Source organism: Carassius auratus, unplaced genomic scaffold (assembly GCF_003368295.1).
Source record: "Carassius auratus strain Wakin unplaced genomic scaffold, ASM336829v1 scaf_tig00031053, whole genome shotgun sequence".
In the NCBI taxonomy this organism is placed as follows: domain Eukaryota; kingdom Metazoa; phylum Chordata; class Actinopteri; order Cypriniformes; family Cyprinidae; genus Carassius; species Carassius auratus.
Window position 1 is genome coordinate 2,791 of NW_020525894.1, and position 72,089 is coordinate 74,879.

Genomic DNA, 72,089 nt, shown 5'->3' on the forward strand with positions numbered 1-72,089 from the left:
ACTATCTCAAATGAGTTAGTGTTCCTCTTATCTGTTAAAATGTAGTTTGATCTATATTATTTATTTTCATCTTTAATTAAGTAGCTTTAACTTTTAATTTAGTTTTTTAAATGTGTTAATGCTTTAAAGAGCCACTTTAGATTTTAATGTTCTACTACTACTATGACCATAAAGAGTTATTTGTTTACATTTATAAAACACTATAATGTTTAATTTATTGTTATTTATTTTTAATGTATATTATCATCTTACATGGATCTGCATTTTCTATAAAATGCATATCTGATATGACTTAATATATAATTAGCATAAATCAAACAATATATTTCATATTCTAGAGGAGCAAAGATTAAACGGATGATTGCAAAATGATTTCACAACCGCCAGGTGGCGATATGCATTAAGCATGTAAACGACCATTGAACATAAAAAAGAAAGAAACAGCATGGGCATTTTCTCAGCTTCAGTTTTCATAGTGATTAATTCGCTCTGTTGAAAATGTCTTGAGTCTTAACCAGGAACACTCTGAGTTGAATGGACTTACACATGGGGGATGTTTCATAAAACAAGTTTACCAAAAAAAGGGCTTATTTCAGTTAGTCTAAACTATTTTCACAATTACCATATCTCAAGCTCAAGCTCAGTCAAAGAGCTCAGTCACTGTGGTAGCTTATGCTGGGAAACTAACCTGGTCTGGAGAAGGCTAACTGTCAGACTAAGCTGAGTTCCTCTAACACTGACCAATAGGAATGCACTGATGAATGCACTGATATCACCATTGATTCTCTCACAAAGGCTACTATTAGTTGACTATTATTAGTCCAAAAATAAAAGTATACAGAAAATGCAACTTAAATAATAAAATAATTAAAAATAGGCTACACCCAGCTATATATTTCATGTATTGGACAAATGTAGTGGCCTTTTTATATATGATATATGAAAACATATATGAAATATATGAGAAAAAAAAATTATCATAGTTGCTATACTTGCCCATTCAGTTGATCAGCTGTTTCTAGCCATGCGGCCTTTCTCTCTGGTTTTATGATCAATGTACCTTTTGTGTTTATTAGAAGAACATTAAAACATTACCATCTAAAATTGCTCTTTAAAGCATTTAAAACACTAAATTACAAGTTTAAACCACTGAATTAAAAATGAAAATAAGTGATAGAAATCAGAATACATTTTAACAGATAAGAGGAATACCTCATTTGAGATAGTAGGGCTGTATTAGGAGCTTACATTTGATTTACAGTTACTTACAGTAAATTAACTTATATTCAAATTCTACGTCTTATTTAATGTCCAACAACAAATATTTCAGCAGAATGCATATTTTATTCAGAATTATTGCGCCATTATTCTATTGCACTCAGTCTGTGTTGCACGCATGTGTGCAGCAGAGCTTTTTAACACACATACTGTAAGCCTCGCCCACTCCTTGGACTCCCTGAAAGTTTGCGGCATAGCATCTTTAAAATATGTCCGAATTTTACACACCAGTCTGTTATTGTGGCAAAATTTTCACGCCTCGAAACGCGATAATGAACTGTGAATTGGCTTTTTGACATGTTGGTCAAACGGCCTCATGGGTGGGTCTTGGCCAGTGAAAAGCTGCAATGAATTAAGTTTTGCAACTAAGCATCTAAATACAGTAACAAGCTGTGATGTTCATACCAAGATTTAAGGCTTGAAGATTTAAATTAGTTGTCATCATCGCAGAAACCATAATCCACTTGCGGTTCTTGACTCAGCAAGAATCCAACCGGTTCTTGACTCAAGAACAGCAGTGGCCATGTACAATCATTATCTGGCTCGCTGCACACATGCTGCTCGGCTCGGTGTTCATCTTCAGTTCTCTCTTCACAGCAGTTCAGTCAGTGTACTCTTTGAGTAAATGAATTACTCCGGGATATTGGTTTGTTTTAACTCAGAGGGAGTGTCAGTCACGTTAAAAAAGTGATTAAAGGGGGGGTGAAATGCTATTTCATGCATACTGAGTTTTTTACACTGTTAAAGAGTTGGATTCCCATGCTAAACATGGACAAAGTTTCAAAAATTAAGTTGTACGTTTTTTACACTGTTAAAGAGTTGGATTCCCATGCTAAACATGGACAAAGTTTCAAAAATTAAGTTGTACGTTTGAAGGAGTATTTTTGTTCCAAAAATACCTCTTCCGGTTTGTAACAAGTTTCGGAAAGTTTTTTTCGAGTACGGCTCTGTGTGACGTTAGATGGAGCGGAATTTCCTTATATGGGTCCTGAGGCACTTCTGCTGGAAGAGCGCGCGCTCCCGTATAGCAGAGCAGAGACATTCACTGATCAGAGTGAGAGCGAAATGTCACAAAAGGAGTGTGTTTTTGGTTGAAAGGGCAAGACAACCCTGCACAGATTACCAAAAAAAAAACAGCATTAAGGGACCAGTGGATGGAGTTTATTTTTACAGAGCATCAACGGAGTTGTGCAAGTGTTTTTGTTTGTTCCCTGCATTTCGAAGATGCTTGTTTTACAAACAAGGCCCAGTTTGACGCCGGATTTGCATATCGTTTATTTCTTAAGGATAATGCAGTCCCAATGAAAAAGGGTCACGATCGTGTGTTGGAACCGCAGGCGGCAGTAGCGTAGCCAGAAAAGAGATTTTGGGTGTGCATATGAAAATCTGGGTGTGCCACATTTATTGTCATATTACTGTGCAAAATTATGGGATAGTATTTTTGTCACACTGCTTCCGTCCAACCATACTCCTAGTGGTAATTTGCAGGTCGTGTCAGGTCATGTCAACATGTAGTTAATTGTTAAATGTAATAATTTTCTTCCAAATACGATAATTCTGAATTTCTGGTACGATCATTTTGAACTTCTGGTACGATACTTGGACATTTCCAATCTGGCAACACTTTCTGTTGTTGGGCCCGGGGAGGGAGAAACATCCTCATCACGTGTAAGTTAAGGCCTTGTGTCCAGTTGTCCATCAAGCCAAGGTTTTTTGCTAAAAAAAAAAAATTAAGAAAGAAGCTCTGCATATTACTAGCTAGCAACATTTTTAACATTTTGAGCATTATGGCACCATATATTGGATTCTTGTTTCTGTGCCCCTGAGAGTATGATTTAGAATGTTCAGTGGCGTCACAGACAGAACTGCCAGATTACTGCTTCCGCGTGTTGGCTGGCACTGAGCCAGAGACAGATGCGCTCAGCGCTTGTCATATATCAGTGTTTTCAACCACATAATGTTTATTTTAGGTTTCATACATTTAAATATACATAATCACTAGTAAAAAAAATAAATTGGTAGTTTGCAAAATACACACTGATGTCCATGGAAGCAGCAAAAACTATCAAATCAAAAGTAATTTGCAGACGTGTTTTATTCATATATCAGACACACATAGCAGAAAAATAAAGTTTACTCTATTCTTCGTCCAGTTCAACAGCCACTTACTTTCATGTACTTCGGGAGAAATTGGGGAATTCAAGTGCTGTACGTTAAATCCGGCTGACTGGACTCTGAACTGCAGCGCTCATCTCGTTATTGTCACGGTTTTACGCTGCCTGAAGGAATACGGAGTCGAGGATAAACGGAATAAGGCTTTTAATAAATCCAACACAGGGGATATCCAACATGGAGCACAGAGGTAGACACACGTAAGTAGCAAGTGATCACAAGTGAGAAGACCCGACAAAACAGAACTGAAGGGACAAGGCTTATGTACAACAGATAATTGGGGAAACACAGGTGGATGGAATCATTAAATTAACAGGGACATGGAACACATGAGGAAGATAATAGACACCTGGGAACTAATCAAACTAAACACAGAAGACAGAAACTGGGTCACGGGCAAAAACAAGCTAAATGAGTCCAGGTGTGTGACAGTACTCCCCCCTCCCGGTAGGTGCGTCCTCGCACCGTAGAAACAACAGAGGGAGGCATGGGTGGGAACCTGGGAGGAGGTTCCGGTGGAGGACGGACTCCCAGGAGGGGGCCAGCAGACAGGGACCACAGAAGGAGGAGCCAGGGAGGAGACGACGGAGGAAGGAGCCAGGGAGGAGACAGGAGCAGGAGGAGCCAGATGGTCCACCAGAGACCAGCCAGGACGGAGATCCAAGGTGGAGTCGACGGCGGGAGGAGCCATGGTGAAGGAAGGGTCGACGACACCAGGGGGCCGACAGGCGGAGACTGCACCGGTGGGTGAGGAGCCCAAGATGGAGCAGCACAGCCGCAGAGCCAGGGTGACGTCGAGGATCCGGAGGGCCTAGGTGGAGCTGAAGGCTCAGGCGACCAAGGCGGAGGCGGGGTCCTGGCAGACCGCTGTGGAGCCGGAGTGACCGAGGATGGAGGTGGAACCGGAGGGAAGGAGGAGCCTGACAGAGCCGGAGGGATGGAGTGACGAGGTGGAACCAGAGGAGTGGAGTCCCGAGGCGGCGGATGGTCGACGACTGACCAAGGTGGAGCCGGAGGGACGAGGGAGCCCGGTTGAGCAGGTGGGATGACAGGCCACGGTGGAGACGAGGGAGCTAAGAGCCAAGGCGGAGCCGCTGGGTCGAAGGACCGAGGAGGAGTCTAGGGCTCGGAGGCTGGAGGCGGAGACAGGGCCTTAACACGCCAAGGCGGAGCTGGAGACTGGCAGTCCAGCGGCGAACCACCGCGCCCCGATGGCGCGGACTGAGGGTGAGCTGCGGGACTGACTGGCACCAGCAGGGATGGCGAGGAACTGGCTGGTCTAGGAGGAGGAGAGAGGAGAAGGATGGGAGGAAGGACAGGAGGATCAGGACTGGATGGAACCAGCGAAGGAGTAGAGGGACCAGCAGGTTTGGGAGGAGGCGGGAGAGGGAGGCTGGGAGGGAATACAGGAGACACAGAAGGTTCAGGGCTGGGCGGAACCAGCGGAGACACAGAAGATTCAGAGCTGGGCGGAACCAGCGGAGACACAGAAGATTCAGAGCTGAGCGGAACCAGCTGAGAAACAGAAAATTCAGGGCTGGGCAGAACCAGCGGAGAAACAGAAAATTCAGGGCTGGGCGGAACCAGCGGAGAAACAGAAAACTCAGGGCTGGGCGGAAACCAGCGGAGACACAGGAAACTCAGGGCTGGGCGGAACCAGCGGAGACACAGGAAACTCAGGGCTGGGCGGAACCAGCGGAGAAACAGAAAACTCAGGGCTGGGCGGAACCAGCGGAGAAACAGAAAACTCAGGGCTGGGCAGAACCAGCGGAGAAACAGAAAACTCAGGGCTGGGCGGAACCAGCGGAAATGGAGCAGAGGAAATGACTGGAGGAGGTAGGAGTGGGAGACTGAGAGGGTATACAGGGGAATCAGGGCTGGACGGAACCAGCAGGGAAACAGGAAAATTAGGGATTACCTCCATAGACCAGTCCATCAGATCCAGAACTTGCTCCATATGATCTTCAGAGACTGCATACAGCTCACCCTCAGTCGCAGGAGTGTGGGCAGGGCTTTCCTCCACACCCTTGATCTCCACGAGGACTCCCACGATGCACGGTGTTGCCGGCTCACACACCTGGTCAGTCGCGCTCTCGAGATCCGGCTCCCTGTCAGTGGATGGCTCGGGCTCTGCGGCTGCGGTGGGCTCTGGCTCCGTGCGGCGTGATGGTGGCTGGCTGGTCTCTGGGTCGGGAGTGGGGCTGGCGAGGTCCTCTATGGGGCAGACGGTGAGAGGCGACCCATTTCTCGCCAGAGTCCACTCCACGTATGCGGCAAAAACCTCTCGAGGACCATCTTCGGACGACAACGCTCTGCATTTGGAGTTCAGGCTGGTGTTGTAGAAGGTGCAGAGCGCGCCGTCCGGGTAGCTGGTGGCATTAGCTAATAGGAAAAACTGTCTGGTATGGTCCTCGAGAGAACGTCCTTCCTGCTTCAGCAGGAGGAGGAGGAATTCGGGACGATAGAGGGGATCCATAGACACTAAGAAAAGAAAAGACTGTGAAAAAACAAAAGCAAAACGGAGGGAAGAACACGCAGTTTTCTATTTTCTCTTTTGAGGTCGGGTCTTCTGTCACGGTTTTACGCTGCCTGAAGGAATACGGAGTCGAGGATAAACGGAATAAGGCTTTTAGTTTTCTATTTTCTCTTTTGTGGTTGGCTCTTCTGTCACGGTTTTAAGCTGCCTGAAGGAATACGGAGTCGAGGATAAACGGAATAAGGCTTTTAATAAATCCAACACAGGGGATATCCAACATGGAGCACAGAGGTAGACACACGTAAGTAGCAAGTGATCACAAGTGAGAAGACCCGACAAAACAGAACTGAAGGGACAAGGCTTATGTACAACAGATAATTGGGGAAACACAGGTGGATGGAATCATTAAATTAACAGGGACATGGAACACATGAGGAAGATAATAGACACCTGGGAACTAATCAAACTAAACACGGAAGACAGAAACTGGGTCACGGGCAAAAACAAGCTAAATGAGTCCAGGTGTGTGACAGTTATAGTTTAATTTCTTATATAATTTCTAAAGGTTTTTAAACGAAGAATCGGAATAACAGATAGTTGACATGGTAAGCAAGTTTGTGTATATATTTTAATAAAAAATGAAAAACTAAAAACGAATACCGATACATCTGTTAGTGGCCGTGGCGTGTCACGTGACAATCATGACGCGTTGCCATGGAAACAAGGGGTCAGTTAAAATATTTGTAATTTACTCGTTAAATAAAAAAACAACAATAGTCCAAGTTTAGTAAACATTTTTTATTGAGACTATAAAAAATTATTCTGCATCTATTTTTAGGTGTGCCAGCTGCCACTCTGGGTGGCACAGGCACACCCTGGCACACCCATGGCTACGACACTGGCAGGCGGTGAGTAAAACTGCTTCAAATATCTCTGTGTTGTTAACTTAGCTATTGGCATGTAAGCACATCAAGTAAACAACATGCGATGTTGTCATCAAACTACACTTTCCACATGTACAGCTTAAAAAAAAAAAAAAAAAAAAAAAAAGACGACATAAAGTGGAACTTAAGTCATTTTCCAAAACCGCTAAGCAAATATATACAGTTTCAATACATACCACATAGAGACGTCGTTGCTGATGCTGCTCTTGTTCAATTTCAGCCTCTGGATCTGATTCTGGATCATAAATATACGACTGAATCTGATCTGACGGCCATGGTTTGTTTTGAATGATGTTTTTGACACAGCTTCCAGACCATAGACAGTAAAAGAAATGGACACAGCGACCCCATTGGAACTCAATTGAGACAAATGAAGCCCAGTTTTAGCGTTTTTTAGCACTTCCGTTTCTGACGCGCAGACTCAAATGAAGCTTGACGACGTCAGCAACCTGTCTGCCAGATGTAAATCTTCTAAGTGGCTGTGCGTGCAAACTGCCATCGTTAATCTTGCAGAGACGGCGAGCTTGAGCGGGGAGTTCTTTTTCGTGAGTGAGCAGGAATAAGTATTCTGATTAATTATTTTGTATAGTATTTTAAAATGTAACGCCAGTACGCCATATTAAATTAATTGCCTGCGAGCTTCTCCACCTGTCTGTACGGTAATGCGACAGAGAGCCGAGTGGTTATGACGCAATCGTTAGCCTATTTTTTACAAAAACTGTTTATACGGGGCCATAATGTAACATAGAAGGTAATGGAGCCCTTTATACATTGTCGTGTATCTTTAGAAATAAATAATGGACAGAGTCTTTAAACGCCTCAGATGTAAAGTTATTCGCTGTCAAAGTGACGCCAAAATGAATGGGAGTCAATGGGAATGCCAACGCAAGTGAAGTTCTGCTAAAAGATGGCAGCCCCCACCCGACTTCAACTTCCGGTCGAGTTCCTTGCCCCTTGTTCCAGACGCTGTCTACGCAAAAGCCTACTCGCGCTTGTGATACTTTAGCTCCGCCCACACCTCACGCCTCCAGGCGCTCGTGTTTTTCCGGGAAAAAACGTTACAGACTATCTTTCTCTTAAAAATATAATAAAACAAAAGATTTTTTGGAGTTATGAAGGATGCAGTACTACTCTATAGGTACTCAAGATTAACAGGATATTGAGTGAAAACAAGCATTTCACCCCCCCCCCCTTAAACTTATACTCCACTCCAAAATTATGGATACTCCACTCCAAAATTTTATTTTTGTCATTAATCACTTACCCCCATATTGTTCTTAACCCATAAAAGCTTTGTTCGTCAATTTAAGATATTTTGGATGAAAACCCGGAGGCTTTTTACTGTCCCATAGACTGCCAAGTTAGTTCCACTGTCAAAGTCCAGAAAAGAATGAAATACCTCGTCGGAATAATCCATCTGCCATAAGTGATTGAACCACTAACATTATGAAGCGACAAGAATACTTTTAGTTCATGAAGAAAACAAAAATTAAGACTTCATTCAACAATTCCTCTCCTCTGTTTCTTTCCACATCACTGTAGCGCCATTTTGGAGATTATGAGCTGAACGCAGGCAGCGTACTCATTCAAATTATAATATTAATTAATGAATCTCTGATAATTCCGGGTGGCTATGGTCACGCAGGTTTGTTTGTGGTTTAAACTCTTGGCCATGAGAAAAATATGTTGTTCCCTCAACATAAGGATGTAGTACCTGGACAAAATGATCCTGTGGTCAAGATATATGACATTCCCATAAGTTAGTATCTTGTGGCCATGACATATTATCACGTTGCCATAAGTTATTATGTTGTGGCCATGACAAAACTAAGTGAACCGACCATTTAACCTTAAGGGCACCATAGGTTCTCTTACAAAAAAAGACATGCCATTTTTGTCAAATTTACTGTGTCTGCATGATGAAAATGAAAGTGGTATGGTGAGAAAAATAGTGAGCTGGCAATTAATTGTATTTGTTTACCCAAGCAAACAAGACTAAACATAGTTTTTTTTCTTCTATAGAAAATGTATCATGATTTTAGTTTATTTAGATATTTGTATTAGAAATACAGCCAAAATCTCAGCAATAAAAGCAATTTTTGAATGAGGAACGATGATCTTTGAGTTGTCGTGTGGGAGAGCCTACGTCCGCTACTGCTACGTAAAGGAAATGGTCTAAGAAGAAGAAGAAGTACATTATTGTAGGTCCTCTATGCCCCAACTCTCTCAAACGTGTCCCTCCTTCTGACAAGCGCAGTCTGCTCTGATTGGCCAACTGACACAGTGCATTGTGACTGGCTGAAATGTAATGCCCCTTTCCATAATTGCCAGCTACTAAGACAGTTACTAATGTCCTTAGTTTTACCATCAGTTCAAGCCCGAATGGGGAACAGAGTGGTGTGACAGACACAGCAGTACCGCCGCTTCCTATAGGCAGAGTACGCAGTTTGGGCCTCTAAAAAAAAAAACCTTCATTTTATATTTATATTAACATATTGGACATACATGTTTGTTTGTCATAAACATTTTTTCAAAAATGTGCATGCCTATAACTTAAGCTATCTTAATATGATTTTAGATTTTGGTTTCTAAGAAACTTTTCTTTTGGAATTTTAATTTTTAAGGCCCTGTATGGTTTAATCCCAGAGATATTGAGATCAGTGCAGATCCATGTCCAAATTTAGTATCATTCCCATTTTGAGTTGTCAAAAACCAATTGTGTTTATGACTGTTGACAATGCAAATATGCAAATAATAACAGTAACTCAGGGTTCAGGAATGTATAGTGTGACAGTAGGTAAAGTATGAGCAGTGTGAAATGCAAGATTACCCAAGATCCCATTTGCTTAGGGTTTAAATTACCCGGTGTAAATTATTTCAAGTGTGAGAGGCCTTTAATGTTTGAGGTACTATGAGGGAGTGTGCTAAATATGCCCTTTAGCAGTAGATACTTCTTAGATCTATAACTATGCTAAGAAAAATACATTCTAATAATGAATCCAGCTGAGGTAAATCTTGGTTTTCTGATGTCATGCAATGTGTGGCAAAAGCAACCACACTTCCCTATGAGGCATGGGATTTGTTTAAAATGTTTCAATGCTGCAGGTTTATAGTCTTGGTAGCTTCAGAAGCTGTTAAAGTGAACAAAATCCTTTCTTTCTAGTATCCCTGAAACTGACCCTTAAGAAAAACAAGTGTGCTATTAGTAGTGTGTATACTACTTTTAAACTAAAAAATAGGAAAGTATACTTTCAGTCTACTTTTTATGTACTTCTAAGACATGGGCTCTATGTGCTTCTCAGAAATATACTTAAAATAACATTTAAGTATACTTGACTTATACTTAATATATTTAAATAATTATAGTCTAAATATATTTAAAGGGTTAGATCACCCAAAAATGAAAATTAGCCTGTGTTTTACTCACCCTCAAAGCATCCTATAGGTGTATGTGACGTTCTTCTTTCAGACGAATCCAGTCGGAGTTGGTCCCTCCAATCCTTTCAATGAAAAGTTCAGTAGACATGAAATAAAGTGTGCGCATCCATAATAAAATGTCCCTCACACAGCACAGGGGGGTGAATAAAGGCCTCCATACATTTTTGTAAGATAAATATCCATATTTGAGGATTGAGGACATGAGGATTGCAGATGTGACCAGAGCAATAAACTGCACTCTCTGTAATTTGATCAACTTTATTTTTTTTATAAAGCAGCAGCAACAACAAGATACTATAAATAACTTACACATAAAATGAAAATTGCGCCAAATAAACAAACACCACATCTTAGACACAAAGCACAACAAATCATGGGCACATCTGAGTTTGTTTTATCTTTTATTTCTCCTTTTAATATTTACATGTTATGTAGACATACCCGAATTAATGGGCTGGAGTCATGTGGTGGATTGCTTCTAAATGATTGTGATGATTCTATCAGCTGTTTGGACTTTTTCTCATTCTGACAGCACCCTTTCACTGCAGAGAATCCATGGGTGAGCATGGAGAAACAAACTCAACCTTGAGGGTGAGTACACTTAAGGAAATTTTTTGGGTAAACTATTACTTTAATAGAAAAGGATTATATAATGCATCCCCATCTGACATAGACCACATGATCTGCTGCCTCTCTAAAAACTGCATACATTGACAGTTCAATCAAATTGATCTTTCTAAGGTGTTACAAAACCTGTTTAGTCTCTTTAAAGTTTCTAACGAATTTCTACATAAAACATCGGTGAATTTATAATGTGCATCCCTGTTCAGTAAGTGTACACCTCACCGCGGGTTAATGCTGATTATTGCATGTGACATTCACACTGTTATTTTAGTTCATTAAAAGATGAAACTCTTGATAAAGTTTAATCCATTTTGATTGAGGCAATATGTAATAATACTTTAACCTAGAAACATCATTATCAGACTACATTCAAGTCAAGTCAAGTCACCTTTATTTATACAGCACTTTAAACAAAATGTAGTTTCATAAAAAGGTTCGAGAGGAGCACGTCAGATACTTAGCCTAATCAGCACAGGTGGAGCCACTTAAGATAATCAACCTTAGGGTATATATACAGCTGAATTAGCCTACCTGTCTCCATTGATGGTTTATCAGCATTCCGGTTCGCTCTGTCTGCCATCTTATCACAGACCCAATTTTTCTTCCACCGAGGAGATCCATACCGGGGATTTTTCAGATATGCTACTTTTGCTGATACCCATGATCATTAAACACGGCCGTTGAACACCATCAAACGTCATCGTGACAGCTGCTCTTCTCGCCAAGCCACACGTCTTGGCCAACACGTCTATCCCGTTTGATGTCATGAGTATTTGCCTCCCATCAAACGTCGGTGAGAGTCTCCCGTCTAGACCACATTACTTTTTCCTTTCTACTGTCGGCGAGGCTTACCCATTCGACGCTGTGAGTATGGAGCTCCCGTCGGATGTCGGCGAGAGTCTCACGGCCACCTAACTTTTCGTTCCTGTTTGGCGGGTGACAGTACTCGCTATACGACGACAAGAGTCTCCACCTCCCGCCAAACTCTGTCCAAATCTTTTCCCCCCGCCTGGTGAGGCTTACCCGTTCGATGTTCTGAGTCCTGATCTCCCATCGGATGCTGCGAGAGCCCGCGCAGTCGGGTTTTCCTCCTCCCGCTCCCCGGCCGGCGAGGCTTACCCGTCTGATGCCGTTGAGTATTGTGCTCGTGTCAGATGTCGGCGAGAGTGCTCCCGGTTGGGTTTTCTTTTCTTGCTGCCCACAAACAGGTCTTATCCATCTGATGCCGTGAGTATTGATCTCCCGTCGGGTGTTGCAAGAGTCCTCTTTGTCGGCGGCCCAAAGCCTGTTTATCTGCTCAACTGAGAGGACCTACACGTCCGTCGTCCTCAGTCTTGATCTCCAGCCGGAGGCTTCATAGGTCCTCTCGGTCAGTTATCTGCCCTGGTTGCCCACTGACTAGCAGGGGCTCATCAGCCAGTAGGGCCCGTACGCCAACACCGTGACCTATTCCAGTCGAGGCAACTCGGGCCCTCCTGGTCAGGCTATCCAATCACATTGCTCCTCCGCTATCAGCTGGTAGGGTCATCCGATCCAATGCAGTGAGGTGCTCCGGTTGTGCAACGGCAAGAGCCCTCCCGACCGGGCGCCCCAAATCACGTAGTCCGATACAAGCAGCCGGTAGGGCCTATCTCTCCAAATAGGTAAAGTTGATCCCACTGGCGTACATAGGCTCTTCCGACCTGCCAACCAGCTGACTTTCTAAATATCAGCCCCCGCCAGATCTCAACGCTATTGTGGGGGGGTCATTAGTCTGGCGGCTGTCCTTTCCGCTATTGCTTTTTGGGGGGTACTCTCGGTTCGGGCCATTCCCGAGCTCGGAGCCCCTTCCCCGGACAGAACGCCAAATATCCATTATAATACTACAGCTAATTATATGTAAGTGTGAACTCGTGAAATGTAGTTTCATAACAAGGTTCGGGAGGAGCACATCAGATACTTAGCCTAATTAGCACAGGTGGAGCCACTTAAGATAATCAACCTTAGGGTCGCCTTCCCATTACACAGACTGTCACCCCGGATTACATTTCCCATGTTCCATTTCATTGATTACACCCAACTTGATTAAAAAATTTTGGGACTGCCTACCCCTCTCTCTGGTAGGGAGAGTGGAGACCAATAAAATAAATGTTCTTCCACTTTTACTCCTCTTTCAATCTATCCCTATTTTTCTACCTAAATCTTTTTTTAACTGTCCTGATAAAACAATTTCCTTTTTATTTGCGCAGGTAAGCAAACAAAGTTGATCTTCAGGGCCATAGAGATGATGATGGTTTAGCCCTGCCAATTTTTACATTTTATTACCGGTCCACTAAGATTTCATTATGGTATAATGCTCCAGAGGCTAACTGGTGTACGCTAAAAGCTGCTACTTGTACCTCCGATTCCCTTCCAGCATTAGTCTCCTTTGTCTCTCCAGCCTTTTAGCTATACAAGAAATCCGGATCCGGTTACATCGAATGATTAGTTTGCGAACTGGATATCACTAACGTTACACTTGAACATGCTCACAACAGACCCGGAAGAGAAGACAATGCAGAACTGACCCTCTGATGTCACATGGACTACTTTGAAGATGTCCATGTGACATTCTGGACATTATACCATTCACACAGTTTCAATTGAGGGACTGAGAGCTCTCAGATTAAATCAAAATTATCTTAAACTGTGTTCCCGAAGATGAACGGAGGTCTCACAGATTTGGAACGACATGAGGGTGAGTCATTAATGAGATAATTTTTGGGTGAACTATCCCTTTAAATTTCCCCAGTCTGTGATGATTTGGGGTGCAATGTCATCTGCTGGTGTTGGTCCATTTTTTTTTTATCCAAAGTCACTGCACCCGTTTACTAAGAAATTTTGGAGCACTTCATGCTTCCTTCTGCTGACCAGCTTTTTGAAGATGCTGATTCAATTTTCCAGCATAATTTGGCACCTGCCCACATTGCCAAAAGGGAAAGTTGTGGCTTGGTGGTTAGAGAGTTTGACTCCTAACCCTAAGGTTGTGGAGTCGAGTCTCGAGCCGGCAATACCACGACTGAGGTGCCCTTGAAAGGTCAGCAAAAGGTATGAATGTATGAATGAATATGATATACAAGTTTCACTTTTTGAATAATTAGTGAAATCAACTTTTTGATGATATTCTATTACATCTGTATACAGTACATAGTAAATATAAATATACACAGTACACATATATATGATGTAAACAAAAACTTTTACTTTGGGAGCACTTTTATAGATATAAATTTCTAAGTATTCTAAAGTTGTAAATAACTTACTTTGCTTCGACATTTGTTACCATTTATGCTTATGCTGTATGTGTTTTATTTGGTATATCTTTTTTATTTCGATTTTATTTTTTTACAGAAAAACCACACACATATACACCCACAAATTAGCTTAACACAATTTACAGACAACTGCCAGTAGTTTTAGTGACATATAAACGGGTTACTCCCAAATATCAAACAAGTCTCTTACCGGACACCCTGCAGATGTCAAACCTAACGTTTTAACAAGAATGTGCTATCAACAGCCAACACATCCTTTCACACACACAAGCTACATCACACGCACATATAGACAAACATATTCAGGTATACTAATATTGACTTACATTTGACTTTGATTGACCCTAGTTTGAATATACTGACCAACTGAGGAAAAAAAAAACATTCCAACATAAAAAACATTAAATAAAAAATAAATTGCACTACAAATGGTGATTTCATCTTAAGATTGATTAACTCATATCAAATTAAACCGTGCAAATTATTATTATTCTCATACTTTATTCTCCAATTATTAATGTTAACAACATAAGCATTGTGTGACTATGAGTATAGTATTAGTGTGTAGATTTCAATTTCTGTGCAGTCTAATCTGTAACTGTCATACCATTCAAATTTCATATTAAGAATTTTTTTTTTACCCAAAAATCTTACTATGCTCTCTTTGAACTGGTTGTTTTTAAAATACAAATCTTGTGTAATCCCAAGATATCTGTAATCAGAAGCACATAAAACTGGAATAGAATTTCATTCACATTTGTTTCATAAACCCATAATCATTTCTGGATTACAATCCACCTTTAAAGTAATTCACTTAATTATTCTAGCTGCTGTGAGAAAAGGCTATAAACTATCTCGCCACCTGTAGGATCCTCACATGCGATACCCTAGTAGCCAGGACAACAACTTTGGGTTTACAGACATGACATAATGACACAGCAGAATGCTCAAATTTTTGGGACAATATTATAAACTAACCGTTTTAAATCAGGCTAAAGTAAGGCAATAATTTTGAACACTGCTGAAAAAAAAAAGGATATTTTTTAACCAAAAACAGTTACAGACTGCAGATTTAAGCAAGAGATTCATTTCACAGTGACAATATTCTTTGATATAAATATATTTTTCTCGCATTTTCTTTGCTAGCTTTATATATTAAATTTATTTAAAGTTTGAATAACTGAAAATAAAACCCTGGAGCTGATTCACCTTCACCCTATGGAATGGCCCTTACTATAACTGATTATGAGAATCCAGAAATGATCATCTTTGGGAAGGATGGTATACTGTCATGTGCCATATAATGAAACCAGGCAGCAGGTGGATTAACAGGAGTTACCAGAGGGAGGGAGTCACATATAAACCCCTCCTTACTGCCAAACACAGGTTACATAAATTAAACTGGTTACAATACTCAGCACATCAGCAACATCAGCAGAGTCTTAACATACACTTTAGGTCTAAAAAACTAAGCTTTGACACTATGCCAGTCTGTTGATGAGTCTGTGGAATACACCTTCAGAGATTCTTCTACAGTAGGTAAGTCAGTTTTTATAGGCAACTAAGAAATTTTTTTTATGAATAAATCAAGTTTTAAATGATGACACAGGACAAAACTTAAATGTAGTTCTACAATAACTACATTAAAATATTTTTTTAGGTGCTGTAGCCACTTTTTAAAGGAATTAAATGTATTATATATATTCTACTATAAAAATCTATATAATCCATTAAATATATAACATAGTTTTTGTATCATCCACATATAAACAGCATCCAGTTACTCTTATTTTGTTGTTTGATTTATTGATGCAAATTAACTAAAATGTGGAAACAGTTTAGTATCACTTAAAGAAGTTGTCCAGCCTAATATCACCATAGTTTCTGCTAAACCTTTTTGAACAACAAAGGAGAAAAAAATGTTTTTAAAAGAAAATAAAAATCTAACATTGGTCTCAGTTTCTTTAAAATACTTTCTATATCAGTTTATCATTGAGCCAGATACCAAGATATTTGTAAGATGCAACCACTTCAATCTGTATATATATATATATATATATATATATATATATATATATATATATATATATATATATATATATATATATATATATATAAAATAATCAGATAACCACTGCAACACTATATCACTAAACCTACCCATTTAAGCCTATGCAACAAAGGTCATGATTCACAGAATCAAATGCTTTCGATAAATCAATAAATAAAAAGTGCCCCACATGATTTTTTTATCATCCAATGCAGTTATTATATTATTAGTGACTTACATTGCAGCAGTTATAGTAATATGTCTTTGTCTAAAACCTGATTGAGTTTGACAAAATATTAATTGTACTTTTACTTTTCATTTATCATATAGGCAGATAATTAACAAAGTACAGTGGAATCTCCACCAAAAACAGAAGCAATAGGTATTGCTATTAAGTCTGTAGATATATATATAAAAAGAAGTTAAGGATCTATTTGATCAGGGCCAGCAGACTTTTTACAATCAAGACTTATCAAGGCTTTATGAACCTGAGACGGGGAAATAGGTATAAAAAAAAAAAAAAACTTTGGCTATATTATCTTATTATTACCATCTGCACCTACAGAGAAACCAGATGGAGTGATTGAACTTATATTAGTAAAATGTAAATTAAAAGCTTCTGCTACATTATATTTATACTTAATTTCTTCTTTATTTCTTCATTATTTCTTCATTTTTAGTAAATCGGGAGCAGCTGGGGCCAACATAGACCCAGTTGGTGATTTTACCAGCTTCCAAAATTTATTAGGATCATTAAAATGTTTATCATACACACTTTTTGCATTTTTTATAATTTTAGTATGTATTGGGGTCAATGACATGACGTGTATTTTTTGTGTCCGAATTCATTATTTTCCTAAAAATAATTTGAATAAATACATGTAATATATCAAATGGATCTACAATATGTCCTTTATAAGAAACCCTTTTCATTTTATTGAAATTCAATCGATTTTTTGAGTTTTGGTGTTTGAAAGACCAAAAAGGTCAGGTGGTGCGACTGTCCGAACATACAAGCAGAGAACAAAACTGAGATATTAATCTTAATTTTCGCAATTAAATTCTTAATCAAATATTTTGGCATCATTTTATGTTAAATTCCTTATAAACGAGGGGAAATAGTGCTATTTCAAAACTATTCTATTACTTAAAAAACTTTTACTTCTACTAATGTCAGGGAGAGCAACCGACATAAAAATGCAATTTTATGGAATGTTCCTTTAAGAAAACCATCTGACAGCATATGACATCAAATTTCTATTGAACAGTAGACTGGATTCTGCCCTTAAAGGTCCCCTTCTTCGTGATTCCATGTTTTAAACTTTAGTTAGTGTGTAATGTTGTTGTTAGAGTATAAATAATATCTGTAAAATTCTAAAGCTCAAAGTTCAGTGCCAAGCAAGATATATTTGATTTAACAGAATTCGCCTACAAAAAATGACCCGTTTGGACTACAGCCATCTAGTTCCTGCAGTAATGACGTCACTAAAACAGTTTTTTGAATAACCTCCGCCCACAGGAATTCACAAAAAAAGGGGGCGTGGCCTTGCTGCGCTCCGACAGAAAGAAGGAAGAGCTGTGTTTGTGTTTTTCGCCATGTCGTTGAAACGCTGTTATTTTCATCTCTGAGTCCAATCATCTTTGTTTGGGCTTCCCAGGGATGCTGAACTTGGAGATTAATGGTTACAATTTTAAGTTTAACTCGGTTCCGGAAAATTATAATCCACATGTAAAACTTAGTGCAGCATATTTTGCTGAGGACAGTTTGCTGAGGACAACTTTCTCAATCAGTTTAATGCCCTATTCGTTCAAAGATTATTCTTGAAAGATGGAGCAGTTCCCTCTTTGTCTGAAGAAGGTGTTGTTTATGGACCACAACTGGTAAGTGTATTTTATTATTTACGTTGGTGCATTTAACAGTTTCTGTAACTTATTACACAAAGGGCAACGCTGTTTAGCTTTGTTAGATGTTAGGGCTGTGCAAAAAAACGAATGCGATTTTCATGCGCATCTGTCAGTAAAATCGCTCATGTGACTATAAATACATTTCCAGCACACGCTCCTGCACACTTGCTTCTCAAAACTACTCCAACTAGCGTTACCAGGAGGGCAGCGTGCTGTAAGCTGCTGTCGAATCACAACGCAGGAATCGCTGGCACAATCAGAACCCGTTACGTATTTCTGAAGGAGGGACTTTATAGAACAAGGAAGTCATCAGCCCGTTTTTATGACAGTGAAACAGCGGTACACAAATAGGTAAATTGTGTGAAAAATACTGTGTTTTTTTACTTGCGAAACATGAACAAGTTATATTGCGCACTGTTAACACAATAAAAGCTTCAAAAAAGCACGTAAAACGGGACCTTTAATGTTTCTTGGACCAAAATTTGCACTAATTTACTGTTTCATATAAAAAATGTTCTCATTTATTAATTGTGTTCCTTGAGGTTTCAAAGTTATATTTTTAAAGAAACGATGATAAAAATGTTATCATAACATGCAGTTTTGTTTTGCACTTTCTTGTTAATGAAATGTAATTATATGATTGAGATAGAGTATAAATTGGTCAGAGGATTAAAATAAAAAGCCAATTGAAACCTGAATAAAATTCAATGACATATCTTTCTTTTTACTTTGTGAATATCAATCATTATTGATCACAATGTCAGGTGGTGCGACCGATCATGGTCAGGTGGTGCAACCAACAAATTCACATTTAAATGTATCAATTACCACTGCAATTGCAAAATGAAGTAAGAAATATAAATGTAAACTTGTATATAATGTATACAAATCATTTTTACAGTTAAAAACAAAACATAAAAAGTCCTTATGGAAAAATGGGTGTTTGAATACGCAGAAAAGCAGCCGTTTATATGATTTGGAATAAAAGGGCACTACATAAAAAAATAGAAAGGAAAATTACCATGTGATATACATTTTAGACACTACAATGATTCATATTTACAAGTCTCAGTAGTGCTAAGTACATTAAATGTATATTAATTTTAATTAATATATGTTCGCCCCACCTGACATTTTCTGGGTGGTAAAATCAGAAATCTTGTTTAATAATGAATTAATGCTGCCTAAAATGCTGTAACCAATATAAAACAACACAATACATTTTTTGGGACATAAAAATGCATTTTAAAACTGTTTTGCTTAAAATATTTTTTTTCTTCTTGAAAATCTTATTTGTCATTGACCCATTGTTTAGTGGCCTATATTGTTCCCAATCACTATAGTTATTAGGTATTTAAAAAACAGATGTATTAAACCATGAATAGTCTTGACCACACACTCTGAATCGTTTTAGGGGTGCATGTTTAATAATCAGAGCTAAAAAAAAATAAAATTATTATTATCTTAAAATAATTACATGCCAAATCTGATCAAAATCTGCCATATTACATACATGAGAAAACTAGCTATTATACAAGTCATGTCAAAATGCTTGCATACTATTTTATAGTTTCTTCTAAAAATAAACTTATATTTAGGTAATAATAAAAAAAAGTCACTCATGTTTGGATTGATATGGGGGTGTAAATTATCAAAAGGTATATTTTTGGGTGGAGTAACCTTTTAAGCACTGAGATGAATATTTACAACAAATACACAACTGTTACTATATTATGTGTCTTGAGGATCTTAATATATACCACTCCTTTTCCCTCTATAGGTCTGTAATACTTCAGTTTAAAGTGGCAAAACCTCCAACATCACTGACGTAAAGATGAGTGTTTTACGAGTGAAACATCAGCGCTACATTACCGCATTCCTGAGCTCCACTATCATCTTGTTACTTCTGTGCTTTCAAAACTCTCTGTTGGTTTTCAACTATGGTTCTTATGGTTTTCTATCTGAGAGCTCTCCATGTGCTTGCCATATCTGTGTGGCAGACAGAGGAAATAGTAACTGGTTCAGTGAGCGATATGACCCCAACGTACCAATTCTTCTCAACAGCAACAACAGTGTATTGAGTGCAAATGTCTCCAGGTGGTGGAAGGTAAGAAAAGTTACTGCAAAATCAATATACAGGTCCTTTTCAAAAAATTAGCATATTGTGATAAAGTTCATTATTTTCCATAATGTAATGATAAAAATATATACTTTCATATATTTTAGATTCATTGCACACCAACTGAAATATTTCAGGTCTTTTATTGTTTTAATACTGATGATTTTGGCATACAGCTCATGAAAACCCAAAATTCCTATCTCAAAAAATTAGCATATCATGAAAAGGTTCTCTAAACGAGCTATTAACCTAATCGTCTGAATCAACTAATTAACTCTAAACACCTGCAAAAGATTCCTGAGGCTTTAAAAAACTCCCAGCCTGGTTCATTACTCAAAACCGCAATCATGGGTAAGACTGCCAACCTGACTGCTGTCCAGAAGGCCATCATTGACACCCTCAAGCGAGAGGGTAAGACACAGAAATAAATTTCTGAACGAATAGGCTGTTCCCAGAGTGCTGTATCAAGGCACCTCAGTGGGAAGTCTGTGGGAAGGAAAAAGTGTGGCAAAAAAACGCTGCACAACGAGAAGAGGTGACCAGACCCTGAGGAAGATTGTGGAGAAGGACTGATTCCAGACCTTGGGGGACCTGCGGAAGCAGTGGACTGAGTCTGGAGCAGAGCCACCGTGCACAGGCGTGTGCAGGAAATGGGCAACAGAGAAGCAGCACTGGACTGTTGATCAGTGGTCCAAAGTACTTTTTTTGGATGAAAGCAAATTTTGCATGTCATTCGGAAATCAAGATACCAGAGTCTGGAGGAAGACTGGGGAGAAGGAAATGCCAAAATGCCTGAAGTCCAGTGTCAAGTACCCACAGTCAGTGATGGTCTGTGGTGCCATGTCAGCTGCTGGTGTTGGTCCACTGTGTTTTATCAAGGGCAAGGTCAATGCAGCTAGCTATCAGGACATTTTGGAGCACTTCATGCTTCCATCTGCTGAAAATCTTTATGGAGATGAAGATTTCGTTTTTCAGCACGACCTGGCACCTGCTCACAGTGCCAAAACCACTGGTAAATGGTTTACTGACCATGGTATTACTGTGCTCAATTGGCCTGCCAACTCTCCTGACCTGAACCCCATGGAGAATCTGTGGGATATTGTGAAGAGAAAGTTGAGAGACACAAGACCCAACACTCTGGATGAGCTTAAGGCCGCTGAATATTTACACTGAATACGCTGAATAGACCTGAAATATTTCAGTTGGTGTGCAATGAATCTTAAATATATGAAAGTTTAATTTTTATCATTACATTATTGAAAATAATGAACTTTATCACAATATGCAATTTTTTTAGAAGGATCTGTACATCCCTTACTTACCAAAAGGACCCCACAAGTTAGTTATTTGTCTTTTAATCCATGTAACTTTAAAGGGGTCATATGATGTGATTTTACATTTTTCCTTTCTCTTTAGAGTGTTTCAAGCTCTTGGTGCATGAAGTAGATCTGTAAAGTTTCAAAGACTAAAGTCTCAAATCCAAAGAGATATTCTTTATAAAAGTTAACAGTCAACCTCACCCTCCTAAAAACTACTTTGTTTGTTCTTCCAAAAGAGGACACAACTATAAATCAGTGGTTAAGTTGTATTTCAACATTGTTCCAGAACAGTTCCACCCAAATATTTTTGTGTGTGCAACGTATTATGGAAGATGAGGAACGTTTCATGAACCAGTAACTAGGGCTGTAGTACTCGAGTCCGGTCCGGACTCGAGGCATTTTTCTGTCGTCTCGGACTTGTCTCGGACTCGTTGAATTTGCACTCGGACTTGTCTCGGACTTGGCCATTGGACTCGCCAAGTCTTCTAGTTGGTCTCGACCGAGTCCAGCAAAAAAATAAAATAAAAAATTTCTCCTTCAAAACAAAACCACATTTGCATGATGTCGCGACTGAAAACTTGTGGAAAACGCTAGGCGCGCCGCTCTCCTTATTTCCAAAGCACTCTGTAATCTGCGTTTGCGCTCCAGTGGCTTCTGCTGTTGCTGGGCAACCATGACCCGCTCTTCATGATGACGCAGAAGTTTCAGCAAAGAATAAATGGAATTCCAGCACTTAAAATCACTTGCAGTAGCTCTGCTAATAGATTCATTTAAAAAATGGCTATCCTTGTACAACTATGATCATCTGTTTCTCCATCTTGCCTTAGCTTTCAGTATTGTTCCGGGAAAGGATGTGCATGACAAGTGGTGCACTTACTGCGACCTGAAAAGTTTAGATGTTTCTAATTAAATTTTCTACATGTTCGATTGTGTTTTATTTACGTCTACACCTAGATAGCCTTTTTTTATCAATAAACGCGTATTAATGTATAGCCTTATGCAACAATTACATATGTAAATTTTATATATGACATTACATATTTACATTTTCATGTAACAGACAGTATTTGTATCTGTAACAATCACAAAATTTTTCCTATCTGCATTCGGATACAACATCGTTCAGTTACTTGATAAGACTGTTATGACTTTTTATATATTTTTCGTAGTTATCACTGAAGTATGTCGTGTTAAACTGAAATAATTATTAATTTCTAAAATAACATTTATCATGCAAGCAGAGATGTCATGACAAACGTTTAGTGATCATTTGAACACGACTGAATCCATTCAATGCACACATTCTCATTACGCAGAACACTTTGAGCGAGTCTTAATGTTAATGAACTTCACTAAACAGATGTGTGTGTTCCGCGCAAACCAGCAAAAGGTAAATATGCAAACATGTAGGACAAGTAGACAATGTATCCGTATCGAAGCTGATTATTAGCCGACTCTTGAGAGAGAACTGATTTGGTTTTTGAGAGACTGAGACGCGCAGCGCGGCTGTTTGATTGGTGAGCGCGCTGTGCTTATTCCATTCATTCGTATCATATGGTAGCCTAAGCTTTCAATATTTGCCTTTTAAATATATACAAATAATAAAACTTGTAGCTATGATGTATTATTATAGGTAAAATTACTCTTGCAATGCTCTGATTTCTGAGAGATAAACAGAGAGGCGACAACAATGCGGTGTTTGATTTGCGCTCTTTTCACTCATAAAGTTTACATTCATTCACTTCTGGCGCTGATGCCCTGTCTCACCTGTTATCTAGCAAACACCAGACTCTGTCAGCTTTAGCCGAGTATTCAGGCAGAATTATTCCTTGTCCGTTATTCGTTTTTAAGCCATTATCCGTGCCATTCCGAATAAGGTATTCGGCTTCAGGCACAACCCTAATTATTACATTACATATTTTATTTTCACATGCAACATAGATAAGGTCATATAGTAACAGCTCCACGCAATATTGTAATTCTAAAATTCACGTCGTACTTGCAAACACTTTGTATGCATTATGGTTAATACATGCTGGAGTAGTCGATTTGCGTGTGTCTGTGCACAGTTTTTGACCACAGATATAATGTCAACAAAAAATAAAGTACATAAAAATTATTTGACCTTACAGTTCCAAACTTTGTTTGTTTATCCAAGTTTAGCTCCCAGGGTCGGACTGGGGGTAAAACCAGTACTCATTAGCAAGGCCCCAAAGGAAGAGAGGGCCCTTGAAAACTATGAATCTGAAATATATATTTTTTACCTGTTTATTTTCATGGGTGGGGGCCATGGGGGCCCATCAGGACTGCCTATGCATAGGGCCCAGGATCTTGTTTAACGCCCCTGTTAGCTTTAACCCTAATTATACACACTTGAACCTATTCAAGCTCTTACTAGACACACTAATCTTCCAGGTGTGTTAAGGCCAGTTGGAGCTAAACTTTTCAGGACATTGGCCATCCAGGATGTAGTTTGGAGACCCCTGTCCTACGGAGTTGTTACTTTGCACATGCTTTTTGATCATTACAAATAATAATGTAAAATGATTTTCTTAGAATAGGAGATATGCTTTCTCTCGCATCACAAACATTATCAGTAGTTAAGTATGTGGTCTTGAAGAGGACCCTTTTTTCTTTCATTTGGACTCGGTCTTGGACTTGGACTCGAAACTTTTGGACTTGGACTTGACTTGGACTCGAACCTCTTTGGACTCGGTCTTGACTCGGTCTCGACTAGTCCTGGACTTGGACTTGACTTGGACTCGACAAAGCCGGACTTGACTACAGCTCTACCAGTAACCTACAATGCGTCTTTGGCACAAAGCCTGTTCTATAAAGTGGGGCAGTTCTAACTTTGAAAGGACAGTCTGATGCTTCTAACTTGCAGCTGTCAGGTATGACTCGGGACACAGAGGTAAAGATGAATTCAGAATGGTGTTATTTATTAAGAGTTCAAGTGCGCAGTGTATCGTTGTTGCTAGTTGCACAGTTAAGTTCCATTTCTCCAGTGCATGTAGTATAATTCGTAGAACAGGGGAATCGCACAGGTGCAAGAGTTTGGATCTCAGATGTCACAGCCAGAGTTATAGATCGCTCACTAATCTTCGCTTCCTTCTCACAAGCCAAAGACAGCATCCACTCGGAATGATCATGGGAGAATATAGCGACCATAGAATAACATGGCATCGCACAGTGATCCACATTCTTGGGAACAGCAGAACAAGAACACAGGTTAGTGTAACACTGAGGTGAGTACACGTTACGTGACTTAAAGGCACTGGGAGACAACTGCGAGGATCTTTCCTGTTGGGGACTTGACAGGGAACCGAGGTGCAGGTGAGTGTATTCATAGTGCTCTTAATTCACGGTACGTGACAGGGTTAACTTGGTGTTCGATGGGGAATGGTCCAATATACTTAGGGCTGAGCTTTTTACAGGGTTGTCTTAGACGAATGTCTCGGGTAGAGAGCCATACTAGCTGATCAGGTTGGTACATGGGATTTGCTCTTCTATGGAGATCAGCAAAGTATTGCTGCCGGTTCCCTGTCTGTTGGAGATGCTGGTGAGCCTGGTCCCAAACCCTCTCACTGTTCTGGAACCAGGTATTGACTGCTAGGACTTCTGAAAGTTCACATGATCAGGGGAAAAGTGGGGGTTGATAGCCTAAAATACATTGAAAGGGAGTGAGGTTAGTGGATGATTGATGGAGCGAGTTTTGTGCATACTCAGCCCAGATGAGGTAACTGTTCCACAGGTTCTGGTTCTGGTGGCAGAATATCCTTAGGAAGTGTCTGATGTCTTGGATTTTGCGTTCCGTTTGTCCGTTGGCCTGGAGATGATAACCAGAAGTGAGACTGACAGTGACATTTAATAGAGAAAAGAAGGCCCTCCATTCCCTCAAAATAAATTGTGGCCCCCGATCAGAGACAATGTCTTCTGGGATCCCGAAGTTCCGGAATACGTGTTCGAACAACAACTCGGCAGTCTCAAATGCTGTGGGAAGAGCTTGTAAAGGGATTAGTTTGCATGCCTTGGAAAATCTGTCAATGGCCACTAGTATGCATGTCTTGTCATCAGAAACTGGGAGATCCATGACAAAATCTACCCCAATGTGAGACCATGGGCGATGGGGAATAGGTAAGGGTACCAGTAGATGTCATGGGACCTTGGTTATAGCACACAGCACACATCCTCTGATGAACTCTTGCACTTCCTCCTGCATGCCTGGCCACCAATATTTGCACTGCAAAGAAGCAAGAGCTTTTGTTACCTCTGGGTGGCCTGTCCCCACTGAGCAATGTACCTGGGAAATCAGAGCCTTGCAATGATCCTTGGGTACAAACGTCCTTCCCGGTGGGCATGCAGGTGGCATGGGTTGCTGTTGAGCTTGTTCTCTGAGCAATTCATCTAAGTCCCATTGAATAGGATATACAAATAACTTTGTGGGTAAGATACAGTACGGACAGGGTATCCGCTTGGCTATTGTTGGATCCAGGGCGATAAGTGATCTGAAAATGAAACCGAGTGAAGAAAAGAGCCCACCTGGCCTGGCGAGGGTTAGGTCTCTTGGCTTCCTTTAGATATTGCAGGTTTTTAGTGATCGGTCAGCACAAGAAACGGTTGCCAGGCCCCTTCCAGCCAGTGTCTCCATTCTTCCAGCACCAACTTTACTGCAAGGAGTTCTCGGTTGCCGATGTCACAGTTCCTCTCTGCAGGGGACAACTCTGTATTATAATTGTTGTTATGATCATTCATGAGTTGATATAACATATTATTAGGTTTTTTAATGCACTGTGCCATTAACATAATGCCTTAAGAATACCCTATTATACCCATTTATAATACATTATAAATAGGCTTCAAAGAAAATGTTACAGATTCTTCTACAACCTTGTTAATCAGCTATCATTTTGCACTGATTTTAGGAATAAATTATGGGTAGGTTTAAGAGGTAGGGACTGGCTTAAGTCTATATTTTTTGACCGTAATGTTGATCCAGGATCAACAAAAGATGTTGAACATGTCTTACTTGGCAAAATCACGGCTACCCACTGCATAACAGATGATGACCTTTTCTGCCATCTCGGGCTGTGTGAACTAGAGTGCGAAACACTGAAACTCTGCATATATCTTCCTTACAGACATGAAAAATGTCTGCTTTCAAATGAACCAATTTAAATGGAAAACAAATATTCTCCAATTGTGTAATCCATATGAAATATGCATAAAGGTGCATCACTAGTGTTGAAATAATGGGTTGGTGTCACTGACTTGATCTCTTATGCTGAAAACACAGAAAGCACTATAGTGTATCAAAACATTATTAAATGTTAATCCATCTTCCTTACTGTTTTTCCCTGGCAGTGACACATTCATAATCATTGTTTCTGCTGTGCGCTTTGGCAAGCTCTGTGTGTGCTTGAGCACTTATAGCCTATGTAGCCAATATAAGGCTCATTATAATGATTTAAATGGTTTATTAATAGATGTGCGATAAGTTGACTAATGCTTAAAATGAATGACTACTAGTCGACCAGAAAAATCTTTAGTCAAGGGCAGCCCTACATACATGTAGTGTAATTGGACTAAAAACCTCATTAAGTAAATACCGACATTATGACAACTTATAATCAAAAGGCACTGAAAACCTCTTGAAATAGTATATTTATGCAGTATAAACACACTTACTGGAGTGGATATTATACTTAATTCTGCTAAATTACTTTAAAATATCATACAGGAGCTACAATCAAATGCCGGCAACTACACAGAGGTGATGGATCAGTTGTTTTCTCTCTTCCCTGATGAAGAGCACTACTCAGATACCGGTCCAGATCGCTGCAGAACCTGTGCTGTGGTGGGCAACTCTGGGAACCTGCTGGGATCCAATTACGGGCCTCTCATAGATTTCCATGACTTTGTCATAAGGTAGTCAATAAGATTGCTTCAGTAATATAGATACGATGTTTTTTTAATTAAGATTATCACTCTTCAAATTGAACAGGGTTTTGAGAGTAAAGAAGCATCAATATAGATGGGATGGATATGTTATGCATTTAATGTCAGAGACTCTGTATGTCTTTGTTAAAGGGGTAGTTAAAGTAAAGGAAAAAAGTCTGTTTCTTCATCAAAACATATCTGGAGAAATGTAGCTTTAAAATGTATAAAATTAGATTTGGAGAAATCACTTGTTCACCAGTGTATCCTCTGCAGTGATACCATAAAATGTGATACCATAAAAAACCAAACACTTTCATAATAGTGTCTTAGTACTATAAAATACCACTGCCATGATGTGCCATGAGTTCAGATTAGATGCCTCAAAGGCTTTTCATTAGAATATCAAGCACACTTCAAACTCCTGTGTATTTTTCTCTTAGGATGAATAAAGGCCAGACAGAAGGTTATGAGAAGGATGTAGGGTCAAAGACAACTCACCGGATTGTGTATCCCGAGAGTGCCATGGACTTAGACAACTCCACCCATCTAGTACTTCTTCCATTTAAGATTCTGGACATTCAGTGGCTCATCAGTGCCTTCACCACTAGACACATCACACAGTGAGAATTAACCATGCATTAATAAATACATGACAGTAAACTAGGTGATACAATTTAAAGGGGACATCAGATGCAAAATGCAAAATACTGTATTCATTATAATCAGTGAAAGTTCAGAAACGGTCACTTTGTCGCGTCGACTACACTACATTTTGTAGAGGGTTTATAAAGGTGTTTTTTTTTTCTTTCTATTTTTTCACTAAGTCATCTACTCATTTTATATTTTAAATAGTTTTTGAGTAGTTAGAACTGCATAATTAAGACTGGTGACTTTAATAGAAGATGGGGTGGAGTGAGCAGTAGCTCATGAGAATTTAAAGAGACATGAACAGAAATGGGTCACTCTGAACAGATCTGTTTTTTGACAAGGTAAAAGGGAGTTGTTTTACCCTACCACTGAAAATGTCAATTTATTTATTTTTATGTGGCCAAGTATGGTGACCCATACTCTGAATTAATGCTCTGCATTTATCCCATCCAAAGTGCACACACACGCAGTGGGCCTTGCTCAGAATTGAAGGTAGGAGACAGCACTGTACATTCACTCCCCCCACCAACAGTCCCTACAAGGCTCGAACCCGCAAACCTTTTGGTTATGAGTCTGACTCTTTAACCATTAGACCACAACTTGCCCCCATGTTATGTACATAAAGTTATACATCCTGTAATACATAAAAAACTATGTACTAATTATATGCATTTTAAAAGTAATTTATTTCTTTAAAATAGGAATTGAAACACATAGCATTAAGAAACTAAACACCAGCTAACAGCTAGGGAATAAGCGAAGCAAGAGACCCAACCAACACCAACCCAATCTCATGAAAGTGCATATAAATAGTATTCCAAATAAAAACAGAAACTCATGGTACTGATATGCAAAAATGGACTTTGGCATGTATATGCTAAACGATGAGTAGGTTTAGGGCTGTGGGGTAGATGCGTATCAAATGTACATAAAAACTGTGTATCATATGCACAGCAACAAATTTCATATCATATGCACGTGAAAACTGTTTATAATATTCACCTTTTTACCTATTTTTACCTTTGCACTTTAAATAATCCATACATGTCATGTATTTCATCAGGGCACCTTACTTTATTAATATTTATTTTGAATGCCTTAAATAACGAACTTCAACAACATAAGGGCAGATCCCTTAAGCACAGCTGACAATGATTTTAAGTGGTCAGGCATAGTGGACAAGAATATTCACATGTTCATCCTTTGATTCCTCTGTCCTCAACAAGGATGCACAAATAAGAAATGAGAAGCACCCAAAGAACACCTAGAGACAATTAAGGAACTAATAAACAATGAAACTACAACTGACTACAAGACTAGAATACATGAAAGACCAAAACTTCAGCATAAAAGACACAAACAGGGAACGTGATAATGAAAAATCAGCAGTAAAAATCTATGATGGAATTTCTATGAAATTGTTTATTAAAACTAAATTTTTTAATCTGAATTTTGATCTGAATTGATTTGTTTGTTTTCTCAGAACATATGTACAAGTGCCGTCTACAATCAAAGCAAACAAGGATAAGGTGAATAACAAACCTTCTCATGAAATCAACCAATCAGTCAAATAACAGATGTTAATTTGTTTTGATTTGTATGGCTTACTGATATTGCCTGATTGAAATCTTGATACTGTAATTGCATGTTTTATTTCTGTCATTGTCTTTAGGTGATGATCCTCCACCCAGAATTCATTAGATATGTCTATGATAACTGGGCAGAAAGGCATGGCAGATACCCATCCACTGGTTTCTTAACACTGATATTCGCTCTTCACATCTGTGATGAGGTAAAGCTCCCATTCTGAGTTGTGGCGCTGCATTGGTGTCATTGTTAAGGGAGTGCCAGGATTTACAGAGATTCAAAGGAATCACAATAGAGCAACCCCGGGTGACAGCAAATATTTGATTTTGGGTTTAAGAATGAATAAGGCTCCAGACTGTTTACACAAAAACAAAAGGCCTTTCAGCAAAGTGTTAGGAATGAAACAAGAGGAGCTGAACCATATCCTAATGCCATATCCTACACTTTCAGCAATACTATCCTCAAAAATTTACTGAATTGTGATATTATTTTTGGAGGAATCATTTTTTATCATATTCTTTTTAAAAGAGGGCTTTTATTTTTGTGTTTTCTCAAATAATAATAGTTTGTTTTTGTTTTTTATCTTGAATAAGACTTTTCTTCACAGTGACAAAGAAATTAATAATGCATGGATTACTCAATCTCTTACAGGTGAATGTGTTTGGGTTTGGAGCTACGAGTGATGGAATCTGGCATCATTATTTTGATAAAACACTGACTTCATATGAGATTGGCGTTCATGCTGGAAAATTTGAAAATGAAACACTGAATCGGCTCCAACAGGAAAACAAGATTTTGATTCACATGGGTTGGACATGAAGCAGAAACACTCTCTAGTGCACAATATCACATTGCATTGCAGTACTGAATATTATGTTTTCTTGATTTGTGCAGCAAAGACTTTCAGTTGAGATTCCTATTCCTATTCCTTGAGATCAACTTGCGGCACCAAATGAAATTATGCCATGGATATATAATAATGAGAAGCTTTAAATTAACTACTAATTCTTATAATAATTATATAAATGTATTAAATGAATTATAAACAATTATGTATAATGTAAATATAAATATGTAGACACAAAAGTCAAGCAATTTTGTCTCTAAACATTATTTGAACGTAAACTACTTTAATTTGGAGTGAGCAATATGGGGGAGTGGCTTCATTGCATTATATAAGTGACAATTTATTCACAGCTGATTGGTCCGGTTTGGGTTTGCGATCTCTAAACCTGAATAAAACTTTTTCTGTAGCAGGATAGCAGGGTAGCCATGTAGCGTAAGTTATTATAGTGGCAAAACCTGCTCCAAAGCAGAGGCAAAAGTGTAATCCGCAATACAGTCAATGGTCAGGGCAGGCAGCAAACAATCAAACACAAACAAACACACAAAAAAAGCAAGTTAACAGTCCATGGTCAAAGGCCAAACTAGGAACATGGAAAGAAACACGGAAACTAGGAATAAAGCTACAAATATTCAATACTTAGCAATATGTGTCTGTGTGAGAGCAGTCTTTATAGTCCTCCTGACAGGAAGCATAAGGAGTCTGAGATTGGTTCCTGTAAGCAACCAACGGTAAGGGTAAGCAGTAACGGTAAAGGGTGGTGTGCCCTCCAGCAGAAAGGATTGGCACTCCAGCTGGTAATTGTAACACATTCTATGTACAGACAAGCAGATATGAGCCCATAATGTGAACACAATAAATATGAGTAATTTGCATGTAAAACAGACCTTCCCAAAAACTCTCCTCTGTATTCGTAAACGCTTCGAAAAAGTTCAGATTTGATAGTTAAACATATGAATGTTTATGAACTCCAATAATTCATAGATGAAATTAAAAAACATATTACTAGCATCTATGTTTTAAGATTTTAACTAAATATAAAAAGCAACCAGTAATATTGATTTCTCCATTGTTGTAGGCAGTAAGATGGTTGGTCGCTATTTTTAGGAACAAAAATAAATTCTGCTCCTTTCATGTATGAGGCCCATTGTGTTTATAGAGATTGATTTTTTTAAATAACTTTTTATAATGCATTAAGCAACGTTAAAGGCACAATATGTAAGTTTTTTTATAAAAATATATAAAAAAACCACTAGAATAGTGTTATATATGCTCAAACAGCAGCTTTACACACTAACGTTAAAAATTGAATTAGCAATCAACCACACCTTTAAATTGTATTTTTACTGTACTTTCTTTTATTATTACTATGTTGTTTTCATTCTATAACAGCCTTTACTGCCCTCTTCTGGAGAATAAAGACACTAGCGGTAAATCCAGAAGGTTTTCATGCAATCCTATACTGCCTATATCCATCATATTACTTATTTGGTGGACTTCTTTAATACAATAATTTATTTTCTTAATCTTTATTAGGCTGTGTTCCAGTCATTTTGACAGGAGAGAATTTTCTTAAGTGCTAGGTAATGTTAGTGTATTGTACTAAACTTACTGATTTTTCTCAACAACTTCCCAAAAAACAAAAGGATTTTCCCCACCTTGTTACACTAGTGGTGTTTCCTGCATGTGAATACAGTATTCATTCTATGATCACATGCACGCAACAGAACTCTTTTAAACAATCTTTTCAGAGATGTAATTCATAAGCTCAATAGTGTGATTGCTATAATGCGCAGCACTGTGAAATGTATAACAAATAAATATGATGCAACATGAGCAGATTTAAATTTAAAGCCACAATATAGAATCTTTGATTTCACTTCATTCACAACAGCTGTGATAGTTTTATAGTGCAGGTCCATTTTTGTTACAAAATTTTTTTGCCCCAACCCCACGTTCATTTTCGACCTGTGGCCAGTTTAAGGATAAGCCTTGCCTAACCTTACACACTCTCTGTATATGCATGTAACAAGTCTAACCAATTATCAAATCAAACATGCATTAGTTAGGATTATGTTGAATTATATTTTGTTTACCGCACTGTACATTAATTAAGGACTTTGCTATTTGAGGTATTTAAGGTAAATATTGATTCCCATATGATGCACATTCAATTATCTACTGCCACCCTAAAAATTTAATTTAACGACACTTTTAATTAACGTTTTTTAAAAACTTGCTTAGTCTGCTTATAGTTTCTAAGGAATTTCTACATAAACATAGCAGATTAATGTGCATCTCTCAGATATGTACATTACACCATAATACTGATTAATGATGGTTATTGCACATGTGACATTCACGTGCCAGTTTGATAATGAGACTGAGTGACATGATCTCTCAAATCATTACGCTCTCTGAAAGTGATTAATGGTGTTGTTGTGATCCAAAATGCTGCAAGAAATATTACTAAACAGTCTTTAAACAAGAACTAGAATAATCAGGAAAATAAAAGGGAACATTCACATACAGTCATGCCCAAAAATATGGACCCCCTTGGTAATTATATTCAAAGAAGAATGTGAAAATGAATCTGCATTGTTAATCCTTTTGATCTTTTATTTTAAAAATTTGCAAAAATCTAACCTTTCATTGGATAATAAGAATTTAAAATGGGGGGAAATATCATTATGAAATAAATGTTTTTCATTTAGTTTCAATGTGTATTTGACCGTAGTTTTTTTTTTTTTTCAAAGCTTGTGAAGTGACTCTTGAGTAGCACTGATGAAGTTCATGACATTCAGATGCTAAAAACTCAGCCACAGTATGTTTTCATATTTGTCCATTTTCCATTCATGGGTCATTTTTGACCTCAACAACAATGTGATAACTTTTTTGAAACGCCACTCCTAAAAAAAAAAAAAAAAAAAAAAACTCTGGCCATCCCACTGGCATCCCCCTTTCACCAAATCCATGCTGACTGTTCATGCTTAACATACTCAAGCCAAGGTCTACACATATTCAAAGTTCACAAGCAACCAAGCTATGAAACTTTTCTCATGTAAACATACTGCAGTGTTCCTGGCTGTGACGATCACTTTTAACCTGAAATGGCTAAAAATCAAGTGAGTATACAACATATTTCAACATGTTTGGTTTTGATTAAAAGACATGAATCATGAACTGTTGAGTGGATGAACTGTCCAACATTCCACACGTACTGACTCAGATTTAAAAAAAAAAAATTTTAACGGTAAAAATAGGCTATCAGGCATTTGAACTGCTCATCTCTTATTTTATACTTGCCTGCTCTGTACAACAGGGAATCAACATGAATCAACATCAGAAGGTATGTTGAAAGAAACAGTACAACTTGCTGAAGTGAATCATGTCTCATCCATTAATCAGTGTTTCAACCATGGAATGATGTCAATAAAACAGCTTCTAAATAATATAATGAAAATAGTAAACTAGGAATCATTATACCGCAGAGACAGGACTGATAAAATTGTTGGGGGTGTTGCTCTTTATGTGAATAAAAAAATTAACATTCTATAGTAAAACTTTCAACAGTTTCAGAATCACTTCAACTAGTTGTTCATTTTACAAATCAATTCTAAGTCAGTATTATTGTCACATATAGCCTCCAAATGTCAGTCCAACTGCGTATTTATTGCAGTTTTCTGACTTAAAGCTGCAGTAGGTAACTTTTGTAAAAATGTAGTTTTTACATATTTGTTAAACCTGTCATTATGTCCTGACAGTAGAATATGAGACAGATAATCAAAGATCCCAGGCTTCCAGGCTGGACTCACCACTGTATTCCACTATCTTTGGGTAATGCCTTGACATTTCAGATCTATAAAATAAGCCATGGGATGAACTTGTATTATCAAATCTTAAATGGACACACTTCAGCAACACTGACTGCGTTGGTTCCAAAACTCAGCACAAGGTTCGAGTGCACTCCGAGATCTGTTACAAATGCTTCTTCTCAAAATGCAAAAACTTCTTCCTTTACCGGCTTTTAGGAACTGCTATGGACAGAGATCTTTTTTTTATGTGCTCACTAAAGCCTGGAATGAGATTCCACAGCACATCAGTACTATAACATCAATAATATGGAGCTAGACGAGTCTCAAAAAGATAAATGCACACACTACATTCACATATGCACACATAAGGTTCATATATGCACACACATGATTCATAAATACACACACAGGATACACAAATGCGCACAAAATTCACAAATGCACACACAAAATGTAAAAAGCACAGAAGATTCACAAATGCACACAAAATTCATAAATACACACACAACTCAGAAATGCAAACAACATTTACAAATGCACTCAAGATTCAGAAATGCACAGGACAAGATTCAGAAATGTATTTCTGATGCACACACAAATATACCTTGATTTGCAAACTGCTTGCGGTCTGTGAACTTCACTGCATTTGTGCATTTGTTAATTTTGTATGCATTTGTGAATCTTCTGTGCTTTTTAAATTTTGTGTGTGCATTTGTGAATTTTGTGCGCATTTGTGTATCCTGTGTGTGTATTTATGAATCATGTGTGTGCACGTATGAATCCTGTGTGTGCATATGTGAATGTAGTGTGTGCATTTATCTTTTTTGAGACTCGTCTAGCTCGATACAACAAGACTATTTAAAATAACATTTGCTCGCCATCTAAGGAGATGGCTTCATGGCCTCCCCGTGATGCTCACTCTCTTGGTTTGAGTTTTGTTGGGTATGTGGTATTTATGTTCTGCAGAGCAGGAACCTGCTGTTAATCAGTTTTATGCTGAGTCAGGCCCGATTATCTTTAATCTTTTCCTGTTTAAAAAATATAAAATTAAAATTAAATATTTATTAAATATGAATTAACCTTCTCTGATGTCTTCATTATATGAGGTATGTCATGAAATTTTTTTTTTTTTTTTGCACTAAGAAATTAAGTAAATTATTCCATTATTAAGATATAAAAACTGCCATGTATCCAATTTAAACATTAGTTGATGATTAAAACTTGATTTGTTAATTTTTTTTATAAAACTATTACTAGTTATTTTAATTTTTCATTTCTGTGCATTATATATTTACACAGGAATTACAATGGTAGGAAACCTTCTGTTTAAAAGTTGAATTTGAACTTGAGGGCTCTGTTTTTAGGATGATGTGTTACGTGCGAGACACTGCACAAATTATGCATGCAACGGTCAAACACACCTGTACATTTACATAAGCAAAATTATGAAAAAACTGGTTCTGTGTAAACTGACCCTAACTCAACTGCACAGCGGATCAGGAAGATCCTTCTAGAAATGATCAGGAATTTAGGGAATTACAATCCATTTTCATGTGCCGTGAGTAAAACCCCTAAAGCCAGGCAGCAGGTGGATTAACCAGTGTTTCCAGAGGGAGGGAGTCACGTATAAACCCCTCCTTACTGCTAAACCGTGAATAACACACATTTTACATTATTCCAATCTATATACAATATCAGCATAGTCCCAAACACATTACTTTGTCTAATAAACCAAGCTTTGACACAGCACAAGTATGTTGAGGATTCTGTGAAATATACAAGGATCCTTCCATAGTAGGTAAGTCCGTTTCTACGCTTCTGAGGAAAAGTTTTAGCCTATGAGTAAATTCATTAACCAAAAGATTATATTTTCATAATTGCTGGTAACCAAACCATTTCAGGTCACAACGACTTTCATTTTTGCCCATTCTATTGAAATCAGTGTGACCTGAAACAGTTCCCAACATTTTTCAAAATAATTTGTTTTCCACAGAATAAAGTCTTATTAAGTTTAAAAGTCAAATGTTTACATAAACTTTGTAGAATCTGCAAAATTTTCTATATTTTACCAAAGAGGGATCATACAAAATGCATGTTATTTTTCTATTTAGTAACAAGATATTTAACATAAAATACATTTACATATAGTCCACAAGAGAGAATAATAGATTAATCTATAAAAATGACTCCAAACAAAAGTTTACATAAGCTTGATGCTCCAGAAGGAAGAACAATGCATTAAGAGCCAGGGATCATGTAAACTTTGAATTCCTTCTGGAGCATCATTGAGCGTCTGAACCTTCTCTTGTTGGACCTGAAGGATTTTTCTGTTATTACTTTCTCTTGAGGACTATACTGAATGTAAACGTAATTTACATTTGTTTGCACCTTTTGGTGAACCCCCTTTATTAGCTCTTGTGAAGTCTTCTTTTGATTGTAGACTTTGACAGTGAAACACATCCCTCCAGGAGAGTGTTCTTCTCTTGGCTGGATGTTGTGAAAGGGTTTTTCTTTACCATGGAGAGGATTCTCCGATCATCTACCACTGTTGTGCCCCATTGTGCTCCAGTCCTTTATACGTTGCTGAGCTCACTGAGGCTTTCTTTTTTCTCAGAATATACTAAAATGTTGATTTGGCCACTCCTAATATTCCTGCTATCGCTCTGATGGATTTGTTTTTGAAGCCTAACAATAGTTTGTTTCACTAGTACGAAGGGATCCTTTGACCGCATAAGGTGGTACACTTAGAATCAATTCCAGGCCTTTTAATTTTAATGCACAAATGTTCTACATAAAGCAGAAACACTCCCTTAGTACTGCACAATATTGCATTGCATTGAGATATCGAATGTTGAATATTGAATATTTGAATATTTGCAGATTTGTTATTTGATTTTCATATGAGATTAATCTCGAGAGATCAGCTTTTGGAAATCTGGAAACTTTTGTTCGACACCCAGTGCCGCGCAGTAACTGATTATTTGTAATCTGGATTACTTAATCAGATTCCCAAAATTAAGCACTCATAATTAAAATTTATGGTAGCACTTTATTTTACATTCCTGTTATTCATGTACATACTATGTACTTATTATAGTAATTACAATAACTATTTAATAACTAGGTACTAGCCCTTTTGTTAGATTAATTCATTGCAAGTACTCTTGACATGTAAGTACACGTACTATAAAATAAAGTGCAACAGAATGTATTATAGAATTAATTATGCAAGTTACTAAGCAATGATGTACAGCTGTTAAACTCTTGTTTTCTTCATCATCCTGTGACCTTCAGTAACTGTTTGTTCTGGAAGACTGGACCAAAAAAAATATTCAAACAAAAGAATTTGGGCATGTTATGTCATGCATTTTATGATGTTGATATAAAAAAATGGAATATATTTTCTTTCTGTTTGCTTCGTATTATATCAATATGGTATGTTTAATGGTACATTTACAACAAGTTTGATAAAATGTAAACTAAAAGTAATTTAAAAAGTAGTTTGAATACTTTACTCAGTAACCTAGATTTAAATTATAAACTGTTTTTATCATGTAATCTATAATCAGTAACAAAGTAATCAGCAATTTGTAAGTAATCTACCCAGCACCAGCACCAAATAAAATTATGAATTAATACATAAAATTATATGTATTAATTCACACAAATTGTTAAACCAGTCGGGATGTTCAAACACCTTAGAGTCACAGTATTTACTGTGTTTAAATGGTGTTTAATCCAGATAAGTAGACTAATGTATAGTTGTATTGGAATTTCTTGTTTGTTTTATTGTTGCATGTTATATACTGTGTGCATATTGTTTATGGCAAGTAGCATTTTTGTTATGCAACATTTTATGAAGCTTGGAATCAGAAAAATATATTTTTTAGTTTAATGTGTGCTGCTCAGGCCAGACAATATCATGTTAAACTTATACAAAGGACTTTTTTTAAATAAGCATGTCAAATGTAAAAAAAAAAAAAAAAAAAAAAAAAACACATTATATTTGTGCCTGTATTTTCTTCTTTCAAAAGCATCGCATGGTTCTCTTGAACTGCTTGTCTCGTGCAGTATCAGATATACTGCCTTAAATAAACATCTAAACCCTTGTATACATTCAGCTGTAATATGAGGCATCTGCTTTTGTTATTAGGTGTAAAATTGCTGAAAGAATAGGTCAATGCTGGTCTTATAAGAACAAAGAACAATGAACAATGTGCTGTTCAGGGCAACTGGTTTGCCCAGTTATGAGTGTCAATGGTAAAATGTACTTACCACACCTTTCTGAATAGTAAACATTAACCAGAAAAAAAATTCAACATGATCAGATTTAGTTATCTGTTGTGCCATGGCCGTCTGTATGATGAAGAGCTTGTGCATTTATATGCGGATGTGACACATTTACACACATTAATTTTACTGGATATTTTATTTATTTATTTTTGTGGTTCAGTTTGTTATTATTTGTGCTTTTCAGAGTCAAGAGACATTCCAGTTTTTCCATTCCAGCTAGCACTTTGTGTAGGGTGGTCCTTGGCCTCCCAAGCATTATGCCTTATTTATTTATTTACTGCATTGAATATAAAAGAATTTTCTATTCGAGAGATTTACATGTAAATGATCCCCAATTGACATACATTACATGTGACATTGTGGTTACTTAGCTTTGATAATTAGATTTTGCTAGATTTGACTGAGGTACAATTTGATGATTAAATCATCCTAGAAATGTCATTCTCAGACGATGTGTAATGTCTAAAACACAATCAAAGAACAAAAAGACTTCAGTTCCTCATGTCATAACAGTAAACTCCAGCAAGAAACAATAATACAGCATCTGGATGAAGAATGTTTCATGAGAAGGCAACAGCTTATGTTTAGTTTTCATGTATGCATAGATCCCGTCAAAGGACCTCATTTTTTAATATACATAATTTCTGATTTATTTTCTGTATATTCACTCTCTGCTCTGTCACACTTGTCAACTAAGAAAATGCTGTTAGACTAATAAATCAACTTCAAAACCACCCATGTTAAGATTTAGCATGAAAATAGCATGTATACAATTGTATAGAAACTAATACCAGCATAATAATGAAAACATCTGTGGACAAATTGGGTTCATAAAACAACCTAAAACAATGATTTGCATACATCAACAGCTAAAGACTGCAAGTAGCAATTACAGGCCCAAGCACTACAGAAGCAAGCATTAGAAAAACTGCAGAAATTGGTAGCTGAAGCCATTTAGGATGATTTTAACAAGATTTACTGACTTTACACATTTGACCAATAGGTGTGCTGTTATCAAATCAATTTGGTGTGTTCTGTGCGAGCTGATAATAGCACACATAAAGCATTGCAGAGATATCGCCTCTAGTGTCATTTTGGCATCATGCTTAAAATTCGTTGCTGTGGTATGCAAAAGCGGTTTTGTCTATCAACAAAATCTATAACTTTTCGTCAGCAAGATGATGTGATTCATTTTTGCTGAAAATCAGACAAGTGGTCTAGGGGGAATTTGAAAAAGGAGTTTTTAAAGAAAATCTAAATGGCGGAGAGGAAGTTTGGCTGAGTATAGCAACATTGGCCGATGGCATGACCCAATTAATCTATTACAGTTTTTTCTGAATGCTTAAGCGCTTATCGTGATTCTTGTAGCACAATTTCTAAAACTATTAATACGTATAGCAAAACCACTCACTGAGTTTGCAAAACTAAAAGCACAAACACTGCTTTGCACTCAGTTTGCAATTTTGTAACACACACTTTGCAAAACTGTAGGCAGAATTCACTCCACAACACTCTTTTTGCAGAACTTTAAACACAACTCACTACTCAATTACCAAATTTCCAACACACTCCTTGCAAAATTATACACATGTATAGCTATCATTAACACTATTTTGCCAACTGTCTGGCACACTTTCACATGTGAAAACTGTTTTAGATAATTAGTTCACTTTGCAATGAGAATCGGTAAGTACTTTGTAGCACTGCCATACTCTCGAGAAACACAACAGTACCATGCATGCAAAAATACTGAAATTGTTACTTTACAGAATTGCTAGACGTCCAGATGTTGGGGGCAGAGGAAGAATGTTTACTCCAGAGCAAGAGACCCATATAGTGAATATGGTGATTGCCAATAATGCAATAAGACTGCGCGAAATACAGCAGTGCATAATTGATAATGACACCATCTTTCAAAATATACAGTGTAAGCATTTCTGCACTAAGTCGTGTACTTGTGCGCCACAGAATAAGAATGAAGCAAATTTACAGAGTTCCTTTCGAGAGAAACACAGAACGTGTAAAGCAACTGCGATATGACTATGTGCAGGTAAGCTATAGTGTCATTGGTTCTGAATTTGGAAGTGCATACTGTAGTGCTGTGCCTGGGCCTGATGTGTTGCATTTGTCTTGTCTTGTCCAGAGAGTGATGGAACTAGAAGCAGATGCCATGGGACATAAGCTACTTTTTGTAGATGAGGCCGGTTTGAACCTCAGTAAAACCAGGAGACGTGGCAGGAACATTACTGGACACCGTGCCATCATCAATGTCCCAGGACAAAGTGGTGGTAACATAAACATGTGTGCAGCTATAAGCTAAAATGGTGTTGTTCACCATCATGCAACCATAGGCCCATACAACACTGCACACATTATTGCATTCCTGGACGCCTTACATGACATGCTCACTGGTGCCTTGGACTGGAGGATATCGCATGCGATGTGGACTAAATTTTGTGGCTGGACCCAGAAAGACGACATGATGTAGGCTGATAGTCTTTTGTTTTTTTTTGTTAAATTACTATTTTGTGTTCTGACTTCGTTTTGGTTTTGATGAGTGTGAATAAACACCAATACTTGAAGTTTGGATCCTTGTATGTTTACATGACATTATGAAAAAAGTATGACCTCAAATTGACATCTGTACACAGCGAAAGCAAAAGCCAGATGTGTTTTGTATTCATACCATCAGTGTGTAGTTGGCACATTGTGTGCTTAGTATATGATGGCTTGTGTTTAACTGTTTGATACGAAAACACAATTTTTATGAAAGTGTGAAGAGTTTATCTAGCTGTGTTCGCTTTTGCAAGAGAACTACAATGTTTTGATAATTGGGTGAAAGGTTTTCTTATTTGTGTGTAGAGTTTAGCAAAAATAGCCAATAGTTACAAAAAATGTGCTTAAGCAATCAGAAAAAACTAATGCCAAAAATTCATAGAAAGCTATTAGCATTTATTTGAAATTGCATTATAACTTTTCACTCAAAACCTTGAGAATTTTCAGGTTATTGTCTTGATTGTACATACAAAGTTTCGTTATTGTACACCAATGTATTCATAAAATATAGCATTTTATATGATAATACTCCAATGCAGTCAATGGCAATTTCATGTTTTGTTCAATTATAGTGCCACCAAGAGGGCACAATGCCACAAAATAGTTTTTTATTTGTTCTTGGAGTGTGCCCATACATATGTGTGTTAAATTTGGTTACAACAGAATTGTCGGCACACTATGTTTCCAAATTTCCTATGGTGGTTTCTTGTTGATTGGAGTAGCTGTAAAGTAGTTTTTTCAAGCTATTAAAAATAGCCAAAAACATAACATTAGAATAGCTGCATTTCCACTGAAATTACCCAGAACAATTGTGCCAAGAATTTTTTTCCCCAGGAACATTTTTCCCCAAGACACGCTGCTTTCTGTATTTCTACCGTGGCACTGGGAAGATTAGGCAAATAGTCTGGTGACGTAGGTCTGCACACGTTTCTCAATCCGGTAATTCTGCAAACAGCAACGTACTTGATAATTCATTCAGCTGACCATGGCTACTGCAATTTTAATCTCTTTATATGTACGATAAAACGAAATAGGATATCAAATACCACTGCCTCCTTTCGTTTTCATTTAAACATAATAATATCTGCAGAAATACTCAGTTCAGGTAAATGTGTATATATATATACAGACATTACAAGGAAATGAAACATTATATCAATTGCCTCTTTTTATTTTCATTTTAACATATAGATACATTGAATAAGACACACAGAGTACCAGCCCAAAGTCCCTAGTTCCTGGGTAAAGTTCCTGCAGTGGAAACAAGGCTAACTTTTACTTTTTGGAGTTCATTCAACTTGGCATGAGCCGAGGATTCGAGAATTTTATTAGCATAAACTCAGTGTATATTTGGAAAAATGGTGGAGTATGAGTTAGAGACTCTAAATTTGCCGTGGATAATGTTGAGACTGTCCTCTGTCAGAGTGTGCCAAATTTCACAACGTTCCTGCAAAGAGGATCTATGGGCTGCCATAGAATCAAGAGCGGAAGAAGAATGAAAGATGAGTAAGAAAAAGAACACCAACTGATACAATAGTTGCCATCGCACCTTCGGTGCTTGCCCCCAATAATAATCATGAGTTTCATGCAGTTGCAATTGTTTAACAATTAGCCTGATTTAAACAAAGATTTGGTCATTCTTATTGGATACTGTACTTCTCAAATTTCTTTAGAATTTTGTACAGTAATTTTATCTGCTAAATGATCTTCAAAAATATTTGTGACACTGCATGTGAAAACCCAGCTAAAGTAATTTTTTTGTGATTTACTGTTTTCGACATGAAATCATCCTTCAGAATATTCTGTAAAAATATAACCTTTATATATTTTATATTTTACTGCGTAAGGCCATGTCAAAGATTGAAATCATAGTGAAAAATGGTGATAATGGTGGAAATCAAACTTTGATGCTTGTTATCTCTTTTAGATTTTGAGACTTTAGCCCGGATTTCAGCCTTTCTGAGCATTCATTATTTGCACCTGAATAAATAAACTTAAAAGCTACTTGTTTTCTTTCTTTAGGCTACATAAAAGGAAACAACACTTCTGAGACACAAAAATTCATGCATATTTCATTCAAGATAAACTGAAACCTGAGATCCTGTACAAACTTCCTTGTTTTATAATGACTGGGTTCACAAAAGTTTTGTGATTCTTTTGAAAAGAGTATAATTTATTTCTATTTTAAGACCAAAACAATGTTTTTATTGTTGTTGTTTTGGGTTTTGTCCTTTTGTATGTAAACCAGTCTCCTGTTCTGCCATTTTACAGCTTCCTTAAACAGGGATTGGACAAAATTATGTGAATACCTGGGAAATAGGTAACATTTCTTTATTAAGGTGTTTTACCACCATTTGCCTTTAATACAACTTCCAAGCTTCTTAGAATAGAGTCATACAACTTTGGAATCCAGTAGAATGTTTATTAAAATATGTTTTAGTCATTTCTTTTTTGTTTGCTTTGTCATTTTTTGTGAGCTGTAAATTTAGGTCTATATCTATAAATTTATTTCAGTTTTAGCTTTAGGTATTTTAGAACATCAATATAAACTGTTAGATTAAGAATGTTTCATTCATATAACTATATTTTTATACAATTCATTTATTGTAATAAATTGTTTTACATGTATAATTAAAAGTCATTCATTTCTAGCTCAGCAGGTTAAATTTGACTGATAATGGAAGTAGTTCACCAGTTCTACTTTCAGACAGTTTGATTCAATAAACCGGTTGAAGAAAACGGTTCACTGGTTCTTTTTCTGGACATGGACAGTATACCATACACACAGTTTCAATGGATGGACTGACAGCTCTTGGACTAAATCTAAAATATCTTAAACTGTGCTCCGAAGATAAACGGAGGTCTCACAGGTTTGGAACAACATGAGAGTTATTAAAGACATAATTTTGATTTTTGAACTACAAAAGGGATAGGTGACTTCTCTTTTCATGTCATTTTACCCTGTGGTTGGTTGAGGCTGTCAACGAAAACACGGTTTCTCTGTCCCTGTTCCGGCGCGCTGTGAGAGGGAGGAATCCACACCCCTCCAGAGAGAGATAGGGATCCCCACCCGTCCCACTCCAACCGTTTGGAGCCTGGTTGAGGAAGGTAGCACTCCTGTGTGGGTGGCGCCCTGATGACGGGGATCGCACTTGGGGGTGGGGGGAGATGAGTCAGCTGCCTCCTCCCTGATTATCATTGGCACCCCCGCCCCAAATCGCCACTGTTTAAAAGCCCAACGCGCCTCTCCTCAGGAGACTGGTGCTGCATGTCTGTCTTCCTCCTGTTCGGCGTTCATTCTTGTGAGTCTATTCCGGTTACGTGTTTCACTGTGGATTCATTCGTCATCACCTGGACCTTTCATCATCCTTCACCAGCGCACTCAACTCACCATTTCACCTGTCCTGTGCTGTCATTTAGGTCCCTGTACCACCCACCATCAGCTGAAGCCTTTCTCATTCATTTCTGTCCATGAACCATTACTTGCCTTTTGCTTCCTGTCTTCAATCGCAGACAATGAGGTACTGAGATTACACTGGCCTGTATTTAGTTGTGTCACAGCGTCTGGTCTGTGTTTCCCTGGGTCTCCACTAGTGGTCTCACTTCCCCATATTCACCTCACCGCAGGCACTACAATTCCCACAAGGCCTTGTCCCTTCATCACAGTAATTGCACACCTGTTAATTGCACTCAGGTGTCTTCACTTCATGGTCATTATCCTGCCTATTTATACCGGTCTGTTTTCTGTCTGTGTTATGGAGTCCTTACTTTCCTTCACCTAGTTTCCTCGTGTTCCCTTGTGGTTCTTGTTTCCTGTTTGTTTTGTTTTTGGATGGATGCTTCTGGTTATGACATTTTGCCTGTTTTTGGATTTTGATTTTGGATTACCCAATAAATCTCACACTGCTCTTGGATCTCTTATCTCCTGTGTTCCCGATCCTTACAGAAGGACTCCATCTGCAAATACTGTGATGAAGGGACCAGGCTTTGTGGGAATTGTAGTGCCTGCGGTGAGGTGCCTATGGGGAAGTGAGAACACTAGTGGAGACCCAGGGAAACACAGACCAGATAATGTGACAAGTGCTGTGGCATTTTTCTTAAATGATTATGCAACTTTCTATGTTCCCATAGCTTTTGTCTGTTGCTATCTTATTCTATTACAGAACAAACACAGTGTGCCATCTTCAGTCAAAGCAAATAAGGACAAGGTGAACAACACAAGCTTTCACATTAAATCAATCAGTCATACAACAAATGTTAGTTTGTTTTGATATGCATGGTTTACTAATATTACTTGATTGAAATCTTGATACTGTAGATTCAAACTGTATGGCATTGCCTTGCTGTCGTTATTAAGGGCGTGTCAGGTGTTACAGGGATCTGAATGTGCCAGAAGAGAAGTCCCAGTGTAGCGAGGCATCAACAGAGTGAGAAATCATGGTCCCAATGGTTCTCAATTCCAGTCCTCGGCCACCTGCTCTGCACATTTTGTTTGTTTCTTATCGCTTCAGATGTTTGTTGTATTCAAACCTAAATGCCCTGCAAAATGGACATCACAGGATATTCTGCCATGATTCCAGTTCAAAGCAAAAGTATGTTCCATTCGAAGTGTATTGAAGTGTGCGAGATGTGAATTAAAATTGTATTTATTTACAAATGTATATGATATCACACTTGTCCATGCGTGCAGACGCTATGCAGCACAAATACATGAATGAGCATTCCGAAGTGAAGTAAACTTCAACAGATTTCCCCAGCTCAGGAAGTAGGGAGCAATGAACACTGTGTAGGGACCATGTCAATGGGAACACAGTTCATGCACGGTGCTCACTTCTAATGAGCTGATTATCTGAATTAGGTGTGTTAACGAAGAGAGACATGCAAAATATGCAGAGCTGGGGGTGCGAGGACTGGAATTGAATTTGTAAGGGACCCACATACCTGGAACTGATCTTCTTGCATGGAAGTCTGAGGCTTAGATCTGAAGTGGATAGCCAAACTCAATGACCTGGGGTATATTCTTGATTGGGGCATCGGTAAAGGTCAGCTTGTAACTTTTGCCTCCTGGATTAGCACTGAATTTATCAGGAAGATCCAGTCGACGGGTGCGGAGGCAACATGCGTAAATCCAGAAGCATCTGAATGATCTCCTCTGTTAGCGAGGTTAAATGCGCCAACTGGTGTTGAAGAATGGTGAGCTGGTTAGCTTGAGCAGATGACTCTGTGGACAGCTGAACCCAGGCTAATTTTGTGGATTGTGTGGTGGTGAAGTCTTCTGTAATGCGGGGTCAGCAGAGTGAGGATCCATTTGCAGCTTTATTGAAAAACGTGGTCGCACAGGCAGGGCCAATCACCAGCAAACACAACAACAGAGAGAAAGCCAATTGTAATCCAAAAACAGGCATAAGGTCAGGGCAGGCAGCAAATGAAGAGTTTGGTTGCAAAACGCGATAAACACCATTTTTTGACATTTGGATTTTATTATTGGAAATCACTGTTCAGATGTACCTTAATCGCTGACATTAATAAGATTTAAAAATGTACATTTTAAGCCTACTACAAAATGTTAGTTTTTTTTTTCACAAAACCCGATATCTGCCAGCCCAGTTTCTTTACAAAGTGTGATATAACGTTTAGGCTATAGAACGTTCAGGATGCTGCGCGAGCTCAGGATGTCACGGGAGGAGAGAGTCACCGCCGGTGAAGTGCTCAGAGTTTGCTCAGTGATTTAACGATAATATCAAAACAAAAAAACATATATTTTTAAAAAGAGGATTCAATAGGCTAACTAAAAAAAAAAACATTTTATTACCATTTTATTGTTTATACTGTAGGCGAGCTGTCAGTCACGTAGGCTACATATCTGATCAACAGCTGTCTGTCAGTCAGAGAATCAAAGCTTCAGAGTCAAGCTAACGTTATGGATTCGATGACGGATTGGAGCCGGTCATTTCAGCTGCTGTTGGGAGAAAGAGGAAGGCATCTATAGAAAATCATCAAAGGAAGAAGACCAAACGGGCAAGGCATTCAGGGGAGTGAAAACATTCAAAGATTAATTGCGGTCATCGTGCGACTGCGAGTAATGTTGGTCTGTGTCATGCCGACAAACTGTCAGATGAAGATGTAGCCTTCAACTTTAAAAAAATGTATAAAAACGCTACAAAAGTGGATCAGGATAAAATACTCCTGCGTCTGTCAACAATAAACAAATGCAGCAGGGAACGAGTCTCCACTGATGTCAAGAAGAAAGCCAGGGAGGTTACAGTGAAATACTGCCTTTTGTCCTGTGCTCCTCCCCATCACAAGATACCTGTCTGCAAGGCTACATTTCTAAGTGTCCTTGGTAAGTTTATTTTTTAAATAATTTCTTACATGTAGCCGAGTAGCCTATCTGAAGATTTATTTATGCGGTTGCACCTATTATTTATAGCCTAAAACCTCACGTTAATTCTTGTTGTTGTTGATTTATAATAAGAGATCATAGAGGGCACAGGTTGTTATGGAGAAAAATAAACGGTTCTGTTTTTTAACCACAACCAATAAACTCTATAAGCTATTATTATTATTATTTATTATTTATTATTTATTATTATTATTATTATTATTATTATTATTATTACAGTGAAATAATTAATTCAATATGACGGGGCGAGGCGAGCTTGTGTCGCAGACTCGGTGCAACAGAGACAAGAACTGTGACACCGCGGCTCCGCCTGCTCTGATCATACAGGTTTGGTTTTCAGCAGCGGTGTGGAAGGAGCCTCCACTCTTTCTGTAACAAGGTACAAGTCGTTTATCTAACTAACTTAACCTTACTTATCTAAATTGTAACTAATCACAAATAGTCCGAAGCTGTTTAAGGATGGTTGAAACGATAAACATCCTGCAGTTTGTTTGCTCTGACAGCTCAGCTAGCCAGGCAGCGCAACAGTGCTTTTTTTTTTTTATGCCCACTGTCCCTATGTGAAGCACAAGCACACAAAAGTCTGTACGTTGTTATCTGACCTTTTCATTCAGGGACTGCCCTGGATTACTGGCACACCCAATAGTCACATTATGTTTATTATGGCATTATGTTTTTGAATATTATGAATATTTACGATTAATTGATTAATTATTATTAATTTTCCCACTGATGATCCAAAAGATTTTTTCAATTGCCCATCCTTAACCCAGGTGCTATAAACATAGTCTTAAGATGGCCTGTTCAATCTTGGGTAGAAGCCAGAGGTGTAGCCTTTTTATTCAATTAATTTATGATTTTCAGGTTCCAGAAAAAAACACAGACAACTTTATTAATACCTTTTCTGTACTCCACAGGTGTTCGTAAAGACAGAGTGTCCAGAGTGGTGAAATACTTCAGTCAACATGGTGAAGCCAGATCAGAGTGCAGGGGTGGAACCAGAAATGTTGATAAGAAGATGGAGAACAGGCAGGCAGTAGTTCAGCATGTGTCCTCATTCATGTGCAAGGCCAACCACTACGCTCGTCGTGGTGCACCTGGACGGAAGTACCTCCCAAGTGACATGTCAGTAACCAAAATGCACCAGCTGTTCCAGGAGCAAAACCACAGGGACATCAGCTACTCCCTGTATTACAATGTTTTCTGAACCTCATTCAACTTGGGATTTGGGCATCCAGCAAAGGACTGCTGTGCCACCTGTATGAGCTCGAGGCTCCGTATGAAAGATCCTCACCTTACTGTCTAGTCTAGCCGAAGATGTCCAACAGGCTGGCCATTTGTGGCTCTTTAGTGATTCCTGCTATGGAAAGAACAAGAACAGTACAAAGGTGGGAATGCTGTCCAGCCTACAAAGCACTTTAAAGATGTGAACATGGAGTGCTTCTTCCTTGTCCGTGGCCATAGTTTTCTCCCTGTAGACAGAGTTTTTGGAAGAATTGAGAAGGATATTCGTAAGCAGGACACCATCCTCCTGCCAGACAAATACACCAACATCCTGAAGAAGCATGGCTCTGTGTATGTGTACGGGAAGGACTGGCAGAGCTTTGACCACAAAGCTGCAGCCGAGGCTCTCATACAGTCCGTGCACACGGTCTTACAAGATCAGCGAAGCCCGGGTGCTGGAGATCGATGGCAAAGGGTTGGGGGTGAGAGCCATCTTCAGCGGTCCCACCTACCAGCACACTCTCCTGAAGAGAGGCAACAACTGTGGCCAGTATAAAGCAGATCCCCTGCCCATGATGACCACAGTGAAGGCTGTGAAGAAGGACATCATCAGCCTGCTTAAAGCCATTGGGTCCCCTTGCAAATGTCGCGGCCTTCTACAATCATGCTTTGGCTGTGACCAGTTATGTCCACAGGGGGAAAGAGTAGACTAAAAGGCACACACTGGCATCTGAAGCCCATGTGACACTCAAGAAATTACACACACACACACACAAACAAAACATTGATTCACTAGCTTTTCTTAATGGTATTACAGTAGTAGAATATAGCTTAAGGTGGATATATAGTGTTTTGCAAAACAAAACAAAAAAATGTTATGTTGTGTATGTTCTGGCCAAAACTAACTCAGAATCTTATTATTATTATATCTTTGTATATACTATTCCATATATTTATGATGTAATGTTTTTTTAACCAATTTAATGTACAAAAAATTGTGAATGAACTTGACTGTTGATGTCTTAAATAATAATGTCAAATAACCAACGTTTCTCAAAATGGATATATCTCGTGTTGTAACGAAACTCTTCAAATATTCAATAAACTGTTCACCAGTACAGGGTCAGGCAGCAAAATCACAAGGAGAAAAGTCCAAAGATTGGGAGTGGGAGGAACCGTGGGAGTTTCGTTTGTGACACCTAGAATGACAGCAAATATTTGATTGTCTATCATGAATAAGATTCCAGACAAAAACAAAAGGCCTTCAGGAAAATGTAAAATGTTATTATTAAAAACAAGGAACTGAACTCTAGCACAGTGATGTACTTTATGTGCTCCCATGGATGGAGATGGTGTCATTTCCAATTCCTAGATAATTTATAATAACTGTTAAATATGTACATGTCGCTGCGGCTGCTCAAAGCTGTGGCCGTAAGGTCTCCGGTGCCTGTCGAGGCGGCAATCCCCGAACCCGGTGGTGGACACCGGAAGTAAGGGATGCTGTCAAGCTGAAGAAGGAGTCCTATCGGGCCTGGATGGCTTGTGGGACTCCGGAGGCAGCTGACAGGTACCGGCAGGCCAAGCGGACTGCAGCCCGGGTAGTCGTGGAGGCAAAAACTCGGGCCTGGGAGGAGTTCGGTGAGGCCATGGAGAAAGACTATCGGTTGGCCTCGAAGAGATTCTGGCAAACTGTTCGACGCCTCAGGAGGGGGAAGCAGTGCCCTACCAACACTGTTTACAGTAGAGATGGGCACCTGTTGACCTCAACTGGGGATATCGTCGGACGGTGGAAGGAATACTTCGAGGATCTCCTCAATCCCACCGACTTGTGTTCCGTTGAGGAAGCAGTGGCTGGGGACTCGGAGGAGCACTCGTCCATCACCCGGGCTGAAGTCATCGAGGTAGTTAAAAAGCTCCTCGGTGGCAAGGCACCGGGGGTGGATGAGATCCGCCCCGAGTACCTCAAGTCTCTGGATGTTGTGGGGCTGTCTTGGCTGACACGCCTCTGCAACATCGCATGGCGGTTGGGGACAGTACCTCTGGACTGGCAGACCGGGGTGGTGGTCCCTCTTTTCAAGAAGGGGGACCGGAGAGTGTGTTCCAACTATAGGGGGATCACACTTCTCAGCCTCCCTGGGAAAGTCTATGCCAAGGTACTGGAGAGGAGAATTCGGCCGATAGTGGAACCTCGGATTCAGGAGGAACAGTGTGGTTTTCGTCCCGGTCGTGGAACACTGGACCAGCTCTATACCCTTTCCAGGGTGCTGGAGGGTTCATGGGAGTTTGCCCAACCAGTCCACATGTGTTTTGTGGACTTGGAGAAGGCATTCGACCGTGTTCCTCGCAGCATCCTGTGGAGGGTGCTCCGGGAGTATGGGGTCGGCGGCTCCCTACTTAGGGCTGTTCGGTCGCTGTACGACCGGAGCAAGAGCTTGGTTCGCATTGCCGGCAGTAAGTCAAACCTGTTCCCGGTGCATGTTGGACTCCGGCAGGGCTGCCCTTTGTCACCGGTTCTGTTCATAATTTTTATGGACAGAATTTCTAGGCGCAGCCAAGGGCCGGAGAGTGTCCGGTTTGGGGACCATATGATTTCGTCGCTGCTTTTTGCGGATGATGTTGTCGTGTTGGCCTCCTCAGACCAGGACCTTCAGCGTGCACTGGGACGGTTTGCAGCCGAGTGTGAATCGGCTGGGATGAGAATCAGCACCTCCAAGTCCGAGGCCATGGTTCTCAGTCGGAAAAGGGTGGATTGCCCACTTCAGGTTGGTGGAGAGTTCCTGCCTCAAGTGGAGGAGTTCAGGTATCTTGGGGTCTTGTTCACGAGTGAGGGAAGGATGGAACGTGAGATTGACAGACGGATCGGTGCAGCTTCTGCAGTAATGCGGTCGCTGTACCGGTCTGTCGTGGTGAAGAAGGAGCTGAGCTGTAAGGCAAAGCTCTCGATTTACCGGTCAATCTACGTTCCTACTCTCACCTATGGTCATGAGCTGTGGGTCATGACCGAAAGGACAAGATCCCGGATACAGGCGGCCGAAATGAGCTTTCTCCGTAGGGTGGCTGGGCGCTCCCTTAGAGATAGGGTGAGAAGCTCGGTCACTCGGGAGGAGCTCAGAGTAGAGCCGTTGCTCCTCCACATCGAGAGGAGCCAGCTGAGGTGGCTCGGGCATCTATTTCGGATGCCTCCTGGACGCCTTCCCAGGGAGGTGTTCCAGGCACGTCTCACCGGGAGGAGGCCCCGGGGAAGACCTAGGACACGCTGGAGGGACTATGTCTCCCGGCTGGCCTGGGAACGTCTCGGGGTCCCCCCGGAAGAGCTGGAAGAAGTGGCTAGGGAGAGGGAAGTCTGGGCGTCTTTGCTTAGACTGTTGCCCCCGCGACCCGGCCCCGGATAAGCGGCAGATGATGGATGGATGGATGGTTAAATATGTAAATTTGATGTCTAAAATTTATCAAGATTATTGTCATTTTAGAATTTCCATCAGAATTAGACTCAGTTATTAGTGTATGTTTACATGTTCATGCATTACAAATCATCTTGCACTGTTTCCCAGCCAGCTGCTTGACTTACGATGTTTCTCTTTGCACATACAGTATTATGTGAAGCATTCACATTTTTTTTATAGTTTATGTAAAGGCAAAACTTTATGTATTTATAGTCAATATCTGTCAGTTGGTCCTGTGAGGCTCGACATTTCATTCCACTGTATGTCTACACATGTAGTGGAATTACAATAAAGCTAACTATAAAGCTAACTATTTGCCCCGCAAATTTTGAGCTTCTTGCACAACCACATCCCGCTCTTGATACTTGAGGAAGTGAATGATAACGGGTCAGGCTTTGCCGCCAGGCCCCGGCTTCAGGGCTAGGGTGCAGTGGGCGCGGTCGAGTTCAGGGGTAGAGTTCAATATTTGATCGCCGAGAACCTCCACCAAAACTTGAGAAAAAAAAGCCGTAGGATGAGCACCTTCAATGTTCTCTGGAAGGCCGACTATCCTTATGTTGTTTCTTCTAGAACAGCCTTCCAGGTCAACCAGCTTAGTATGTAGCTTAGTATTTGTTTCAGATAATGCGGCCAGCTCTGCTTTCCATGGCCTTCTTGACTCGAGGAATTTGCAAATGTCTCCGAAGATGAGAGACGCTGTTGGTGGTCGAGTAAGGTGTCCTGGAATTTATCGACCCATTCTTCAAGTTTGGAGAACACGGTGTTGATTTCCACCTGGAACTTAGTCATAAGAGAAACCTCGTGTTTAGCTAACATATCTGCTAGTGCAGGTAGCACGGTGTTCAGAGGGACGTTCTCTCCTTTCTGGTCCCCTTTTTTTTTTGATCTACTGGTCACTCTTTCAAAGCAGCGATGCACTGTCAAATATATTTCAATGTTGGGAACTGGTTTTACACTTTAGTTGGACTGTAAAAAAAAGTTATACACGTAGAGCTTGGGAGCAGAGCAGAAACGCGACTCACTCTGTTATTTCCTTCTCCCCGCTTACAACTTTTTGAGAGAAATAGTGACTTAGGTAATTTACAGGAAAAAAATTAATTCCATTCAAAAAGTGAAACTTGAATATTATATGAATTCATTACACACAGACTGATATACAGTATAAAGTGGCCTAGCAAATCCTCACAACAAATGCAAATAACGAAATGCGCTCCAAATCCTCACAACACATGCAAATTAAGAAACGCTATAAATCCCCACCAAACATGTAATTTAAGAAAACTCTGCAAATCCTCACAACACATGCAAATTAAGAAACGCTGCAAATCCTCACAACACATGCAAATTAAGAAACGCTGCAAATCCTCACAACACATGCAAATTAAGAAACGCTGCAAATCCTCACAACACATGCAAATTAACAAATGTACTGCAAATAGCACTGACCACAATGTAAATGTTTCAAGGATGATGTTTTAAGTTTTATGTTTTAATGTTTTAAGATGGCTAACTTTAATATCCTCAGCTAAATATAAATTCATGGTTAAAGAAAATAAATTTGCAATGCTTCATTAATTGTTTCTTAAAGGGGGGGTGAAATGCTATTTCATGCATACTGAGTTTTTTACACTGTTAAAGAGTTGGATTCCCATACTAAACATGGACAAAGTTTCAAAAATTAAGTTGTAAGTTTGAAGGAGTATTTTTGTTCCCAAAATACTCCTTCCGGTTTGTCACAAGTTCGGGAAAGTTTTTTTCGAGTATGGCTCTGTGTGACGTTAGATGGAGCGGAATTTCCTTATATGGGTCCTAAGGGCACTTCTGCCGGAAGAGCGCACGCTCCAGTATAGCAGAGGAGAGACATTCACTGATCAGAGCGAGAGCGAAATGTCACAAAAGAAGTGTGTTTTTGGTTGCCAGGGCAAGACAACCCTGCACAGATTACCAAAAAAAAACAGCATTAAGGGACCAGTGGATGGAGTTTATTTTTACAGAGCATCAACGGAGTTGTGCAAGTGTTTGTGTTTGTTCCCTGCATTTCGAAGATGCTTGTTTTACAAACAAGGCCAAGTTTGACGCCGGATTTGCACATTGTTTATTTCTTAAGGATGATGCAATCCCAACGAAAAAGGGTCATGATCGTGTGTTGGAACCGCAGGCGGTGAGTAAAACTGCTTAAAATATCTCTGCCTCCTTGTTAGTGCGTCTGCCTCCCAGGCCGGAGACCCAGGTTCGAGCCCCGCTCGGAGCGAGTCGTTGCTGCTGCTGCTCTCGTTCAGTTTCAGCCTCGGGATCTGATTCTGGATCATAAATAAACGGCTGAATCTGACTGTAAGCCATGGTTTGTTTCGGATGATGGTTTTTCCCTCACGGTAATGTCACAGTTTCCACATGCTCTCAACGCAAAAGCCTACCGGCGCTCGTGATTCTTTAGCTCCGCCCACACGTCCACGCCTCCAGCCGGTCGTGTTTTTCCAGGAAAAATCGGTACAGACTATCTTTCTCTTATGAATATAATAAAACTAAAGACTTTTTGGAATTATGAAGGATACAGTACTACTCTATAGGTACTCAAGATTAACAGGATATTGAGTGAAAACGAGCATTTCACCCCCACTTTAATTTGGATGTGTTGTGGGGATTTGCAACACTTGTGTTGTAAAACTGATGAAGATGTTTTCTTCATTTGCTGGTGTGTTTTTTTTTCACTTTGCATGTGTTTTCTTAAGTTGCAACGTGTTGAGCTCTCTTGGCCACAGTAGATATATTTCAAATGTTTATTTCTTTTAATTTTGATTATTATAACTGACAACTAAGGAAAATCCCAAATTCAGTATCTCAGAAAATTGTAATATTGTGAAAAGGTTCAACATTGAAAATACCTGGTGCCACACATTAATCAGCTTATTAACTCAAAACACCTGCAAAGCAATTTAATGGCAGTGTTAATTTTGACACGAAATTTTAATTTAGTTTTAGTCTTAGTCTTTTGACTATAATTCTTTTTAGTTTTAGTCAAGTTTTAGTCATCTGATTTGTTTTAATTTTAGTCTTATTTTAGTCGACTAAAATTGCTTGGTATTTTAGTCGACTAAAATTGCTTGGTATTTTAGTCGACTAAAATAAGACTAAAATCAATAACAGATTTAGTAGACAATTTTTTACAGCTGGTATAGGAAACAAACTTAACCAAAATATATAAAACACAAATTCAACTTTATTTCAACACAACTGTGTCTTTATTTCGATTCAAAAGCTTTTATGCAGCAACAAACACTGTCATGATAATTTAAACAATAACTAGCTGCCAACTGACCATCAATAAAAGAAAAATAAGGTTAGGTCCAGGACCTTAAAGCTTACAGCTGAGCTGAACAATAAGTGCATACATTTAAAGTAAATATTTAATAAGTTGGCAGCTAGGTGGATAAAAAAGTAACAAGATTTTATAAGGTATTCATTTGTCTAGCAATATTGTATGTTTTAAATACTACAATATTGGTAGATTTGTATGTATAATGATAGGATGTGAACATTCATGTTTCACATGACTAATATAGAAATATTTGTGATATTGTCAACAAGTAGAACATTATAAAATATACTAAACATTAGTATTAATCAAATGTATTTATCATGATATTACGTATTAGTATTGTGCTCTCATCTAATTTGAAGAAGGGGCTATTTTACAGTACTTTTCAGTTCGTAATATTTAATGCTACAACATCTATGCACTGCACTGTTCCAATTTTGCTTAGCTCAATAAACAAAAGAACATCGTTGTGAAATTACATTTGAGAAAATGTCCGGGTGGCTCCTCTGTAAATGTCTTTTCAAATTGGTTGTGTTCTTGCCATGAATGAGCGCTCCGCATGCTTTACACTTTGTTTTGTTTTGTTCGTCGTCAAACGTGAAGTGAGCTGTGGACATTTTGTCGCTCTTTTAGACATCACCTCTTCGAATGCCGTCTTCCCAGGAGCTCATTTAAAAACTGAAAACCTTCGCTTCACGTCGCAATAAGTCAGGCTCGGATTGGTTCTCTTCTCTCATGCAGTCTGTTCTGATTTGCCGGTTCTTTTGCTCATTCCTCGCATCTCTCCCGTCTGCTGATTTGATTTTCGTCACAGTCTATTTTCGTCTCGTCCTTTATTCGTTGACGATAAAGTCAATCAATTTAGTCATAGTTTTAGTCTCCATCAGTGCCTTCTATTTTAGTTTTCGTTTCGTTTTCGTCCGCAAAAATATATTTGTGACGAAAATAATGACGAAAATATTTAGTCAACGAAATTAACACTGTTTAATGGTCTCTCAGTATAGTTCTGTGGGCTACACATGGGAACACAAGGGAAGACTGCTGACTTGACAGTTGTCCTAAAGATGACCATTGACAACTTTCACAAGGAGGGCAAGACATAAAAAGGTCATTACAAAAGTGGCTGGCTGTTCACAGAGCTCTGTGTCCAAGCACATTAATAGAGAGGCAAAGAGAAGGAGAAGATGTGGTAGAAATAAAGTGTACAAGCAATAGGGAAAACCGCACCCTGGAGAGGATAGTGAAACAAAACCTATTCAAAAATGTAAGGGAGATTCACAAACAGTGGACTGCAGCTGGAGTCAGTGCTTAAAGAACCACTACGCATAGACGTATGCAAGACTTGGGTTTCAGCTGTTGCATTCCTTGTGTCAAGCCACTCTTGAACAACAGAAAACTTCAGAAGCATCTCGCTTAAAAAATGACTGGACTGCTGCTAAGTGGTCCAAAGTTATGTACTCTGATGAAAGTAAATTTTGCATTTCCTCAGTGGTTCAGACATATCAGGGTTCCAGAGTCTGGTGGAAAAGAGGAGAGGCACACAATCCACGTTGCTTAAGGTCCCGTGTAAAGTTTCCACAGTGGTTTGCGGTGCCATGTCATCTGCTGGTGTTGGTCCACTGTGTTTTCTGAAGTCCAAGGTCAAAACAGCCATACACCAGAACGTTTTAGAGCACTTCATGCTTCCTGCTGCTAACAAACTTCATGGAGATGCAGATTTCATTTTTCAACAGGACTTGGCACCTGCACACAGTGCCAAAATTTCCAGTACCTGGTTTAAGGACCATGGTATCCCTGTTCTTAATTGGCCAGCAAACTCGCCTGACCTTAACCACATAGAAAATCTATGGGTATTGTAAAGAGGAAGATGCGATATGCCAGACCCAAGAATTCAGAAGAGCTGAAGGCCACTATCAGAGCAACCTGTGCTCTCATAACACCTGAGCAGTGCCACAGAATGATCTCCTCCAAGTCACACCGCATTGCTGCATTAAAGGGTTAGTTCACCCAGTTAGCAAAATTATGTAATTAATAACTTACCCTCATGTTGTTTCAAACCCGTAAAACCTCTGTTTATCTTTGGAACACAGTTTAAGATATTTTAGATTTAGTGAATGAGTCAATGTTTTGTTCGTTATCTGGCTCGGCTCGGTGTTCATCTTCAGTTCTCTCTTCACAGCAGTTCAGTCAGTGTACTGTTGGAGTAAATGAATTACTCGGGGATATTGCTTTGTTTGAACTCAGAATGAGTGTCAGCCACATTAAAAAAGTTGTGGATTAAAGCGTATTAGAGATGCAATCCGTTTAAAACGATTCAGTTCGATTTGGTGAACTGAATGATTCGTTCGCGAACCGGAGGTCTTACGGGTTTGAAACAACATGAGGGTAAGTTATTAATTACATAAATTTGCTATCTGGGTGAACTAACCCTTTAAAAGGAACCCAACTAAGTACTGAGTGCTGTACATGCTCATACTTTTCATGTTCATACTTTTTAGTTGGCCAAGATTTCTTGACATTAATTTCTTTGTATTTTCTGAGATACTGAATTTGGGAGTTTCCTTAGTTGTCAGTTATAATCATCAAAATTAAAAGAAATAAACATTTGAAATACATCAGTCTGTGTGTAATGAATGCATATAATATGCAAAAATGCAAAATGGGTCTATGGTGATTCGGAGAGACACAGAGGAGACAAATTGTTGAATAAAGTAGTTATTTTTGTTTTCTTTTGTTTTGGAACGACTTGGAGGTGGGGGTAAGTGATTCGTGTCAAATTTTTCATTTTGGGGTGGAGAATCCTTTCAATCAACTCTGGGGATTTAGTGTTAAGAAAAAAGGATCAGATTATGTGATTATTTGATGACATGCATGTATAACATTCAGTTGTTTTATTTTTGTTTTTAGTCATATGTTGATTTAAGTGGGTATATTTTCCCAGGATTTTCTTTGTAAAGTATGTTAACAAGTTAGTATGCAGTTGAAAGAGAAAGATCTGAAGTCTTGTGATTATGTCTATTGTTAATTCAGATGAAGTGGATGAGAACAAGTGATAAGTTCAATGCTTTATGCAGGTTGTTTTTTTTTTTTTCCTTGTTCCTGTTGATGGGTACTTCTTTAATTGTGGTTGAGTGAACAGTGAGCCAACAGTGTCTAGTTGATGTTGCAATGCATCTTTCTCTGGAGCAAGTTTCACATCTTTAGTAGTTGTATTAAAAACTGCTGTCTCAAATCCTCCTTACGAACTTGCACATGAACTATACCGTCACACCATTGCTCCCATACATCCTGATCAGATGAGTCAGAATCTCATTCTAGAATGATGCAACGGGTTATACCGGTATTGCTAGTTCTTATTCAAAACAATGGAAAACACACTGAGCAATATTGCTAAAATATCATCAGAGAAAATTTGTCCCAGGACAGTATGCCGTAACATTCTAAGGAACTAACCAAAATGGCTGCAGAAGATTTAAAAAATTGAGTCACTTATTATTATTATTTAATTTTTTTATGATTTGGAGACTCTGTGTTTCCATTGTGTTAAAGAAGCTGATTGAACATTCTTAAGAAAAACAAGTATTTTTTGATTCACAGTCACAAGGTCATGTAGTTTTTGAACAGAATGTTTGTTTAGGGATGAACTATCTTTTTTTATAACAAGTACTCTGGTTGAGAAGAAAAAAATAGAAACATTTCAAGTATGCAGAAGTCCCAAGAGCAATTGAACTGTACATTCATACTGTAGGAAATGTTAAATGCTCACAGATATAGGCCTTTTTTACATAAATAAGCTGCAATGCATTGAACTTTTCCTGTCTATGCTGAGCACCATTTTTATTATCCAGAGCAACACTTATGAAACTGAAAAAAAAAAAAAGTAGTTTATTAAGTGCTCTAAAACTTTACCATTTAACACAGACTCAGGCCAGACAATATCATGTTAAACCTTTATATAAACACTTTAAATAAACAAGTAAGAAAACGTCTCAGTTACGTATGATAATCCTCATTCCCTGAAAGAGGTAACGGAGATGTCACATAGGTGACCTACGAACTGAGATATCACATCCATAGACCAATCTACTAAATCAGCCAGTGCACATCAGGATGCAATTATTGCATCCAGCTGTTACTGATCACAGTCAGTCACTCTTGATGTCACGTCGGTGACCGATGAATTGCCATGGGCAATTCCATTCCAAAGTGCCATGGGTGCTGCCCCTTCCAGTGCCATGAGCAAGCTGCCTGCACAACTATTTGGTGCAAGCCGAGGATCAGAATAAGTAGTTCCACTCACCATTGTCAAAGCACTATGACACCGAGTGAGACTGGAGAACACTGGGAAAACGTACCCATTCCACTGGGAACAGGGATGCTGCAGAAGCCCCATCCTTCCTAAAAGCATTTTCGGAACCAAATACACATATAGCATCTGTTTACATGTGTATGGAGAAATTGGAGGTGATTGTAACCCTCTTGGAAGGCCGAAGTCTGCTGGAGAAACACAGGCTCTAATGGTTTTACCGTGGACTACACACATATGAGTAGCACTTACTGTAGGTCGCAATATGGGACCCAGCCTTTAAAGGTTCTCAAGGATTCAACGTGAAGGCATAGAGCAGGACGTTCCGCTGCGTCCGACTGCCAAAGGTGATGGAGGATCTCAACTGGGTCTACAGTACAGACACTCTGGAGCAGTTTTAGCAAGCTGACACTAACCGGGTGCCACTACCTGATTGAGGTGAGAAAACAGGAGGATACCGGCTCTACAGGAAAGCTATAGAATCTAGCAAACGTGTTGGGGGTTGCCCAGCCCACAGCTCTACAAATATCTGTCAGCAAGGCGCCACAAGCCAGGAGTAATATAATATTACAGATAATATTATATACATCAGTAGTTGTCAGTGACAAACAATGTTGATCTGCCATGGTACAAGTCCTCGTGGAGATGGATAGAATGCCATCTTCACCTGTTCCATTGTTGTCTCCTGTATTAAATAATAATTTGTTATTTATTTGCTACCTTTACAGCTATATTTCTCCTTCTTTGGCTTTTGTCGTTTTACTGCAGGATACACCAGCAACATGCCCGTAGAGACTGCAGACTATGGGTGTGCATTTGTACTGCACATCGACGTGGACAATGACATAGAAAGTATAAATGAAAACTGACGCATAGCCTACGGCGTAGGTCTGATGCAGAAGTATAAATCAGCCTTCATAAGGATGATTCATTGTCTTTACAAAGATGCACATGTTTATTGCTCGCAGCTCAACAGGGGGTAGTGCAACCTGAAGTGCGCAAACCACTCGACACAGTAACGACCACCGCTGAAGCGCCCATACCACCAACACCAAAAGCTTCCAAAAGTGTGTTGAACTCATAGCTCACTAAAAAACACTTGGATGGAGCAAAACAGTGTTGTCGCTCAGCTCTAAAGCAAAAAGCTGGTATGCATTTCACCTGCTGCCTTAATATACTCATGCTGTGATCAGTGGGAGCTGGATGCAATGATTGCATGCCAATGTGCATTGGCGCATTTAGTTTACACTTGAAGTAGATTGGTCAATCGAAACGATGTCCCAATTCGTCGGCCACTGACGTGACATTGAGAGTGACCAACAAAATAGGGAACAGTGTACTTATGTCTGTATTTTCTTTTTTCAAAAGCATCGCATGGTTCTCTTGACCTGTTTCTTCTGTGAAGGATCATATATACTGCATTAAATAAACATCTAAGCCCTTGTGTACATTAAAATAGAATGCGAGTCATGTTCTTTTGTTATTGGTTGTAAAATTACTGGAAAGAATAGGTCAATGCTTGTTTTGTAAGGAGAACAATGTGCTCTTCAGGGCAAGTGGGATATTGTCCCATTTAATATCCCATGTAAATATGTGCATTTGTGGCTGAGCCACGTAAATGCATTGACATGCAGAACATGTGAATTGTATGTCAATGTCTTTCGAAAAACATAGGTTTTTGTTCATTGCGTTCAGAATAAGTGTCAGTAAAGAGAGTCATATGACTTAAGCTTGACTACATTCTTTTGTAAAATTAATTTAACATCACAACCCATTTGATATTGTAAACTTCTGAGGCGTCACTGAAAATCACCGTAAACCTTTGGCAGTCCATAAATGCAACAGTAAGGTAAAATACAGTTCTGTTGTTAAATTTTTAAATGTTGTAGAAATAAGTCTCTAATTGTCGTCAATGCTGTGTTTATTTAAATGTCTAAAATAATCTCAAGAAATAAATGTATTCCTGTGATGCAAAGCATATTTTTCAGTATCATTACTCCAGTGTTCAGAGTCACGTGATCCTTCAGGAATCATTCTGATATGCTGATTTGCTGCTTTTATATTATTACTTAATTTTCTGTCCATTTATTTTACTGCCCTATTCAGGAGAAGCAAAGCACTACATGGATCATGCAAAGCTTTGCAAGCATTCAAACAATGCCTATCCATCATATTGTTTGTTCAGTGAACTTCTTAACTACAATAATTTATTTACTTAATCCTAAGAAAATAATTTTCCTAATTTCCCAAGAAAAGGAAATAAATTCTACATTATTACCAATGCTAGCCCTAAGTTGTTGCACAGTGGCCACCAGGGGGCCCCATGCCACAGGTTCAAGACAGTGATGCTTGGTAATGGCTTTCATGTTAATACAAATATTTACATTAAGTTAATATTAAGAAGTTAGTTTGAAATAGTTCAATACATTTAATATGTCTTTGCTGAATATTTCACAATATTACAAGTAACAAGCTCGACTGATTCATAATTTGAAAAAAAAAGAAACAAAATTGTACTTTAAAGTGCTGTACACAAATGGCATTTTGTTTCCCAGCAATGCTAAATTGTATTCACAGGATAGTATTATATCATAGACTGGATATCATGAGCCTTGTTAGGATACTTCAAAGAGCTAGAGCTGAAGACTGGTGACATGACCAGTCAGATTGAGTTATCTGTTGTGCCCTGGCCGAACGTAAGACGAAGAGCATGTGCATTGTATGCGAGACATTTAAGACATTTTATTGGAGTTTGTTGTTTGTTTCTCAGTTTCCTTTTAAGAAAGAGTTAAAAGACATTCTGGCTTTTGTAAGGAAAACATGCAAGATACTTTTTTTTTTTGCTATTTTCATTAAATGCACATGCATGTCAATGTCAATATATTTTATGGGCTAGCCAATATTCAAATCAAATGTGCAAACTTAAAAATGTGTCTGTATTAGTTACATTTCATTAAACATTGTATGTAAAAGACTTTGAATATCAAACTGTTGCTTCTGGCTAAAATATGAGCCTTATATTTATAATTTTGCTCTCTCTCTAGTGAAATAGTCATCTCATCCTACTCAGGAGAGAAATGTGCAGAGGTCAAGCAAAAAGAGACAAGACTGTTTTAAACAAATACATGCTTTTGATATGAGAGGGCAACAGGGGACATACTTTTTCACTGGAGGAAGCTTTATTATTTATTATGAATGATTTAATAATGTAATGATTTAATTATTTGTTCTTACACAAACGCCTTTTGGCTTCACAAGACATTCATTGATGGACTGGTGTGGTGTGGAATATCGGGATGTTATTATCAGCTGTTTGGACTCTTATTCTGATGGCACCCATTCACTACAGAGGATTCACTGGTGAGCAATTTCTCAAAATCTGTTCTAATGAAGAAACAAAAGCTTATCTGCATCTTGGATGGCTTGAGGGTGAGTATATGTTTAGCAAATGTTTTTTTTGGGGGTGAACTCCTTTAAAGAAGCCCTTTTTTTTGGAGGAGAACAAGAAATATACAAGAAAAAAATATGATGTACTTCAAGGATAGAAAAGGACACATACAAGGCAATATATTTTATGAGCTATAACCAATATTAAAATTGAATGTGTGATCTGCAAAACGTGCTTGCATTACGTCAAAGTCCTTGAATTATATCAAAGTCTCTTTAAGACAAGTCATGTCACTCTGTGGCCATCTTTGAAACGCCTCTCAGGCATCCAAGTACAGCTCCCATCTCTTTGAATGGGGAAACATAAAATTCTCCAAAACTGTTCTCTAATCTGACAATAACTGTGTCATAAATTGCACATACAGCATTATAAAAAGGTTTTTTTCAGGCTGGATCAGCCAGCGCGTATAGCAGTCCTGAGAGCATGTGTCAGAGCGCTGACTTTACCGATTTGTCATTGGCTATTTCATTCAGGAGGCAGGTTATTGATTGAGCGGCCACATTGAGCCTTGCATTTTTCCCCATTCAAAAGTGACGCATCTTGGGTATGTCTTAAACTATATTTAATTTGATTTGCTGCACTGGACATTGTATGAAGGGCTCTGCTATTTGAGAGATTTAAAGGTAAATACCGATCCCCACATTTCTTACCTTAATGATCGTCTGCCTCCCTAAAAATGGCATATGATGACACTGTTCAGCTCAATTTGATTGAGGCAATTTTTGATGATTGAAAAATCATTCCTTCATCACTCATCATGTCTTAACAATGAACTCCACCAAGAAACAGAATGTTTCACAATCAAGCAACAGCTAAGATAAGAACAATCCTGCTATTGTTTAAGGACTTCATTTTCAGAGATATATTTCATCTATACTCACACTCTCCGCCCTGTTACACGTAAACATCATTGGATATTTACTGAGTGAATCACAACCACACTTAGAGGGGTCAAATGATGTCAGAAATGACAGAATCATAATGTTACTCAGAGGTTGGCAGGTCTGTGAACTAAATCTGGTGATTTTAGCAGTCTTTGTTGCATTATATGCCAATGGTGATCATTCAAAAAACAGTAAAAGACCCTTTCACATTTTATTCTTCTTCACCAAAGATGGTATATCTCTAATTCAAAAAGTATTAAAGATATCTTAATGAGATTTGAGATATTGGGTCTTCTCAAACTTAGCTTTTGGCATGTTAACTTTTAAGACACAGTTGTCAACTAAGCAAGGACTGTTAGACTAATAAATCTACCTCAAAACCATCCTGTTGAAGGTTTGGCATGGTGATATAACAAACCTTTATAGAAACTTCGACCAGCATAAAATATTAAAAATTGTGTGGACAAGTTGTGTACGAAAAAGAACCTGTTTCATATACTTCAACAGTGTTGATTGACCTGAAATAATAAACCGCTACAGAATGCTCCTTGAGACTACGATTGGGTTTAATCTTTCCATCTCTTCAACTGAATTTTATCTGCCACTTGACTGGATCCTCTACATCTGGATTAATTTTTTTTATTATTATTATTTTAGGAATGTTAAATTTAAATCTACTGATTATGTTTAAAAAAAATTACTAAAAGAGGAACAAATTTAGAGGAACTGGAACTTTCTGAACATGAATTATTTGAACATGAATAATAAATATTTGTTAAAGCTGTTTGTTGCCTTGCTTTTTTTTAACATTAAGGAAACAATCACCACTGGGAAACAAAATGACAAGATTTCATTTAAGATAGACTGAAACCTGAGATAGTGGATTAACTTCCTTGTTTTATAATGACAGGCTTTTGCGAAGAGTGCTATAATTCACTTCTATTTTTAAAACAAAAACAATGTTGTTTTGTTGTTTTCATACAAAGATACATTTGCAATTCAAAACAACTTAAATATATATATATATATATATATATTTTAATGATCTCCATATTCCCCCATGAAATGCATGACTTTTCTCTAAGCCCGATTTTCACGGCTTGTGTCAACGGCGCGTTACGGCTCCGATGAGGTTTTGTTGCATCCTCCACGCGGTGCCAACTCACACCAGAAGCAGATCAGAAGCGCAGCGGTAGGATTCGCGAGACCACGTCATTTGCCTGTCCAACACTAGTGTATAGTCCAACATTGTTTTTCTTGATTTTTGTGTGTTCTAAAATGGTTGGCTGAATGTTAATAAGCTTTCCTGTTTAATTATGTTTATTCCACTCCTACAACTCCTGCAATTAAACTCCACATCATGTCCTTTTTGTAATTGTCCTTATAAAAAGGATCTGGTGCCATATAATATTGTGAGGTTTTCAACTTTGAGGATTAACCTCTCGTCATCTATTAATTTGAAGTATTGGGAGTCCTTGCATGGTGTTTTGAAATGTACATGATTTTTGGATTTCTATTTTGTATTTGTTTCGCGGTTTGGACGCGGCATGCGTCAAAAATAGACTAGACGCCGATCTTTAGCGAAGCGGCGCGGAGACGCGCTTCTGGGACGCTTTTGAAAAGTGCGGAGGCGCGTCCGGTGTAAACACGAGCATTGACTAGAGTGACCGCGATCAGCTCCGGTAGCCGCGTCGGAGCCGCAACGCGCCGCAGACGTGTGCAGTGGAAATGCTGGGGGTAATGCTGACATTTGTAGATGTGGAATATTGTCCCATTGTCAGCGTTAACAAAGTTCATCTCGCTGCTCAGCTCTCTAGGTGTTATGGTCATGACATCATCTTTGCATTTGAACAAGTCTGTGATTAAAGTTTTAGCAATTTCAGCGGTTTAATGGATTTTGGCTTTGTGAGGTTCTTTGAGGTCGGTTTTTGTGGAAACAGCCTCATCAAGGGGAATATTGAGGTATGGAATGTTCATAATAGAATATTCATTATTATTATTATTAAAACACCAAACAATTGGTCTGTTAAATTTACTCTAACCACCACATCACAATGCAGAGCAAATTTCTAAATAGCTGAGGTAATACATATTTCCCCCTATTTATGCAGTACATTGTATTCTTTTTTTTTTTTTTTTTTTCATAATTTTCCATCAATGCAAATGATGCGTCCATTGCATCTGGAATGTTTTCACGCTGAAACACTCCAACTGGTGTTTAGAGTTGGCAAGTCCGCGGTTTTCCAGCTGAATTTAGCCACTTCTACATCCAACTTCTGCACACACGGGCAAGTGTGAGATCATATACTTCGGTAAATAAATAGCCTACTTTTTTTTTAAATTCACGTCTCGCACACTTTGATGCACTTTGAAAGAAACACATACGTTCGCTTCAAACTGGAAACATGGCGGAAGCCTTTGATGTTCATTTCGCAGGGCACTTGGCTACTGTCGAATAAAACATAAGAGAGACCTAAAACATGTGCGGTCAGAACAGGGGATAACGAGGACTGGAACTGAGAACCGCTTCACCGTGTGTGTGTGTGTGTGTGTGTGAGCGTGCGTATATGGTGAAGCGGTTCTCAATTCCAGTCATCGTTATTAGTGGGCTGAATTACGCAAATTGTCATTTATAATGCATTATGTGCCCTAATGAAACCACGAGATCTAGACTACCAGAATCGGCCACCTCCCATTAAAACAGATGGTCGCATAATTCGATAGCGAAAAGTGCTTCATAAACACCTATCCCAAACCTGAACTAAGAGTAGGATACAATGTTGCTAGCGTAAACTGATAGGCAGCATTGTGCGTCAGAACACCTGGCGTTATCAGAGGGAGGCAGTCACATACAAACCCCTCCTTACTGCTAAAGCATAAATAAAGCTCAGGTAACGGTAGTCATACACATCTTCAGCAGTCTTCCGCATTGGTCGGTCAAATAAACCAAGCTTCGACGCAGCGGCAATATGTCGAGGAGTCTGTGAAATACATCTGACGTTACAAGGATCTTTCCAAAGTAAGTCAGTATGAGCTACAGAGGAATTTAATTAGGAAATTGTTTGTGCGTGTTGTTTCAAAGAGTCTCATTGGACTAGGGTGACAATATAGGAGCCATTTTTTACGGGACGCAGCTGCAGGACATTATTGCCTATATTTTATATATTGCCTAAAATATCCAGTTTTTGGCTGTTTGCAATTTGGAGATCGATCTTATGACATTCACGAGAGCTATAGAAGGAAGAACAAGGCTTTCGAATTGCTCTCGCGCTACTTTGGTAATGATCTGTAGCTCTCAACTTCTCACGCGTAACTTTGGTCGAATATTCTTCATATATACAGTCGTATCTAGTCATAGCGGGGGGGCGTGGCGAGGGCGGAGTCGGCGTGAGGGAAAACACTGCGAACATCGTGTGTATTTGAATGACAAAAATGCATATATTGAGCACTCATTCCCAGAGACGTAGTACAATTGTAGTCTCTTTTAACTTTAATATTCATATACACTAGTCCATATCGACATTTGATTCATTTTACAGCCCTAATATAGATGTATTCATTCAAAAATAGCCAAATTCCGTGACGTTCTGCTTTATACAGCAAGTTCTATTTTTGACTGGATTCCGCGATTCAATCGTTTTCCAAACACAGACAGGGTGGATTTATAAATGAAAGTGTAAAAGTTCTGACACAAAACTAAGTTGTTACGTGTCCACACGCTTTTTTAAGTGGGTTTAAGTAAGTTTTGCTTCAGGTAGAATGATAAGCCTATTTATGCATGCCACTTTCTGAAACAACACTACACAGTTTTGATAACGTTAATAATGAACACGATGTTAATAGCCTGCCTGTGATGAAATGCCGACTGCACACATCTTTGGATTCCACAACTTCCCTTGATCATCCTCACAACTTGCTTGTAGCCATTTTGTCATCCTTTCCGGCTCTGTATGTTTATTAGGAAGGATGTAGAACTTCAATTCATAATTTGTTAATTTATTGGCGGTAGGCTACAGAAAACGACACCGCAACTCTTCGGCATGATTGTCCCGTGTAATTGGCGCCAACGCAATGTTTTCCCCCACGGGCTAAATTCACATCACGTGACGGGGTGTTCCCAGACCAACCATATCTATCGCTCTTTGTCAGACACGTGGTTTTGTTGTGTGTGACGTCACCGCGGCGCCATTTTTGAGGTATGGCTATTGAATATAAGTAAATAATAGAATAAATAACTAAAATAAGTACAGATAACTATCTAGATAATAAGTAAATATAACTCGCAATCCTGGAGAAGCAAAGGAAGATTGAGAAAAGGCCATACCGAGATAAATTCAATAAAGATGCCAGAGACCATTATATGGAGAAATTGTCATCCATTCATAACATCACAGGCGTAACTATCGGTAAGCAGGGTAAGCGGTTGCTTACGGGCCCGGACCAATCAGGGGCCCGCCCACGTTACTGGAAGATTTTGATTGACAGCCGGGTCCCCCTATCGCATTTGACTACTTTTAGTTTGATCGCATTTAAATTTTTTGCGAATTGATTTGAATAAATAATGACAAAAGCATATTTGACTGAAAATTAAATAAATTTTTGAAACGAACAATGATAAATTTGGTGTAATTTGTTTCTAATTGGAACTGGGGAATCCCCAGGTGAACATGGCATTGCGTGTAAAACAGTAAAAAAAACGTTGAACTTGAGACAGACATGGAGTCGTCAAATTATAAACACAAAAGTGGTTTGCACTGCTTTCATGATTTTTCTGACCATCCCAGTGACAGTGGCCTCTGCAGAGCGTTCTTTTCCAAAACTAAAACTTATAAAAAGCTATCTCAGGAGCTCAATGGGACAGAGTCGTCTCTCTGTACTTGCCATACTGTCAACTGAGAATGCCCGTGCGCGCAATCTGGACCTTAAGGATATGATCGACAACTTCGCACAGAGGAAAGCCCGGAAAATGCAGCTATAATTTAAGTGAGCATCTTTTTTATGTATTTGGACCTATGCCTATGTGTATATAGCAGTGACCGTAACGGTAACAATGTGTTATTATGGTGCGCCGACACCAGCTGTTTTTTTTTTTTTTTTTTTTTTTTGGTGCGCGTAGCGTCATCATGTGTTGTAGTAGGGGGGCCCGCCTTGCTGCTTAAGGGCCCGGTGTTGGCTCGTTACGCCACTGCATAACATAGATCCATATGAGCTGACTGCATTATGTTGGAGTGCTGACCCCGCATTTCTACCTTCATCCTCATACTTAGACATTGTAAATTATCTTGTTTATGGTAATAGTGTTGTCAAAAGACCCAGTACTTCGGTACCAAGTCGGTACTAAAATATTTTAAATGTGACTGTACCAGGTTTCTTTAAGTACCGGTAGTTCCGAGGTCCCGTTCAAACCCGGTTCAGCGCTATGATTTCCGCGAAGCAGAAAACGAGGACGGAATCTTAAAATCCAGTCATGAAAATGAAACTTACATTTTAATATGGAGTTATGGAATTTGTCAAAGTAAGCATAAATTAATCAAATCAAATCTCCATATGGACCAGTATCTGTAATATTAAGCCTCAAAAGTTGTTTGAAATATGAATCCGTCTTCTGCGCGTCTCTAGGTGAATGAATGGCAGAGACGTGCGGGTTTGTTTACTACATAGACTGAAGCGCATGACGCTTGCATTAATTTCAGCATCTGAGCTTCGTGACCCGTTCTGTCATGAGACTAGATATGCAGCCTATCACACAACAAGAACGTACCATTTTACCACATTTAAGACCAACACAATCCTCCCAATTGAACACACTAGCATTGATACCTTACAAATGGCGGCTATACCCATAATGCATTTCGTGTTCCACGAGTGTGACATCACCTGACAAGGAGCGATTGGTCAAACTACTTTGGTTGTTTTAGGCAATATAAAAATCCTGGCCAGGAGGTGTCCCATATGAACTGCACATATGGTTATATCTTTACAAACCCATTTGACTTACTTTCTTCTACACAAATGATGATTTTTTGAAGATTGCTGATAACAAAATAGTTTAAGGTCACGGTCCGTTTACGTTTTGATCATTTCATTTCCTATTTGGAATGGAATTACGAGGAACTAAAACATGGCTCGGGTATTAGTTTTTCCGTTTAGTTTCACATACACGAGATTTAGTTGTGAGGTTTAATTCGCACAAGTGGGCGGTGCTAAAACGCCCCTTTCATCTGATTGGTCAACTCACTCGGACTTCAGTACAAGCTTTTATTTTTGAAAAACAGAAGGAATGCATTCACTCTTGGTTCGATTCATTTGATCTTTTTTTTCATGGGAAATGTGCCCCGTTCCTCATTAAAAAGTGTCCTTTTCAAGTACCCTGAGATAATTGCTGGTTCATGGTTTGGTTTAAAAGGGTCTATGTATCAATTCTCGAAACCACGATCAGCAGTGCAGCGATTGGCTGGCGGCAAGACATCAATAGCACCAGGGTTGAGACTTAGGTCTCTGCAGAGCAAAAGTGGGCGTTTATCACTATTTGGGTGTTTTCAAACTGCTGGGTGTTTCTGAATCATGCAATCTAAACGATCGCCGTTACCCAACCCCACCCCTAAACCTAACGTCACTATTACATCAACAAATCGGGTATCATGGTGTAAAAACACCTTGATCTAGTAACTCCCATTGCTTTCCTGCGGAGACCTATACTTGCCAGGGTTCGTTTTAATCGTTAATGTGAAGCTCTAATGTTAGGCTTAATCCAGATACATTTGAAAACGGCTTTTTCATTTTAAAATGCTCTCCATCCACACTAGCGTTTTCCAAAAGTGCCTTATCCACAAAAACGCCAGAAAATGTAAAATTCGGTTTCTGTGCATACGTAAATTCTCAAAAGTTAACCGCATATGATACACACAGAACAGACATGAGACAGCCTCATGGTTTTTTTCTGACAGGAAATTTGATTTACGAAAATAACTCCCCATTCACACACGCGTCTAGGGGCCAATACCATGAAGCTAGATTAGCTGGTTAGCCAGGTAAATTTCAGTTAGTTTGCATATATCCTGGGTTTTACTGTAGGTACCACGTAAGTGGTTTTTAGCATCATCCATTGCTATAATAACTCACACTCCACAGCTAACCTGCTCCAGGCAGGTTATGTTCTGGGTTAGAGATCTTAAACTGAAGGTGGATCAGTTGTGAGAGAAGTGACACATATCTGACACAAAGTCACTCCAGTTTATCTTGCTCCAAATTAAAGGTCACTAATGCAAAAAAAAAAAAAAAAGCAAGTCTGGCATTTTATAATTTATATAATTGTTGTGATTAATATTATTATTTATCTTTTACACACAAGCAATTTTAGTTTAACAGTTATTATAAATCATTTATTTTAAATAAATATTAATGTATACAGCTGTAGTATCAAAAGACTGTACTATTTAAAAAAAAAAAAACTGACCTTACATAATTGAGTCTCTATCACTATATATTTTCAAATGTATAACCTAACTTAAGTTTCACTTGACATTGCACTGATAGAGCAAGATAATTTTTATTTAAGACATTTAAATTTCTCATATTCTTCAATCTCTTGACCTTTTGACAAAACCTTTAACCTTTAGTTCTGAATCTCGTGAGAAGTGAATCAAACTTGCTTTGTGTGCAAGGCTCGTGATTGGCTGTTAACCAGTGATGTCACACATTCATGCCTTTCAAGCTTGCACACTCCACAAACTCCGGATCAAGGCCTGAGTTGACAAAGTTGAT

General features: G+C 38.8%; 1 protein-coding gene across 1 annotated transcript; it reads left to right on the forward strand.

Annotated features, from left to right (window-relative positions):
* The first annotated feature begins 20,014 nt into the window (after positions 1-20,014).
* LOC113080368 (CMP-N-acetylneuraminate-beta-galactosamide-alpha-2,3-sialyltransferase 1-like) lies at positions 20,015-30,708 on the forward strand. The gene is made up of 6 exons (XM_026252536.1): positions 20,015-20,287; positions 27,359-27,546; positions 27,999-28,178; positions 29,690-29,735; positions 29,879-29,998; positions 30,445-30,708. The coding sequence occupies exons 1-6, from the start codon at positions 20,015-20,017 to the stop codon at positions 30,610-30,612; spliced, it is 975 nt and encodes a 324-aa protein (XP_026108321.1). The 3' UTR covers positions 30,613-30,708.
* The last annotated feature ends 41,381 nt before the right edge of the window (positions 30,709-72,089 follow it).

What these genes read in the sequence shown, in the direction of transcription:
- LOC113080368 (XM_026252536.1), top strand. Translation starts at nt 20,015, where the DNA reads ATGAGTGTTTTACGAGTGAAACATCAGCGCTACATTACCGCATTCCTG. An exon ending in TTCCATGACTTTGTCATAAG is followed by an intron (nt 27,547 to 27,998) that starts GTAGTCAATAAG and finishes TTTTTCTCTTAG; the next exon opens with GATGAATAAAGGCCAGACAG. An exon ending in CTCTTCACATCTGTGATGAG is followed by an intron (nt 29,999 to 30,444) that starts GTAAAGCTCCCA and finishes AATCTCTTACAG; the next exon opens with GTGAATGTGTTTGGGTTTGG.